Genomic DNA, 72,089 nt, shown 5'->3' with positions numbered 1-72,089 from the left:
TGGAAGGTTTGGTTGGAGAAGAATAAGCTTTTAAACTAGGAAGAAAGAATATCCAGCTTACATGTACATGGTGCCATGTAGTGATCAGAAAGTCTATTTCTGTGTGTACATGTGTGTACACATGTTTCTTTAATTTATTTAAATATTTTAGGCACAGGCCTCCTTCAAGATGGATTACAAGAAAAAAATAGATTAAAGTCATCATTTTAAAGAAAGCAATGAAAGCTTGATTTCAAAGACACGGGCCAAAAATATATCCAAGCAATCTGGACAGAAAACCCATAAAGCATTTCAGGACTATCAAAACCAGCAGCATGGAACTAAATCCAAAATCTAATCATCCTTAAGAATTGAAGAACTCCATCTACAGTCTGCCAACTTCTTTTAAGGTTATAAATGTGGAACTTCTACAAGTCAGCTTCATCCATGAATAGACTATTTAATAGGCTGTCCTCACTTGGTATGTATAAATTAGGTCTGTGACAAAAAGAGATCATTGGTGAGATCTTACCAGTCTTTCTCTGCTTCAGAGTAGTAGAAAGGCTGTCTTTCTACCATATCGAAACTGTGCACTGTACAAATTGGAACTCGGTTGCAAATGGAGGCAAAGCCATACCTGGTTTCCTGAGTCTCATTCCTTGAGATGGCATTCTTTTGGGTTAATTCTAGTAGATCGGTCAAATGAAATAATTGAGATTTAAAAGATTCTCACATGTGTTAGTAGATTCTTCATTTCTTCACCTACAATTTGGCAAACTAAAAAAAAAGGCACTTTTCAGTTTGAGAACTGCTTTTGAAAACTCCTGGATGGTTCAAGATTATTTCAAAGAGGAAAGGTGTTTGTTTTCCCCATTTTTTGCTCATTAACATAAGCAAATGAGATTGCAGTCATCTTTTCATGCTAGAACAATAGAAGCATAAGAGGCCTGATGCTTGAAGAATGGGTATGGGAAGGAAAAAAATATTTCTTATAATTAGTATTAAAAAAATTTAAACAAGAAGATAAACACTAACATAAACTAATAGAAAGTAAGGAAGAAAAAAAAGGAAGAGAAAGATTTCTGCTATATACCTTCCCCTGCAATCTAGTACATGTTCCATAGTATATACAGTAGCTCAGTGCAGAGTCCAGTTTTGCTATTTAGAATTAAAGTGAGGGATCCTTGGTGCTGTCTGAGCTTGGTTGTTTTCTTGCAGATGTTTCATTACCCAAACTCAGTAACATCAGCTGATGATGCTACCTAGTTCAGGGAGCACCAAGGACTCCTCATTTCAACCCTGAACTACAAATATTCTCCTCTGTCGATAGAATTAAGGGTCCCTGCCTCCAGAGAATTTGTTTTCCAGTGTTTTAAGATTAGAATCTTCACTTGGAATTTGGGAAATAAATCCTAGAATTTAAACCAACCCTGCATATCATCACAACAACTACTGGGAAACATTTGTGGGCTGGGCAGAAAGGGAAAAAGTGTTCAGTACAAAGCTTCAAGAAAGAAACTCCCCGTTTAGATACAATATAGTATATCTGACTGCAACAGAGAAAACTTCCAGTGAAACATGTACTTTATAATGTGTTAAGAATATTTTTAACCATTCAAAATTCAGTTCAACAGCTGCAGAAATACCTTCCATATGAAAATTCACATAAATTCTATGTTCCCTTTTTATACAATAACTGTTAAAGGATTAAATTAAATAATCATTTATGTACAACATGAAAAAAAAAACCCTGCACGATAACTGCTTTGTGGATTTTAGTTTTTATGATTTTACAAAAATAACAATCTGCTCATAAAAGCAGCACATTTTTATTTTCCTCATCACCTATTCCTCATTTCAATGGAGGAATATATTTTTCAACAATTACATATAGTACGTTCGACCACAATTACTACCAGAATTTCTGTTGCTAAGCAAGGTGGTTGTTAAGTGAATCATATCTGATTTTTATGAACAGGAAGAGCGGCAACCAAGACAATGGTTAAAAGAACTCTGAGTCCTGGCCACAACTGTAACAGACAGTGTCTCAGACAAGTATTTCAGCAATTATCAGGAAAATAAATGGAGGGAGGAGGTATATATTCAGACTTGCAAGAATCTTTTACTGTAACCTTACAATAAAAATAGTATTCATAACTTTATAAATTCATAACTTTCATTTCTTAATTTGGTCTACCTTAAAGGGCTGACAGGTAAGAGATGTATCTCCACGGTAAGTGACCATCCCCTTTAAGAGTTATGGAAGCATGTCTTTTAGTCACTATCTTCCTCCTCTGGAATAGTATTTCCCTGAGGTGCCATTGGTGCCTCACCTGTTTTTTTTAGAAAACTGGTGAATATTAAGATTGTTTCACCAAGCCAGAAATGGTTGAGTCTATCTCTCTGGTTGATGGTTTGATTGATTGATTAATGATGACTATGGTGAAAATTCTGGAAATTTGTTCTATTTTGGGTTGGACAGTGGAAGCATCTTTTCATCACTTTAACAGCATAAGAAAGGAGATTCAAGGACTTCTGGTTGACGTTGCAGTGAGAACAGATGGAAAATAGGGGAGCCCCACTGGGTTCCATGAGACTGCTTGCTGGGAGACCCTATGGGGTTAAGCTGCCCTGGAGAGATGGTGAAGAGATGATGAAGAGGAGCTTCATCAATCATGAGGAAACTGCAATTTCCTCGTTGATCCAAAGAAAGCTCTCCTGAATGCCAGCAGGGACGATGGCCATTATGGTCAGTCACAAGCTGGGACAACTGGGACACTAAAATCTTGTGCTAGAGCGGTTTGTGGACAGAGCAGTGAAACTGAGTGAGATAACTTCCAACTTTTACCATAGAAATTTAACCAAGTAAAAAATTCATCAAAACAATCTCCAAACGTTAAGAAAGCGGCGATTGGATTTATGGACAAGAATTAAAGACTAAAACCTAAAGAGAAAGATTAAAGATTAAAGACTCAGATGCAAAAGAAATACCTAAAGGATGCTTTAAAACATAGAAAGCCTGGAAAAAGTTGAATAACATTGTGAAAAGTGACTATTGGGAGAAACTATTTTTTTAAACTCTATCTTTAACCCCCTTGAGTGGTTGACAATCAGCTGTTTTTGACTTTTACACTCTGTTGAATGCTAGAATTGGGAGCAGGGAAGCCATCTACTGGAGGAAGAAGATTACTTAAATGGCACGCTTAAATGAAAGTGATGAAAGGAGAGAAAGTAAACAATACCTGGAAGGCTATTTGACCTTGACTTTATCTTAGTAGGCTATTTGGATACTTGGAAATATTTAGTGAGCTTTTTGAAGATTTTCAAGGGAAACTGAACTGTAAATACTAAAACTTTATTGAAACTGTTCATTGAAAGGTGGATTTGAAGATTTGAGGAAACCTGGTGGATCAAGTTGGATTGGGTTTACTAACATCCCTTGATAGAGCATCCTACGAGGCAAAAGAAGAAAAGTGATAGAAACAAAACAAAACAAAAAGAAAAAAGAAAAGAAAAGAAAAGAAAGAAAAAGAAGAAAAGACAAACAAGACTTTGCAATTTGGACAATTGGGAAAGTGTAAATTGGAAATTATAAAGACTGTAAGTATACATTTATAGCTTTTTTTTTTTATTCAAAAAGTTTTACAAATTTCCCCCCCCCTTTCTCCCCCTCCTCTCCCCCTCCCTTCACAACCCCCCCCCCCAACTTCCCGGAATGAACACAAGGTATAGTTAAAAATAAAACAAACATATGCTAAAAATTTCATCCCAACAATTATACCCTACAATCATCAATTCCTAACTTCCCCAAAACAATCAAAATAATACATCATAATCATTCAAAACAGTCTGATAACTCTTAGTCTGATATCTACGTTGAATATAGTCAATCCATTTTTTCCATTCCTTTAAGTATCTTTCTTGCGTATTGTCTTTCAAAAAGGCTGATATCTTCGCCATCTCAGCCAAATTGGCAACCTTCAATATCCATTCTTCTATTGTAGGTACTTCTTTTTTCTTCCAGTATTGTCCTATTAGTAATCTTGCTGCTGTTATTAGATTTAAAATCAATTTAGTCTCAATTACTGTACAATCCGAATTATGCAGGAACTTTATCTTCTTTTTCAGAACATTTTGTAAGATCCACCAAATTTTTATCCAAAAGGCCTTTATGTCCTTACAAGTCCACCAAATGTGAAAATATGTAGCGTCATCACAATTACATCTCCAACATTTTGCTTGCATATCTGGATACATACACGATAATTTTTTAGGATCTAGATGCCATCTATAAAACATTTTATAAAAATTTTCCTCAGATTCTGTGCTCATGAATTTAACATTTCTAACCCAAATTTGTTCCCAAGTTTCCAATAATATTGGCTCCTGAAAATTTTGTGCCCACTTTATCATACAGTCCTTTACCAAGTCCCTTTCAGAATCTATTTCAAGTAACACATTATACAATCTCTTTATATGCTCCTGAGACTGATTTCTAATTTGCTTTACCAAATTTCCCTCGTTCTGCTCTATACCAATTTTCTGATCTTCCTTCCATCTAGCACGTAGTTGCTCATATTGAAACCAAGTATAATTTTCCTTCCTCTTTAATACTTGCAGAGATTTTAACTGCAAATTACCTCTTTCAGTATACAAAAGATCTTTATATGTAATCATTTCCTGATTCTGTTCTATATTTATATTCTCTATTGTATGTCTAGGACTTGCCCATATAGGAACCTTATAATTTAGTTTATAAGAGTATTTTTCCAAACACATGAAGAGCAGTTCTTAGCACATGATTTTTAAAGGCCTTATCCACTTTTTGTCATAAATTAAATATGCATGCCATCCATATAGCAAATCATAACCTTCTATATTCAAAATTCTGTCCTCTGTTAAATTAAACCAATCACTTATTGCAGAGAGCAGCTGCTTCATAATATAATTTAAAATTAGGCATTTTAAACCTCCCTTTCCGAGAATCTTGAATTATTTTCATTTTAACCCTAGCTTTTTACCTTCCCATATAAATTTGTTAATTCCTTCTGCCATTCCTCAAGATTCTTATCTTTCTTAATTATTGGTATCATCTGAAAGAGGAATAAAAATCTAGGTAAAACATTCATTTTAATAGCAGCAATTCTCCCCAGCAAAGATAATTGCAATTTTTCCAAACAATCAACTCCTTCTGAACTTTTGCCATAAAACCTCATAGTTATTCTTATACAATTTCACATTTGATGATGTAATATAAACCCTAAGTACTTAACCTTCTTTACAATTTCAAATCCTGTTATTTCCTCTAGTTTTCTTTCTGTTGTCTGGCCATATTTTTATTATCACTTTTGTCTTTTCTGATTTACCTTAAACCCTGAAACCTTCCCATATTGATCAATTATTTCCAACAAAGATTTACTAGAATTTATAGGGTTTGTTAAAGTAATCACCAGGTCATCTGCAAAAGCTCTTAACTTATATTCATGTTGTCTAACTCTAATTCCTCTATCTCCTTTACTTCTCGTATTTTATCCAATAATGGTTCTAGAGTTAAAATAAACAATAATGGTGATAAAGGACATCCCTGTCTTGTTCCTTTCGCAATCTTAAAAGGTTCTGTTAAGCTACCATTGATTATAATCTGTGCTGTTTGCTCTCCATAAATTGCCCTAATTATTCTTAAAACCATCTCCAAATTGCATCTTTTCTATTAATTTAAATAAAAATCCCAATGCAATCGATCAAAAGCTTTCTCTGCATCGAGAAAATAAATGCTGCTGGAATAAAATTTTCTTTTCTAAATACTCCAGTAAATTAACAATCTGCCTAACATTATTCCTCATCTGTCTCCCTTTTATAAATCCAGATTGATCATTATGAATTCTTCGCTGCAAGATCAACATTAATCTATTAGCTATTATTTTAACAAAAATCTTATAATCATTATTTAAAAGTGAGATTGGCCTATAATTCCCAGGTTTAGAACAATCCTGTTCCTCTTTTGGTATCAATGAAATAAAGAGGTTCTCCATGAGGGGAATTCCCCCTCCTAGTTGTATCTGATTAAATAATTCCTTAAGTGGACCTAACATCTCATCCTGTAAATTCCTATAATAACTAACTGTGAGCCCATCCGTACCAGGAGTTTTCCCCATTTTAATTGTTTAATTACCAAAATAATTTCTTCAGAGGTTATAGGCGATTCAGTTCATCCGTTTGTTCTAAAGTTAAATTTTTAACCTTATATTCCTTCAAATAATTATCAATATCCCTATTCAATATATTATCTTTAAGATATAAATTTGTATAATATTCTAAAAAGCTTTTTAATTTTATCCTGTTGATATCTCTTTGCCTTTATATTCTATTTTTTCTATAGTACGTTGTTTTTGTCTTTTCCTTAAGGTGTATGCTAACCACCTACCAGGTCTATTTGCATTACAAAAAGTATTATGTTTGGCATATTGTATATTTGTTGCCACCTGATCAGCCATTATCGTATTAAATTGATTCTGTAATAACTTTATTGCATCTTTAAGTTTTTGATCATGCGGGTTATGTATTAATAATTGTTGTTTCTTGTAAATTTCCTCTTCTAGATACCTACGCTGTCTTTGTTGCTTATTTCTCTGTCTATTATACACAGTATAATAGCGAATACACAGTAATAACAAACCTTGGTTTACACCTAAACTTAAGCAGCTACGACATTCCAAAGAGGAAGCCTACAGAAAAGGTGATAAAATGCTGTACAATCAGGCCAGAAATGCACTAACAAGGGAGATAAGAGCAGCAAAAAGAAGCTACTCTGAAAAGCTAAAGAATCAATTTTCAGCAAATGAACCAGCAAACATGTGGAAAACTCTTAAAAATATCACCGGCTATGGCAAACCTCCTTCCCAGGCTGAAGGTAATCAACAACTGGCAGATGACCTGAATGAGTTTTACTGCAGGTTTGAAAGGAAACTACAGCCACCTATCTCCACAACCCCCATCTCAGACACAGCAACAACAGCCAAGCCTCCTACAACTGACCCCATTTCATTGGGTTCACAACCCCTAGTGATCACAGAAAAGGAAGTGCAGGACCTATTTCACAGACAAAAGCCAGGAAAAGCTCCAGGCCCAGACAAGATAACTCCTTCTTGCTTAAAAGTCTGTGCTGACCAATTGGCCCCCATCTTCACCCATATTTTCAATAAATCACTAGAGATGTGCTATGTTCCTTCTTGCTTCAAACGCTCTACCATCATCCCAGTGCCGAAGAAGCCCACCATCAAGGAACTGAATGACTACAGACCAGTTGCTCTAACATCTGTAGTCATGAAAACCTTTGAAACAACTTTGCTAGAGTCTTTGAGGAGGGTATTTTTGAACATGGAATAAAATGGACTTGTTTGGAGAAAAGGTCAGTCACAACCCATATAACAGTATTGCCTGAACTTTCAGGTAATTCCACTATGAAATCCATGGATATTTCTTTCCATGGGGTTCCTGGCCTGGCTACAGTTTGAAGTAGTCCAGGAGGTTTTCCTGGAGGCCTTTTGGATGATGCACAAATAGGGCAACTTGCTACATATGCTTGAATGTCTTTTTTAAGACTTGGCCACCAAAACTGTCTTTTAAGAAGATGCAAAGTTTTCACAAATCCAAAATGCCCTGCCATTTTGGCATCATGGCATCATTGTAGGATGGTTTCTCTGAGTGATAGAGGAACATATAGTTTTGTTCCAATCCAAGCTAGTCCATCACGGAGTGTGCATTCATGGGAATGGGTTAAGTACCAGTCATCGGTGTTTAAAGCTTCTTTAAACAACTTGGTTAGTTCATCTGGGAGTGAGGGGTCAGCTTTGGAGTGGCTTCTAGTTATTGCTGGGGCCGCCAACTGTTGTACGGGAAGTATTGGTTGAACCACCTCGGAGCGAGTGCAATTGTATTGGGGTAAACGTGAGAGAGCATCTGCTAAGAAGTTTTTTCCCCCAGGAATATAAAATAATATTAAAACGGTTAAAGTATTGAGCCCAGCGGGCTTGTTTAGGTGAAAGTTTTCTAGGAGTCTTTAGAGCTTCTAGATTTTTGTGATCCGTCCAACCTTCAAAAGGATGATTTGAACCTTCTAAGAATTGTCTCCATGTCCGTAGAGCCCAATGAACTGCAAATGCTTCCTTTTCCCAAATAGCCCATCGTCTTTCAGTTTCAGTCAATTTTCGAGAAGTGAAAGCACAGGGTTGTAAATTACCATCAGCATTGTTTTGGAGCAGGACGGCTCCGACTGCTACATCACTTGCATCAGCTTGTATTACAAAAGGAACATCCATGTCAGGGTGCTTTAAAATAGGTTCAGCGGCAAAGAGTCGTTTTAATTTTTCAAATGCAGCCTGACATTCCATTGTCCATTCGAGAGGTAATGATGGTTTGGGTTTCGTGTCTCCTTTAGTTTTTAAGAGGTTAGTGATTGGTAAAGCAATTTGAGCAAAGGAGGGGATGAATTGACGATAGAAATTTGCGAATCCTAAAAAACTTTGGAGTTGCTTGCGTGTGCGTGGGGGGGCCCATTCCAGGACAGCTTTCACTTTTTCTGGATCCATTTCTAACCCATCAGCCGAAATGCGATACCCTAAGTAGTCTATTTTGGTTTGATGGAAATCACATTTGGATAGCTTGCAATATAGTTCTGCAGATAATAACTTTTTGAGTACAGCTCTTACTAGTTTAATATGTTCTTCCATTGTTTCTGTATAGATAAGTATGTCGTCAAGGTAGACAAGAACTCCTTTGAATAAATGCTGATGGAGTATTTCATTTATTAGTTGCATAAAACTAATAAATGGACTGCCCCCTGCAGTCCAAATGGCAGTACTCGAAACTGGAAACATCCTAATGGACAGTTGAAAGCGGTTTTCCATTCATCCCCCTCTTTTATACGAACTCTGTAGTAGGCTTCTCGCAGGTCCAGTTTGGTGAAGAATTTTCCCTTCGCTAAATGTGCTAACATATCTTTCATGAGTGGCATGGGATATATGTTTTCGGCGCACACTGCGTTTAGGTTCCTATAGTCAACTATAAGACGAAAGGAGCCATCTTTCTTTTCCCGGAACATCACTGGCGCCGCCACACGAGGCCTAGCCGGTTGGATAAAGCCCCGCTCTAGGTTTTTGTCTATGAATTTACGTAGTTCTCCCAATTCCTTTTGGGTCATGGGATAAGCTTTTGGCTTTGGAAGCTTTACCCCCGGAAGGATGTCTATGGCACAGTCAATAGGCCTATGGGGAGGAAGTACGTCTGATGCTTTCTCACTAAAGACTTCTCGCAAGTCCCAGTATTCCTTGGGTATTCTCTCTTCCCCGTCTATCCGTTCAATCATTGCCCCTAACTTATCCTGGTGTAAGGTCACGGTAGGTCCCTTCTTGGGTTCCCCTTTTCCCCTTTTAATGTTTTGGAGCGGCGTGGGACTCCCGTTCTCCAGTTAATATGGGGTTCCATTTCATAACCATGACAAGCCTAACAACAGGGGTTGGTCCATTCCTGGGGCTACTATGAAGTTCAGAATTTCGGTGGTCTCCTATTATCATTTCTATGGGTTCCGTTACGAAATGGGCGGGTCCTCCCCCTGCCACAGAGCCATCTAACTGGGCAAACGCTATGGGCCTACTTAAGGTTCTCAACCTTAGTTCCATTTTTTCTACTAGTTCGGGACTGACCATACATCTAGTGCATCCAGAATCGAGTAGTGCTAGCAGTTCCCCTTATTACCCGAAGAGGGTACATGTAGATTAACTGGAATGTCCAAGGGCCCCGTGCCCAACTCACCAGAAGGTCTTCATCGGACTCTGACGTGGTTTTACTGTCGTCAGTATCAGTCGACGCCGCCATCCTCCTTGATGGGCGTGCCCTTCTTGGCAACGCCCTCCCCACTTTGCTGGTTTACGCCTTAGCTGCTGGCTTCACTGGTTCCTTTTCACCACCAGGGTCGCGCTTGGTATCAACTTAACCCTACAGTCGGCTGCTCGGTGGCCTTCTTTTCCACATCTGTAGCACGCAGACGAACGTGGTCTTCCTCCCTCCAATCTAGGGGCGTCCCTATAGGCGCCTTCTGAAAGCGGCCAAGGATGGCCCTCCAGTGCGCTGTCTTCTGCCGCGGTCCTTCACTAGCTCGATTTCCATCTCTGCTGCCAGGGTGTACCAGCCATACAGCGTAGTTGGAGAGGCTCGTGCTCGACACAGTTCATAGAGATCTCCATTCAGACCATCTTTGAAAATGTCTACAAGGGTCACCTCCGACCACCCTCTCATCAAGGGAACTAAATCACTGAACTCCTGGTTATACTCAGCCACGGTCTCCTCCCTTGCCTGATGGTTTCATCCGACCTTTGGCCTTTTGCTCTGCCAGGGGTCCCCAACCCTCCTCCTCAGTGCAGTCATAAAATGCTCGTAGTTTTGCAGTAAGGGGGAGTGGTTTGTATGTAACGACACATACCACGCAGCTGCTCTTCCGGTCAAATTATGAGTCACAGCTCTCACTTGTGCTGCCTGTGACCAGTAATCTTCCCCCCAGTCTATCATGTGGTCATTCACTTTCGCCAGGAACAGACCCAACTCCTTCGCATTTCCATCAAATTTCTCTGATATGGGGGGGATTTTGGCTTTTCCTTCCCTCTGTGCCTTGCTTGGTCAGCAGGTGGCGCCCGGCCCTCATCCAATTCACCTTCCTCTGGGGAGAGAGTTTCCAGCCCTGGGTCTTCAGAAATCTCACCACCCTGGAAATCACCTTTAGCTGGCCCCTTTGTATTCTCTTCCTCCTCTTCTCCCTCCCACCTGGAGGACCGAATAGGGGATTCATACCTTTGACGAGCTGTTTGTCTTACTTTCACCTCACGGAAAAGACGAAATGCCTCCTCCAACTGGCGGTTGTCTGTTAACTCTCTCTCTTCTTGCCAATCCGAAAGTCTCACCGTGCCCTTTTTTTTCCTCTTTGTTACTCCAGACTGAAACTTTTCGGCACTTGGCTTCCACTTCTCCTCTTCCAGCCTTAATTGCTCAATCCACCGATCTCTGCAATTTTCCAGCTCAGGGTTAAAAGTGTCAGCAAAAATTCCTCTGGACGCCTCCCCCAGCTCAGCCGGCAGCAGGCCTTCCATCACATTTGGGTTTTCTCCCCCCCCGGTATTGCAATTGCAATCCTGGTTGGTAGACATGATGTGAGTTCCAGCTTAATGTCAGGCTACCTCCGACGGTAAATAGGAAAGAATTCACCTTGACTCCATTTGGAATGAAAACAAGTACTTTTACTTTTACAGTCTTGATAGCAGCCAAGCAAAGCTGGAACTGAGACAAAATATGGCTAACATATCATATCCCCCCAATTGTCCCTCCTCCTCCAGGAGGTCAGGCTGGTCTGGTCCAATGCCAACTCCTTCACGGCCCCTCGTGGTAATCTTCTTCCACAGGTCTCTGGATGTCAGTCAACTTAGGAATGAAGTGTCGGTTAGAAAAGCGCGCGCTGATAACACTCAGTAATAAATCATCCCTCCCACCTGTTATGTCAGCCGACACTCATAATAGGCTCCTTTCCCTCACCCTGGACGGAGGTATGATACATCTCATCTCCTTAACAGTTTATAATACAGAAATAAACATTTTACATTCTATCTACTGATATAATCATTCAAAACTATATGAAGATTGGAGTGGAGGCTGACACTAGTGCTTTCCTACCTGAAATCCATCACGGATCCGCTGTTAGACCCCTTGCAATTTGCATACCGAGCAAATAGATCAACAGATGATGCTGTTAATATGGCTCTGCACTACATCCTACAACATCTTGAGTCTCCAAAGACCTATGCAAGGGTCCTTTTTGTAGACTTTAGTTCAGCATTCAATACCATCATTCCAGACATTCTTCTAACTAAGCTAAACCAGCTACAGGTACCGGAACAGACTTGTAAGTGGATCACAAGCTTCCTAACAAACAGGAAGCAGCAGGTGAAGCTAAGCAAGATCACATCAAATACCTGTACAATTAGCACAGGGGCCCCCCAAGGCTGTGTGCTCTCCCCACTTCTCTTCTCTCTGTATACCAATGACTGCATCTCCAATGATCCATTTGTTAAGCTACTGAAGTTCGCAGATGACACAACAGTGATTGGTCTCATTCGAGACAATGACGAATCCGCATATAGACGAGAGGTCGAACGACTAGCCTTGTGGTGCAACCAAAACAATCTGGAACTGAACACACACAAAACTGTAGAAATGGTGGTAGACTTTAGGAAAAACCCTTTCATACTTCCACCTCTCACAATACTTGACAACACAGTATCAACAGTAGAAACCTTCAAATTTCTGGGTTCTATCATATCGCAAGATCTCAAATGGACAGCTAACATCAAAAACATCATTAAAAAAGGGCAACAAAGAATGTTCTTTCTGCGCCAACTGAGTAAGCTCAAACTGCCCAAGGAGCTGCTGATCCAATTCTACAGAGGAATTATTGAGTCTGTCATTTGCACCTCTATAACTGTCTGGTTCGGTTCTGCAACCCAACAAGAAAAACACAGACTTCAGAGGATAATTAGAACGGCAGAAAAAATAATTGCTACCAACTTGCCTTCCATTGAGGACCTGTATACTGCACGAATCAAGAAGAGGGCCGTGAAAATATTTGCAGATCCCTCGCATCCTGGACATAAACTATTTCAACTCCTACCCTCAAAACGACGCTATAGAGCACTGCACACCAGAACAACTAGACACAAGAACAGTTTTTTCCCGAAGGCCATCACTCTGCTAAACAAATAATTCCCTCAACACTGTCAGACTATTTACTGAATCTGCACTACTATTAATCGTTTCATAGTTCCCATCACCAATCTCTTTCCACTTATGACTGTATGACTATAACTTGTTGCTGGCAATCCTTATGATTTATATTGCTATATTGATCATCAATTGTGTTGTAAATGTTGTACCTTGATGAACGTATCTTTTCTTTTATGTACACTGAGAGCATATGCACCAAGACAAATTCCTTGTGTGTCCAATCACACTTGGCCAATAAAAATTCTATTCTATTATTAATATATATTAATACACCTCTCATAAAAGCTTTACTGGCGTCCCAAATCATTTCTATCGATGTTTCGTTATTCAAATTATAATCAAAAAATTCTTTCATCTGCTTTTTACATTGATTTACATTATTCTGATATCTAAACAAATTTTCATTTAATCTCCAAGTTCTTCTACCTTCTTTTCCATATTGCAATTCCATCCAAACAGGACTATGATCAGACAAACATCTTAGAAATATCTTAGTTTTCTTCACCCTAAAAAGCAAATCATTAGAAATTAAAATAAAATCAATACGTGAGAAGGATTGATGCCTATCAGAGAAAAAAGTATAGTCTCTTTCCTCCAAATTCCGCAGTCTCCATACATCTCTCAACTCGAAATCTTCTATCATGTAAAAAAAAGGATTTAGGCAGCTTTGCATGTGCAGGTATCTTCTTAGAAAAAATTCTCTTGTCCTTTCGTGTATCTATTACTCCATTCCAATCTCCCAATATAATACACGATTTATAATACCATAGAATCAACTTATCATACAACATTCTATAAAATTTTTCTTGTTGCTGATTGGGTGCATATATACCAAACAAGAGGGTCCTTTTTGTTTCTATTGTAAGTTCAATAGCAATATATCTTCCGTGAATATCTGCCTCTATTAACTTGGCTGGTATATCTTTTCTGAAATAAACCACTATGCCATGTTTTTTCTCCAAAGCTGAAGCAACAAAATGTTTACCTAACTTTGAGTTTATTAAGTACTTTTAATCCGATAGTTTAATATGCGTTTCTTGTAAGCAAATCACATCATTTTTAAATTGTTTCAAATAATGAAATATTTTTCTTCTCTTCTGAGCTGAATTCAAACCATTGACATTCCAGGTCAAGATTTTATTTGCCATTACTGGCCTGCTGAAGCTTTTGAGCGATCAGCTGAAGATCGTCCTCCCGTATCTTCAGCCGTGCTCCTCCCACCGCTTCTGTAGCAGAATCCTGAACTTTACTTTGAGTTTGTTGCTCCTTTTCTTTACGCTTAAGGGCTCCCCTCATCAGTCTTTGTTCTTGTGGTTGTTCCTCAGATGATAACATCACTGGAATAACCTCAGCTTCCACACCCATTTGAGTCTCTTGAATTCTTTTTTCTATTATTTCTACTTCAAGTTTCAGCACGGTAGAAAGAAAATCTTTGGCCTTAAGCACTGTATCAATACGATATCTCCTTCCTTGATGATACACTGTCAAACCAACTGGAACCTCCCATCTAAATTGAATCTGGTATTTCTTAAGTTCTTGTGTAAAAAATGTAAAGTCCTTTCTATCCCTTAACATCTTGGGAGGAATCTCTTTCAAAACCTTCAGCTCCTGTTCTCCTATTTTCAAGTTTTTCTGAAAAGCAACTTGCAAAATTTGATTCCTCACTGTTCTTTTCAAAAAATAAACCACAATGTCTCTAGGAAGTTTCTTCTGCCTAGCAATCCAGGAATTAACTCTATAAATTTTGTCAATTTGATAAGCAACCTCTTGTGGATCAAGTTCAATAAGTTCAGCCAGAGCTTCTGATAAATTTTTTTTAAAATCTTCCCCTTTCTCCTCATTCAAGCCCCTAATTCTCAGAGCTCCTTCCATCATTCTATACTGCATCACCACCACTTGATCTTCATTTTTGTCCAATTTGATTTGCATTTCCCCCATTCTATTTTCTATTTGCTGATTTGACTGAGCGATTTCTTGCACCTCCTCCTCCACCACCTCCAGTCTTTTTGCCAAACCTTGAAAAGCCATCAAAATATCTTCTCTTATTTTTTTATTATTCTCTTTTATTTCTTCTCTTATTTTCTCATTATTATCCATAATCTCCTTAAAACTTTCTTCAAACACTTTCCCTTGCTCTTTAATCAAATCTTCTAAAGCTGGTTCAGAACCCCTTCTACCCTTAGTCTTAGGTGGTTTAGTAGCCATTTCAGTTTTTAAGAGTCACAAAATATAAGTCTAGAAACTTCTCTTTTCCCCTTTAAGTATAGGAGAGCTCACTTCACTTCATTAGAATCCACACATAACATTTCTTATCTTCTTAGTTACACAGGCTGTTTAAAATTCCATTCTTTACTTTCACTCCCTTTCAGGCGCCATCTTAAAGAGTCAGTTGAAACAAAGAAAAAAAAGTTTCTCTTTTTAAAAGGGTAGAAGTCAGGAAATCAAAAATACTTGCAATCCAATAGTTGTTCACTCGTGCTCATTCCGTCTGCTTATAGAAATCCATAAAGATAAGCAGAGATGGACACTTTCTTCTTTTCCTGCTTTTGCAGGAGCGCACTGAAGTCGGAGCTTATGGCAGGATGATTTATGGGACTCGACCCTCAGGGCTCTGTTTAATAAAAAACAAAGCCCCTGGGGAGATCTACCACCACACCCCCGCAGCTCTTATCTTTTCCCTTTCATCCAGGGAAAGAGATTAAAGCCGGCTTTTCCTGGCTTTTACGATGTTCAGTACGGAGCCCCTTAATTAGGAACTCAGCGAAGAAGGTGGCGCCACCGGAAGTCCCCATTTATAGCTTTTAAGGACTAGAAATTTAGGGGACTTGGAGGAATAATTCTGGGATTGACTAAATTTTATTAATAATTGATTTTTTCAGGAGTTTTTAGATATTGGGATATTGATATCCAAATGATGCAGCAAAAGTGATAAGTGGTAAGGCAGAGGGAACAGTCTGTGCAAAAATGTCAGAAAGAAATATAGGATCCCAAGAGAGAAATATAAAAGAATCATCAAAAAGTCAATAAATGATGAAATTCATTAAAAGGCTGAGAGATGACAGATAGACATATAATATCTTGTAATATTGTGATTGTATTAAAAACTAATAGAAATAAGTAGAAAGTATAAATTGGGAAAATAGTAGCACATATACAGATATATAATAGAATTTATTATAACCACAAATATACTAAGGTTAGGAGGTGGAAGACTATGATTGGATATATTTAAATGTATTATTATGATTAACAGTGTGTAAAAAATATACTGAATTTATAGCTTTCAAGGACTATAAATTCAGGGGACTTAGAGATATAACCCCGGGACTGATTAAATTTTATTAATAATTGGTTTTATTGATGTTTATAGAAAATTGAGATACTGGAAATATGGTGGAACTTTGAGTAATATTTAAAATATTAAAATATTAGTGATTTAATAGGGGGTCAACAAATACATTGTATGAAGAAAATTAATTGATGTTTAAATATATCTCTGGAGAAAGTGATAAAGAATCATAAAGAGAGAATAGTATGATTTAAAGACAAAGTGGTGAATATGGAAGAACCCCAACAATTGGGAGAAAAAAAGAAATAAGTACAAATTGGGAAAATAGTATTATATACATTGATACATAAAAGAATATATAATTATAATGAGCATGTTAAGGTTAGAAGTTGGAAGACAAAAACTATAAATATGTAATTGTATTATTATTGTTAGCACTGTGTAAAAATATATGGACCCAGTCATTACACTGTCCACAAAATATTTTGGTTGTTTAAAGGAGAACAAATAAAACATATATCAAAAAAGAAAAAAAGAAAAAAGTAAGGAGATTCAAATCGGTCATTCACTCTGTTTCAACAGGATGACAGCCTACTTTGAATCATTCCCTCAGGACTGGGACTTCAGCTAAACCTGATGTACACCACTGTTAATATACATAGACTGTTAGTAGGATACTTTTAATACCTGCTTATTTCCCCCTCTTGATTCATGCTGTCAGGGGTTCCTTTATTATTAACTTACACCTTTTCACCATCAGCTGAAATCTTTCTGCTTTGATCTACGCAGCCTCTTACTTCGTTTTGCTATGTTCCATTCGAAATATTTATCTTGAAAAATAGCATCCTCACTATTTTGTCCCTCTTTGCATGATCCTAGTAAAATAAATAATTGTTATTAGTATTAGTATTCCCATATGATTTAACTTAGAACGTGACTCCCCACATTTTAGAATATCAAAGCAAAATAAGCTAAATCATAATATTGATTGAATAGTCCAAGGAAAACGCCATAATATAATAATACAAAGTGGTGCAGTGGTGATCATTGATTCCGTAAATGCCTTCTGAAACAGGTCAAGCTTCTGAACACAGAGGGAGAATATTCAATAATAATAACATCTGACAATATTTTAATTCCAATGAAATAGAACTATTCATGTTTTCCTTTTCCAATTCATGAAAGATTTCATCACATTTTAATTTTTTGATAAAATCACACTTGACAGTCAACATAGTAGAGTGGCTGTACTAAACATTCCTTAACCTGACATGGATTAAAATTAAAGACTCTACTGGCCTTTTTGGAAGGTCTTGAAGACCTGGCTATGTGTCCAAGCCTGGGATCCTACGTGTGGGAAGAGTCCCATTTCCTGGTTGCATTGCCAGGTAATGGATTATAATATCTGTTGGAAGCTATTTGTACTTAATTTCTTTTTTGTACTGTGTTTTAAATATTTGGTTTTCATTGTTAAACATAAGCAAATAAACAAATGTGATGCATTTAAAAATTTCAGCCATGGTGCTGTCTTTAACAATTTGGTCTTCATACTTCTAGGCCGGGGTGAAATGCTCCCGGTTTGGACCAGATCGCTCAATCTGGTAGCGATGGTGGTGGGTGGTTTGGAGAAAATAGCAAAAACCGGTAGCAAAAATTTTGGTTTGGCTAGCAGAGCCTGCTTGGAGGAAAAACAGACTCTCCCCCCCATTTTTTGGCTACCGCCCAGATGAGCCATGTGATCATCAGAGGTGCTTTTTTTTTTACTTTTAAAAGCGTTTTTTTCTTCGACCGAAAAATGCTTTTAAAAGTAAAAAAAGCCTCTGATGATTGTGCAGCTCAGCTGGGCGGTAGCCAAAAAATGGGGGGGAGAGTCTGTTTTTCCTCCAAGCAGGCTCTGCTAGCCAAACCAAAAAATGGGTTTTTTTTCCCCATTTTTCCTCCCAGCAGGCTTCCCTGAGAGGAAAAATGGCTACCCCCCTGTTTTTTGGTTTGGCTATCAGGGAAGCCTCTGGGAGGAAAAACAGGGTGTGGGGGGGTTCGTTTTTGAGAGAGAGAGAGGGAGAGAGAGAGAGGAGGCAGGGAAGGAAGGAAGGAAGGGAGGGAGGGAGGGAGGAAGGAAGGAAGGAGGAGAGGAAGGAAGGAGTACAAACCTGGCACTAGACGCAGCTTTAGAGGATAATCCAGGGCTGGAAGGGACCTGGAGGTCATCTAGTCCAACCCTGCTCCAACAGGACATTGCTAGTGAGTTTCTGTTTTTTGATCCCCCAGTGTAAGCCATGCCCACCCAGTCACATGACCTCCCCACAAGCCACGCCCACAGAACTGGTAGCAAAAAAATTTAGATTTCCCTCCTGCCTCTAGGGCATATTGTGTTGGGAAAATATAGCTTAAATATCCTTGCTTTATAAGAATACATCTTATTCAAACTTTTTTTTTAGCTTTTTCGATGGTACTGGCAATGGAAAATAATCTTAAAGAGGATGTTTATTTCTTTGAAAATAAGTTATCAGGTTGCATTTATAATATAAGTGGGAAATGATACATTCCCACTTATAAGTTGTATATACTGTGGTTAAATATGTTATTTTCAGTAGATGCCACTCAGTTTTATCTTGAAAGAGGAAAAATCTTCATTCTGTCACCATTATAGGGACTTCTAGTTCATCTTGTTTTTAGCTTAAAAAGTATGCATTGCTGTAGCCATTTTTTTTGAAGGAGAGTACTTTAATATAAGTACTATATCAGTCTATACCTGATATAGCCAGATAAGGCAAAAGGGAATTCCGTCAGTCCTAGCCTCCACTGCATCTAGAGAAAAAACCCCAGTTATTTTAAAAGCCAATCCTTGAAGGAGGAAGAGGGAGAAACTTCTCATCTATATCTGTTCCTTGTTTCCTGTTGTTTTAGCAATTGCCATTTGTTCCCTGCTGGATAACCAATATTTCCTCAGTTTACTCAAGAATTTTTGGTGCCAGATTTTAAAAAAATATTTTTGGAAGTCCATGTGCGCAGCAATCTTTTGGATCATGCCTGTCTAAATATTGATATCGCCTGCAAACTTTAGAAAGTGATTGACCAGCCTTAGTTGTTTCTTTTTAACAAAGCTTGTTCTTTGATTGCTTCTCTTTAGCAACAATTTTTACTATTTTATTCAAAATAGATGTTAAATTAACATCTTGTATTTTTCTTGTCTCAGGTCCTTTAGTGATAGCATGATTATGTTACAGTCCTCAAGATTAGATGTTGATCTAAAAAATAACATTGGTTACATCAATAATTCTGCATTTGACTTCTTCAGGACATCTCAGATGGATACTAGCTGGACATGAGGGTTTATTAATGTTTTTAATACGTAATTTGGGGAATATAACTGCATCCTATTTCTCTCTTGTGGATGAACCGATCATCCATACTCAGCAGTGAAGATAGAACCTCAGTAGATTGCTACCTTTTTCTAATATACCTTTAATGTCTCTGTTGACCTACAGTGTGTGTTCCCTGATTGGCTTTGAACAAATTTAAATCTGTTGTTCTTGATTTTATCATTATTATTGATTTCATGATAATATTCTTCAAAGTTATTCTTTTAATGTATTTTATTAATTGCTTGCATTTCTTTGGACAAGAAATTTTTTTGTTCTTATTTCTTTTCTTTTGTTGTTATTTCCAACAGTTGAGCAAGATCTGTATTTTACTGATCTGAAGAGAGACTTCTTATCTCTGATAATTACGGTGACTCTGTTAACTATAGAATTATATTTTGGTCTTGAGGAGAAAGCATGGTTCATTAGCTGATTATGATGCTACAGAGAAAAGAGGATAAACGTTCTTTTAGTTTCTTTTCAGTGGATTTTCATATATGACATTCAGATATTTGGGAAAAAACATGTCCCCATATTTATTCTGGATTCTGAAGAACTTCTTTTGTAAAAAATTGCTATCAGGGTTCTCAGATCACCAGGGAAGAATTATTGTGTCTAATGTTTGCTCTGAAGTACAGAATGGGGCAACTTGCTGTGGCCAACTATGCTAGTTCCACTGAAACCAGAGGTGAGCACATGAATTAACAACTGGTTCGCCCAGCACCAAAAATGTGAGTGCCATCCACGCATGCGTACGGCATACCGTGCATGCGCTTTGCTCTCATATGGGGCTTGCACGCATGTGTGCAGCTTAAAAAACATTGCTAAATAGGACGGCACAGCGCGAGGCAGGTGGGTGGGCCAACCTGCAGGTTGCAAATACTGGTTCGCCTTAACCAGTCCTAACTGGCAGCAGCCCACCACTGACTGAAACCAAATGTGAGATTCATCCTGAAAGATGCAAACAGACTTTCTAATTTTTACCAAAATTCCACCAAATCAAAAACATATTTGATTGCCTGAGATGTGAACTAATATAATATCTCAAGGGGAAAAAGGATTAAATTTCCACAAACATCTTTAATCCTAATTTCACTAACAGTCTGGTAAGTATTTTGACTCATGACTCATGAATTTTGACAAAGTAAAATCAAGTAATTTTTGATATTGTGATGTCAATACTTTAAATCTGACATCATGCATTATAAATACAGGAAAATATATAGTTTGTGAAAAGTAGTAGTAGTAGCCTTTTGCTTACAATATGAAAAAAGATTTATCTGTGATTTGAGGAGGGCATAATTTCTCTCCCAATCTCCATTTTGTCTTCCTCTTGTATATTTTCAAGATGGTGGATTCTTTTTAACTTAAAGCATCCCATTATTTTCTTTTCTTTTGTTATGTGATGAGTGGAGACATGCACTACAAACTTTTCATTTCAACCATCTTTATAGCTGTATTTGGTAACCAAGCTTGATTATTAAATTTGAACATTATTCTGCATCAATCCACTTCTGTGCTATGTTCTCAGGCCAAGTTGTCTATGCACAAACCACAAACCAGATGTGAAGCTTAACTTTTTCAGGACTTAATTTTGCCACTTGGTTTGGATCACAGGGAAGTTTTCAGACAGCTGTCTTTGATGCCTTATGTTTGCGTTCATAAAAATTATATGGAAAGTTATAAAAGAGTGATAAGACTTTCCAGTCTTACCACCAAATGGAAAAGCTATCTACACAAAGAATTTATAACCATCTTGTAACAATTTTGAAAATTTAAAATCATTTTAGTTGATTTTACATTAGCAATGTTGAAAAGAATGTAAATCTATCCAATTGTCTATAGGATTCATTAAGAGCAGGCATACTTCCTGCGTTTTTAAACTCCAGAGCTCTATCTTATAAATACAGGGATTGATATTACAATATTTTATCATAATATGCATGCTAGACATCATGTTGTAGTTTTTTTACTGATCAAAGGCACAAAATTGGGAGAAGGTTTTTCTGTTACTTTCTTTACTGAAAGAATAAACTACCGATTATGCAAGAATTACAAAATCACAGACATAGTTAAACAATCAATGAGCATAGGAAAACCACTGGCTGTGTGCCTACATCAGGAGTTGCTCTGATGTAACTCACATGTTAAACCCAAGAATCCATCTTCATCAGATACAACTACTTTCTGTACTTCTCTTTAGCTATTCAGTGTTGTGTTTCAGCTTGAGCAGATTATTCAATCTATTTAAGTTATTTGAACTGAATGTTTCTTCTCAAAAAAAAGGGTTTGAAATGGTATAGCCTTGAACATAAGTTACAATGTAAGAAAACGTTGATGTTTGATTTGTTGCTGTGCTCTGTTTTGTGATATTTAAATGGAAAAATTTCAATCTTTTGATCCAATGTTATTTTTTTCTCTCTCTCCAGGCATTGCTCACAAAACATTGTTGAAACTTTGAATAACCTTTCAGCCAATCCATTGTAGTGGATGGAAGAGTGTTGATGTTGTAAGTCCTATTACATTTTCCCCAGAAATGTCAGAAATAAATAAGAACCAGGACACCATATCTAACAGTCTGCAGAAAAACATCATTACTGTATAGAAAAGGATGGACTTTACAAGAGATATGTGAGAGTTATTGGTTCAAACATCTCTCAGCTACTTTTCTGGGGATCATTTAAAACAGTCCTCTTTTGAGATCTTCACATTGAACAAGAAAGGAAAACTACCTCTGTCTACCTTTCTTCTCTGTAGTAATTATTATATTGTTTATTTATTTTAATTTATATGCCAACTACAAACAATTCTTGGGGGCAGCTGAACAATGGTAAGGATAGCCAAGTGCTTTGGGTCAACTTCTTATTTAACCTGAGCGCTGTTGACTTTGTTTGCTTTCCTTAGGTAAATGAGAATTAAACATGCCTCAAATTTACCTTTGAAAATTCATATTGCTTTACCAAGGAATGATACAAAAGACATTTTGAAATATCTTATAATAGGAGAAATGATTCTTTGAATGCCCAGCCTGATTCTTTTTTTTTATTGATTTCTTTCAAGCCTGGAATAATAATCCCCCAGAAATTGGCAGGTATATAGCTGCCAAACAGTATGAAAGGCTCCCCTCCTTCTCAAGCCTGTTTATCTAAAAAAGGAAAGATTTTTGGGAGGGAGGAATGAAGGCATTAGGGAGGTTGAAGTGCTTGTATGAATCTTCTGATGACCCAGATATAGGATTATGTTTTATTTTACTGTATCTCCATGAAAGGGCAATTTCTGTTCCCCTTGGAGATTTATCAATAAAACATGACAAACCACAGTAAGTAAACACTAGCTAATTTAATCAATTCATGCAGAACAATTCATTGATCAAGCCTCTAACTGTATAGGCATCTATATTTTCATATCGTATTTTATAAATTTTTGGACAGCAAGCCTTCATTATTGTGTAGAACACAGCATCTTCCAGTTTCTTTGATGCATACAAACTATAAGATGCATACAAACTTTTGCAGTTTGTACTAAGATTTGTATTTCATATAACATTTATCATAGGGCTTGCTTTCTTCCAGATGTGTTGGATTAGATTCTCAGAATAATTGGGCATTATGAGACTTGAGCTGTAGTGCATCATAGTTTGGCAATATAGGCTTAAGGAAAGATAACATATGAACTCACATCCTACTTTTCCCTGCCTCTTAGATATGACATCCGGGGACCTTCCCATATAATTAGTTTTGTCTACTGCTAGCTGTTGGCAATGACACAGAGTGGAAGATTGAACTTGATTATGGCTTTTAAACACTGAACAGTACCCTACCAGTGCCATATATCCTTCCTCCAGGAGGCTTCACCATAGACTTTGGAGTTCCTTCCTTCTTTGCTGCTAAAATGCAGCAGTGACGCAGTGGTCACCAGGTTGTCAAGCTCTATGATATTTATATGAAATATAAATATTATACTGAGATTGAGGAATTAAATGTTTGAGTGAATTCATTCCATTTTGCTTCCTGGAGCTGCTTAGAATTGGACTGAAGGGATACCGTATTTTTCAGAATATAAGACACACCTTTTTCCTCCCAAAAAGAGGGTGAAAATCTGGGTGTGTCTTATACTCCGAATATAGTCCTGTCCAGCTTCTCAAACTGAGGTTTCAGAGGCTGAAAAAAGCTTCAGAAAAGAAGCTCCCAAACAGAGTTTCAGAAAAAAAAGCCCCAAATAGAACTTCAGAAAAAAAAGCCCCGAACACAGCTTCAGAAAAAAGCTCCAAACAAAGCTTCAGAGGCTTTTTTTTTTTTTTGGAAGCTGTTTCAGAGGCTTTCAGTAGCAGAAAAAAGTTTTTTCTAAAACTGAGTTTCAGAGGTTTCCGAGGCAGAAAAAAAAGGCAAAAAAAGCAAGGCACAGAGCTCACAACCAAGGAACCTGTTGCTTAAATTCACTTCTGGGAACAGCTGATTGGGGGTATTTCAGGAGGCCAATCCACCTGCCAATCAGCTTTTTTCATATTTTCCTCCCCAAAAACTAAGGCGCATCTTATACTCCGGTACGTCTTATACTTCGAAAAATACGGTAATTAGTTTCAAGGAAGATACCTGGACTTGAAAAAGTGAAGCATTTCACCTTGATGCATTCACTGGAGAGATTGAGATACTTTGCTTTTCAGACAGAAGTGTCTTTTACATACCCATGCCCAGAAGACCATCAAAGGCTCTTGAACAAATTGCTTTGATATCACTCAGTCGTGTTTAGTCTTTAGTAAGTACTGGGCATCTCAAGCATTGTCAAGAAACCTCACTTGAACACTTTTACTAAGATATCAATTAAAGCAAGGCATCACTTTGAAGCTTCATACAGGTGTGACTAAAGGGTATAGTTAGGGAAAATGCCCCCAAAGCTAACTGTTGAATCTTATATCTGATATCAAATCTTATGATTAATATTAGTGAAAAAAACAGTCCTCCTTCATTCCCCATTGTCTAAATATGTCAGAAAAATATATTCCCTTTTTTTATAAAAGAAAATCATTTATAAAACAAATGATTCACTAAGGAGAAGTATATGATAAGGCCTGGGTTTAATAGAACAAGTCATCTATTTGGTTAATGGTATGACAATTAACTAGTAATATTAAACTATTTCCCCAGAAAGTGTAATTGGAGCACCCTCTGCTATTAGTAGCACTATTTCATGCACTTAATAATAGCTAAGAAAAGGAAATAATAAGGAAATTTACCAAAATAAAACATGTGTCTGCACATTTCTCTTCAACTGCAAGCTCTCTTTGGCTTCATTTAGATTTCTAGTAAGTTCTGCTAAGGCATTGTAAAAAAATATATATGACATACTGTACTGTCCCATGAGTCAATCACCAGTATTTTAAAGGCATATCTGTACTGCAGTCTTAAACTGATTCTATTTTGTATTCATGCTGGCTTGAGTCTAAACTGGTTTTAAAAAAGCCTTGCCATTACTAAGACAGTTTTGCAGCATCTTGCAAGAACTGAAAATTCTCTCAATCTGCCACTAGACAATTTCCTTGCTACTCTGTTCTCAAATGACTGGAAAAACTGTGAAATAGTGCACTAGCGGGCTTTTTAAAAAGAAGAAAGAACCACATCAGAAAAAGTAGCTCAGCTCAGGAAAAGAAAAATAGTATGAAGGGCCGGAATAGCTCAGGCTGTAAGGAGCCTGTTATTAGAACACAATAGCCTGCAATTACTGCAGGTTCAAGCCCGGCCCAAGGTTGACTCAGCCTTCCATCCTTTATAAGGTAGGTAAAATGAGGACCCAGATTGTTGGGGGGGGGCAATAAGTTGACTTTGTAAATATACAAATAGAATGAGACTATTGCCTTATACACTGTAAGCCGCCCTGAGTCTTCGGAGAAGGGCGGGATATAAATGTAAAAAAAAAATAAAAAAAATAAAAAAAAAATAGGGTCATTTTCCATGTAAGGCAAATGTTATAACTATTACATCAGTAAGAAAAAATGTAATTGCTGCGAAGGAGAAACAGAAGGCAATCTGCATCACAAAATGTGAACTAAACAAGTTATAGGGAAATACTGGCATGTCGAGAGATCACATTTTTATGGGTGCAAGTTAAATACAGGTCAGTGTATAGTGTCACCTTGCTGAAAAACCAAATTTCATTACCTCATGGATTAATAGCTTTGCTGTATGAGCTAGATGAATGCAATGCAGAACAATGGACCTTCCAATCAAGTGGGAGAAAAACTAATAAGAACGGGGTGAGTACAGATCAGTGTTACCCATTCTTGGCCTTCCAAGATGTTTGCTTATCAATAGTGAATATGCCATAAACTCTGAGCTAAGTGAACAAATGAAAGGAAAAAACACATATTGTCTTTCAATGTGTGTGTGTGTGTGTGTGTGTGTGGGAGAGAGAGTGAGAGAGAAAGAAAGAGAGAGAGCAAGCGAGAGAGTGAACGAGCGAGCATGTGAGAGAGAATATGTGAATATACATGCTAAGGAGGAGAAATCCAATTGACAGCAAGACAATTGAGCGCTGGCATTTTCTTTTCTGGGTTTACATGACTGTCCATTGAATGAATATGAATGACCTTTTGACATATTCATGGAATGAGCCAGTAGAAAGTCAGAAAATTAGTTCTGAAATAAATGAGATATTATTTTTAACATCTGATCATTCAAGTGAACTTTGAATGTTCCTATTTTTCACTTGGATGATCAGATATAACCACCCAGGCTCATTTCAAGGGAATGGCAATCTTTTGTGTTCCGTGGAGCCCAGGTAGGATGAAGAATAGAAAGGATGCACAGGTTCAGACAACATTCCTATATTTCCTAACATTTTCCTTTCCAAGATATCACTCCAAACATCACTATTTTCAAGTGTATATTACTATTTACTAAATAGCACTATCAGTACCTGGGTACCTAATGGAATCAATGGCTGAGCTAGTCAAGGTAGTCTCAGATATGGTACTGGAAATGTCAGAATTCTTAATTTGGAGAAATTATTCATTCATTCATTCATTCATTCATTCATTCATTCATTCAAACTCTTTAACTGCCCCTCTCTCTCATAGTGAGACTCTGGCAATTTAATCAATATAATTCATACATATTGGCTTAAGACCAGATTGTTCTGGAACCTGCAACTAAGGTACTGTATCTTATCCTCAATATGGTTTTGTATCGGAGAAGGAGAAAAGCCTATGGCCATTTCTCCTATCTCCTATGCTACTGTGTGTTGACATAATTGTTTTGCAAAAAAACCTCAATTTAATACTAATATCTTGTTGACTGCTGAGGGTTCGCCTTTTTGAGCATATGCAGCTATACTTAAGTGGGAAAAATAGGAAAATGTATCTTTGAATTGTCAAACCAATTTTTTTTTCTAGGTTTACAATTTCTTCAGATTATCTGGAAATAATGGGAAAACTGGAGTATAGAGCTATATGACTTAGGACATTCATTTCTGTTTGGCAAGGAAGGTAAGTTGTTTAAACAAAGTAGACAGATGAAAGACAAATGGCTATTCTTTAAATCTGCATTTACAAAACTAGGAATAAAGGAAGCAAAGTTGGAATATATTATGATGTTGTTAGTCATTAAAGCAAAGAATCTTCCATGAAGGATGATGGCACTGAGATAATCAAGAGATAATGTTCAGATTTATAGCAGATTTAAGAAAAAAACATTGAGAATGCTAATATTTTTGAAAGATAATTATGATTTATGTTCTGTCTTCATCTTTAAAATAATTCACTTATACTTGGAATAGAAATGTCTTATCAATTAAACAGAAGAGTCACATTATTTTTATGGTCTTTATTTTTATTGAGGTAGCAATAAATTACATTCCATTTCCCTTCCAAGCCCAGAAAGAGAATGCATTAGAAATGATGAGGTAGTATGCAATCCTGATAATATTGCTAGTTATCTGAACATGATGGACTTCAGCAGATGATGCCAACCCCAAAAGCACATGGTGAATATGCTCTCATTTCAAATAGTGCCAATTTTAAACGGATTAGAAGGTGTTTAAACTACTAGTTTGCTTTGTCTACCTTTTTCTGTTTAGATCAAGTCCATCTTATTCATATTGTGGTCTTACGCCCATGTTGCTCAATGTAAGAAAATTCACCAAAGACCCAACTTAAAGTCCTCTTCAACTAAACATTGCAAACAACCACCCTCAAAGTGAAATCTGGCTTGGCATGCAACAAGTTGAAGAAAGTATTTCAGATACTTAGAAGATGTAATTTTGTCAACAGAACCTGTTCAGGTCTGCTTGCCTGTTTATTCATTTGATTATACACTCTCAAGTTCAAAGGTCCTCGGTGATGTAAAAAGTTAAAACAACATCCAATACAATATAAAACTACATACATACATAACCATGCATTGGTAAAAACGCAAGTATAGACCAACCTTCCAAACTCTACCACTCAGGATTTTAAAAGCCAGATTGTTAGAGATTTCCAAAGGATAACAAAGTAAGATTAGATAATCCTCTGGGAGCTTTTCCAGGCTCATTTTAGGGTACCAGAAAAGCTCAGGTGTCTTTTTCTCTTTCTTTTATGGATGAAGCATTATGGCAATGGTAAATAAAGAGGAATTGCCAATGCCATGACATCATAGGGAACCATAATCACCCATCAGTCTATATGCTGTTTCCCTTGATCTGTAGGTTCTCATTACTGACAATAACATGTGCTAGTGTAATCATGCATATACTTGGTATTCCTCTGCCTGGGATGAAGCTGTGGGAACTAATATATTCTGAGTCAGACCAACTGCCGCTCATGGAGGGGGGGGAGAGAAGAGAGAGAGACTTGCTTGAGTAACCGTAATAATTGGAAAATTATTTTGATAGCCTGAAACAATCTAATATATTACAGAATTTTATTAAAATAATATCAAATCAAATTAACTGCTATTCCATAATGAATTAGGTAACAAGGTAGGCAGATATTAATCGGCCTTGGCTTCCAGGCAGGGGAGCCAGGAATTTATTAGCTATTGCAGGTTGTATGAAGGCAAAGTCAGGAATCACTATCAGAGACAGCGAAGGAAGCCCCTGAGACATGCCAGCTTCCCTCTTTCTTTCATGCCCTCTCGCTTTTTCTTCCCTTCTAAGTTCTACTTTATCATCCATCATTAAACATTTATATTCTTTTATGTCAGGCCTCATGCATTTCTTTTAATAAACTAATTGCTTTGCAATTTAATAATTTTACAATTTAATAGTTGTAAACATTTTGCAGCAGATTAGCTCAATGAGTGAGATTCCAATATTGAGGGCAACAGTACTTCACTGCCCACTTATGACTAATCCCTAGGAATATATATATATATATTTTCTTCTGGCTTGTTTGATTAGCTAGAAAAAAAAATCATTGCCCAGTTAAAGGATTATTTAATATTTAGATGCATGACATTAAAAAAAAAGACTGCTTAAAACTATGTTTCCAGTGTGTTAGGGAGTCTAGGAAAGTTCCATCTACTAAATCATAATGTTTCAGCTCGCTCTAACACAACCTGAAACCTCAAGGCCACATAGGACGCCCTAAAACTTGGATCGAATCCCAGGAGCCCTTCAAAGATTGCCACAAAACTGTATGGTTACTGTAATGGAAAGGGAAAATTATTAAATCTAAGGGAAATAACTATTGATTGAATTTAATTTATTTTAATTGAATTTAAATGTAAGTGATACATAGTTCTTGTCTCACCTCATCCCTGCCTTGTATAGATCTAGCCTATATTTTAGAGAGAAGCTACCAATATACCACTCAGAGGTCAAGAGTGGCCCACAGCTCTGAAAAAAATGGCACACCTCACCCAATGTCATCTCCACTAGCTGGACGGGAACAAATGTGGCTAAGGGAAAATCCTGCTATTTGGTCTTTTCTTTTCTTTTTTTAAGTAAATGAAACAAAAACAAAGTTGGCATTTTGAACTGAAAAGGCAATTCTGTGGTATCAGAGTTTCAGCAAGCATTCCAAATCCAGAGACTTCTTTCATAAGCAGGATCATCTTATTTCTTTATCTGCAAAACTTTTGACTCATCAAGAGATAATGAATCAAATGAGAGGGAGTCTTGCAGAACATTTTCAAATTAATAAGTTGTATTAAAATTTATGAATTGGAAAAAGTGCTACCAGTCTCTTCATTTTTTACATGTAGACTAACATGAATGTCCTCCTACAAGACACAACATGGAAATTTTCAGTATAGGGACTTCCTTTTTTCTCTTTTCTCTCTTGCTCAAGCTCATGCTCCATAGATCCATACATTTTCTTTGGCATGGACTTTAAATAGCATCTTCAAGAAATGTTGTCCATATTGTTCTGGAGTCGTAGGCTCACTACATTTAGAAAATGGCAGGTTGGAGAGATTTGGCCTAGTTAAAAAGATTTCCTAGTAAAGAGGTCTGCTATCCTTCCCACTGAAAGGATTGATGTTAGATTATACTGTTTGTTGGGTTTTAGGCTATACACCAGGGTTAAGAATCATACAAAGGAATTATATACTATATAATATAATAAATATTGATTTGAGTTTTTTTTACCCTCTGAGTTTTAAAATATGTATGAAAAGCATATTTATTATATACATTTATTATGTATGTAATAAATAAAGCAGCATTAGATGGTAGAATTAGACTGTAATTCTGCCTATTGAAGACTAGAGATAGTTTGTTGTTGTTGTTAGTTGCGAAGTCGTGTCTGACCCATTCCAACCCCATGGACAATGTTCCTCCAGGCCTTCCTGTCTTCTACCATCCTGTCGTGTCCCACCCCCCACTCCGACAAATGAGTCAAGGAAGTCCGTGACAAACTTGGCAACAAAGCCTCTGCAGCTTGCCAAGTTCCTTCGAGGTTTATCAGGGCAGGCAGGAGTCCAAGTTGTGACTTCAGCGATAGGGTCCGGTATCAGCAAACTCGATAAGACTTGGCTTGATTCAAGGTTGGAATGCCTAAAGCAGGTCCTTTATATAGGCTGTGTGGTGTGGCTCCATGACTCAGCATTTATCCAGGCCTGCCCCGCCCCTCCTTCTGCTGGCGTTGCCTCTCAGATCTCCGGAAGCGAGGGTCTTCCCACCCTGAATTGTCTTCAGCTGGATCTGCTGTCACTAATTCCAGTACCTGGCTGGCTTCCTGCTCACATGCTGTAGGAGTGAAGTTTATCGGGCTTGCCCGTTCACTCCTGGAATCCCCTCCGGGCATGGGGCCAGGCTGGGGGCTGGAGGCATGACAGGCCGGTTTCATCTTCATTATCAGACTCGGAGTCTGATAACAGGCCGGTTGGAGACAGGAGGGGCCCGGCTGAGGAGAGGAGGGAGTCACAACACATCCTCTGGAGTCCATTTAAGCTCATGCCTACTACTTCAGTGACTCCATCCAGCCACCTCGTTCTTTGTCGTCCCTTTCTTTTGCTCTCAATCTTTCCCAGCATTAGGCTCTTCTCCCAGTGAGGCCTTCCTTCTCATTAGGTGGCCAAAGTATTTCAGTTTCATGTTCAGGATCTGGCCTTCTAAAGATCAGTCAGGGTTGATCTCCTCTAGGACTGACTTGTTTGTTCGCCTTGCAGTCCAAGGGACTCACAGGAGTCTTCTCCAGCACCAGAGGCTCGATTCTTTGGCGCTCAGCCTTTCTTATGGTCCAACCTTCACCACCATACATTGCAACTGGGAAAACCATAGCCTTGACTATACGCACTTTTGTTGGTAGGGTGATGTGTCTGCTTTTTAGTACACTGTCTAGATTTGCCATAGCTTTCCTCCCCAGGAGCAAGCATCTTTTAATTTTTTGGCTGAAGTCCCCATCTTGGAACCCAGGAAAATTAAATCTGTCACTACCTCCATTTCTTCCCCATCTATCTGCCAGGAATTGAGAAGGCCGGATGCCAAGATTTTAGTTTTCTTAATGTTGAGTTTCAAGCCAACTTTTGCACTCTTCTCCTTCACCCACATCAAGAAGCTCTTTAGTTCCTCTTCGCTTTCTGCCATTAGAGTGGTATCATCTGCATATCTGAGGTTGCTGATATTTCTCCTGGCAATCTTAATTCACATTTTTTATTCATCTAGCCCCACCTTTCTCATGCTGTACTCTGCATATAAGTTAAATAAACAGGGTGATATTAAACAGCCTTGCCGGACTCCTTTCTCAATTTTGAACCAATCAGTGGTTCCGTGTCCAGTTCTCACTGTTGCTTCTTGACTCACATACAGGCTTCTCAAGAGACAAATAAGATGGTCTGGTACTCCCATCTCTTTAAGAACTTGCCACAATTTGTTGTGATCCACACAATCAAAGGCTTTAACATAGTCAGTGAAGCAGAAGTAGATGTTTTTCTGGAATTCCCTAGCTTTCTCCATGATCCAGTGGTTGTTGGCAATTTGATCTCTAGTTCCTCTGACTCTACAAAATTCTGCCTGTACTTCTGGTAGTTCTCGATCCACATACTGCCGGAGCCTAGCTTGTAGGATTTTAAGCATAACCTTACTAGCATGTGAAATGAGTGCAATGGTGTGATAGTTTGAACATTCTTTGGCATTGCCTTTCTTTGGAATTGGAATGTAGACTGACCTTTTCCAATCCTGTGGCCATTGTTGAGTTTTCCAAATTTGTTGGCAAATTGGGTGTAGCACTTTTACTGCATCGTCTCTAGAGATAGTAACAAAGCTCTAATAAACCACAGACCAATTAAGGATACTGGTGGAATAGTTCTGATAGCATGACAATGTTTTTAACATACTTTTTCTCTATTCTATGACAAAAATGAACATTTCTTTTGGTTAAAAAAATGAACAATTATAAACAGAAATAAATTCAGACTAAACATACAAAGCTATAATTAAATGTTTTCTTCAACATTTCATTTTGAACTTCTCTCCTTTGTGCTCTCTTGCCTTGCATGATTTAAGCAGCACAATTGTAACAATTCCTTTCTTGGCTATTGGGTTGAATCAGTCAAAATTTGATACGTATACAATGACCAACCTTATTTATGCTTTGTATGTGCATTTGAAGCTCTTCTCTAAAAGTATGCAGGATAAGTACTAATAATAATGATAACCTGGGGATAAAATGCTTTCTAAGGAGTTTTGTTAGAGATGCATTTTTCACCAATGCTATGTGAGATGTCAGAATTATTACAGGAAGATATATACTTAAGTAAAATTTTTACAGATCAAATATCCATTATTCCATGATTAAAGAAAAAAAAATCTCTCCTGCTATGTCTTTACCAAATTAATCTCACAATTTTTGTGGAAATTAAATTTACCTTTTCTCAATTGTGTATATGTGTGATACGATATAAAGTATAGATGTAGAGAGTAAAACTTGGAAATAAGACTTTCTTATCATTTACTTCAATAGAATAGAATAGAATAGAATTTTATTGGCCAAGTGTGATTGGACACACAAGGAATTTGTCTTGGTGAATATGCTCTTAGTGTACATAAAAGAAAAGATACGTTCATCAAGGTACAACATTTACAACACAATTGATGGTCAATATATCAATATAAATCATAAGGATTGCCAGCAACAAGTTATAGTCATACAGTCATATGACTTCAAGACTATGAAGTACAAGGTACAATTTACTCTAGAGTAATTTAAAAATGTGATTCAATACTGGAAATGGATCAATCCTTAAATATGCCAATCAATTTATTTTATAATATAGGTAACAGAAATCATTGAACTTGTCTTTCCAATCAATTTAGCTTATAATAAATTAGAACTGTATTATAGATGGCAAACACAAAATATTGTTCTTCATTTAAGTATTCAGAGAAATTTTGATTACAATTCATTGTAAAAGCTCTTAAAAATTAACTGACAATCATATAATTTTTGTACCATGTGACCATTATAGTATGAATTATTTGCATTCAAATGAAAACACACCACATAGAATTCATCATATTAAATATAATGTTTATTGAGGAGGAACCGAAAGCATCGCAGCGAGACTTGCGAAAATCGAGCCAGACAAACTGTTGCCAGGAGATCTTCAAACTAGAATCCTCTTGGAGGGACGGTGAAGAAAGAGAGGCACCTCAGATGACCAAGAAGAACAGGCAAGTTCCTCAGAGGGTTGGGGGTAGCTCTTTCATCCAGTGGTCAGGATGGTGGCCATTAAAATGACCACTCTAAGCTGGGGCAACCGGACTAAGATTTGTGCAGGAGCAATGTTTGAATGGAGTATTGCTACCGGGTGAGTGATTGGCCAACTCATAGGGTAAAAAGAAACTTTCTAAAAGCTTAAAAGAGGTCCCAGTGTGAAATAAGTGGCTAATTAGACCTTGGGAATGTTAATTGAAGGAGAAGAACAAAGAGGAAGTTAAAGGACTAAAGCCCAAAAAAGAAAGCTTTCTATCTGGACTTAAAACTGGATTTGGAGAAATAAAAACAATACAGGGAAAAGAAAACTGAGAGAAAGCACCTTTTAACAACAAAAGGAAAAGAAATTGAAAAGAAAGTACTTTTTATGTGGATTTAAAAATGCTACTTGGCTACCTTGGGATTTGTGGATTGGAGAGAGGCATCTGCTAATGGAAAGACTTTGACCATGAGAAATATTAAGGAGTATTTGTTTAAACAGCTGGGTTCTGACTTTGAAAAGAGGTGAAAAAGAACAAAGCCTTAAATTGGAATGGACTAGAACTGAATGTTATTTGGAAATAAAAAAGAAAATAGAGACACTATGTGGATTTGAATTTGAATTACACATAAACTAAAATTTTAAAAAATTGAATTGACAGTATGGAATATTGGGAGTATGAGGAACTAATGGAGATGTTTAAGAAGGTGTAGGAAGCATTTAAGGATAATAAAGAAGCGGAAGCCTGGTTAGAATATTAAAAAAAAGGAAAAAGAGAATACAAATGAGAAGCAAGAACATGATGTTGAAGGGAAAACAATTGAAGATAAAAAGATAGACAATTACACTGGGATTGACAAAAAAATGGATAGGGGGAATATTCCTCAAAAAAGAAGGGAAGAGAAGGAAATGGGAAAAGTCTGAGGGGGAAAATTAAGAAGGTAACAATCTTAAAAAACTAGAGAAAGGATTCGGGGAAAGATACAATAAATATAAAAATAAAAATAAAATAAGAGAATGGGAGAAAGGGAGAAAAAGATTAAGAAATGGAATTCTGGAGAGACCAAGAGAAAATGGTTAAAAGGTGAAGAATAATGGATAGAAGGAAGGGAATTAAAGCATTTATTAGTTGATTTAAGGGAATGGTGTTAGTAGTAAAATTGTATGTAAGAAGCAATTTTTTTAAAAAAAATTTACATTTATATCCCGCCCTTCTCCGAAGACTCAGGGCAGCTTACATTGTGTAAGGCAATAGTCTCATTCTATTTGTATATTTATATACAAAGTCAACTTATTGCCCCCCCAACCATCTGGGTCCTCATTTTACCTACCTTATAAAGGATGGAAGGCTGAGTCAACCTTGGGCCTGGTGGGACTCGAGCCTGCAGTATCTTACAGCCTGAGCCACACCGCGGCCCAAATTAGAAAAAGTATATTGCTTATTGTAAAATGGATCAGCAGATGTAATCTGAAATCCAGATTGTTTAACTATGAAAATAACTGAAATTAAGATAGTAAATTGAAATGCTAGTAAACGATGTATGTAAGAAGCAAAAAGAAGTATCTTGTTTATTGTAAAATGGATCAGCAGATGCAATATAGATTGGTTTAAATGTGAAAATAACTGAAATTGAGATATAAAATAGAAATGCTAATAAATGAGGAAAATAATTAATTGGTGTTGGAATAAGAAATTAGGAATTAAAAAAACTAAGAGGTAGAAGGTCAGTTTACTTAAAAGGTTTCAAGATAAAAATGGAATAAGTTGAAATACATTGTTAATAATCAAAAAATGTGATGGGGATTTTGAGAAATATTCAATAAATGGAGAAAAAATTGGGGTTGCCCAGATACCATTGTGGAAAATATTGAATTGAAAATGAATACAACAATAGAGAGAGAACGGAAGGAGGAGTAGAGGGATAGAAGGAGAGGAGAAGAGAAAGGAATAGAAGTAAAGGGAAAGGAGAGGAAGAAAGGGAGGGGAAATAAGAGTAGGGGAGAAGGTTGGAAGGGAGGAAGAAAGGAGGAGGTGGGGAAAGGAAGGGGAAGTAGAGTAGAAGTAGGAGAGGAGGAAAGAAGAGAGTAGAAAAGGATAGAAGGGAGGGAAGGGAAAGAGAGGAGAAGGAGAAGAAAGATTGCTGTAAAATAAGAGACAAGAGATGGTAGAAAGGCAACCCTGAACATTCTTAAACTTATTAGAATGAAGAACAAATTAATATGAAAGTTAAAAGAGAATATATATAATTAGCAATAAATAAGACAAGATAACTAATTGAAATAATGTTAAGAAATTAAAATGTGAGGGTGAATGGTGATATTGTTTATATAATAAGTGTAGAAGTATTAAGATAAGATAAAAAGGTACAGAAAAATAATATTTTGGCAGAAATTGTAACTATGTAAAATGTATTTGGATATGACAAATTGTATAAGACCTGATATGGTCAATACTCTGTTCATAAAATATGTGGTTATACGTGAAAGAAAAAAAAACAATAAAAATTGATTTAAAAAAGAAATATAATGTTTATTAATGAAAGAAGTTTATCAGTTCTGTATAAGGAATAAGGTATAATTATAACTCTCTTTCCCCTATTTGGAGGGAATCCTTCAAGTCAGTCTTGATTCCTGGCTATTGCCTGGACTAGTCCCTATAGTTTCCTTGGTAAGATTTTTTGAAAAGGTTTGCCATTGGCTTTTTCCAAGGGCTGAGGGTCTGTCCCAGAGATTCACTCTGTTGGCTTTGTACCAAAGATGGGACTAGAACTTGCTGCAACTCATGGTCCTAAGCCTTGGGTCTTAACTGCTACACCACACTGGCTCTCAAATGATCTCTTACTTAAAATTAAACATATGATGAAAGTACATACATTAGATTTACCACTTAACTTTGGAGAAGAATAGAGAATGGTTTAATGATGGCTGCAGAATAAACTTTTGAAAACATTTTTAAATTAACCAATTTTTTTAAAGAAAAAAAGAGAAGAAAAGGTACAAGCGTTTTTGATGCAGAGATAAAATATCAATGAAATGTGTTTGAATATTAGTAGCTCAGGTTGGTAGTTAGGCTGTTGGCTTGAACTCCAAGCTTGGTAATTTGGTTGCAAATGTTTTGTCACCATTCGAGGAGACATCATCAGTGCGTTTTGAATTCAATTCAAATCAAATGTTTGCAACCAAATTGCCAAGCTCAGAGCTCAAACCAACAGCATAAAATATCAATAACTGACACATAAATTAGCAAAGTTGTACATTACAATTAGTAATCAGCATATTACTGATGAAAAATTAACCATAAAAACAAAATAAATTACTTTTGACAATGAAAATAATTTTAAAGTATATTTTTGAATCTCTGAATTGCTTGTTATTTAAAGATACCAAAACAAACAAACAAATAACACAAATGAAAAGGAAAAGGAAAACTACTAAAAATATTATAGATAAATATTTTAAAGAATAAACTTCAACACATTCTTATTGCAGTGAAATGTCTTGTTGCCCATTCAATTGATATTTCCTTTCTCAGCTCATATTTCTTACAGCAGTTTTCTTACTCAAAAATTCACTGACTTTAAGGCAACAAGTGACAACAAGCATTTGGTCCAACAAATATCAGAACTGATATTAGTTTAGGTTGCTTTGCTTGCTAAAGTTAATGAGTGCAGGGGGGGCAGGGAAGAGCAGAAGTGTTTTGTAAAGTGAAGCCAAGTTATTTTAACTTTTTTTGGCTCCTTAAATTAATCAAGTGAGAACGATTGTTTTAAAGGATGGAAGAGTTCATCGTGGCTCCAGAAAAACATCAAGTACAAGAGCCTCGATTATGGCAGAAGACATACAAACAGCCCACGCATTAAGCTTGAAATCTGTGCTCACACCTGCCCCAACTCATTTTTCTCCATTGCGTTTATTGAGATGACACAATGTCAGTAGAATTTTACAAACTTTATGACAAAATTGTGACAGATCTGCAATGGCAGAATGACTTATGGAAATGTTCGAGTGGCTTCTCAATCAAGTCTTTGGATGGTTTATGATGCCATTGTCCTGTAGGTCACAAGTCAAACGTTATTGAGGAGACATCACTTGGGGCTCATCCAAAGCTTTACCATCTGCTGGAAGTGGGAGAAGGAGGAGGGTGGGTAAATTTTAAAATAAGAGTCCCAGTGCCTTCAGATATAGACTACTGGCAGTTGAATTGCATTTTCAATTTTTTCCTAGAATTTTTCTTTAAAGAGCTTTTAAACTATACAAAATGTCTTATTCTGGTAATACATGGCAGCCTCAGTTTCCCCTCTGTAAAAAGGAACTACAATGGCCTTACTGATGTTAAGAAATACAAAAAATGAGAGAGGGTACAAAACCTCTTATAAACTCTATTTGCAGTAGCTTTGAAAAAAGAAAATAAATGAAAGAGAATCATCCTGAATTATTATCTCAGTAATAGTATCTAAACTTTCAAAAAGCAAATATCTACTACACTTGAGATGATTTTCTTGCTGTTGGGTCTTTATTACTTGAAAACTTACCAAATGTTAAAATCCTCTACAGCTATGCTAACGCTATTGATACAATTTTGCTTTGAATTAGCAATAGTAATAAAGCTTGAGAAAGAAAAAGAAAAGCTTAGCAATTATAAGACTGTGCTCCATCATGGGCTCAGAATAATTGTGCTACATATATCACAATGGCATTTTAAAATATGATGTATAAGGTCACATTTATCGTTGGAGAAGCTTATCTGATATTCATTTCGTATCTAATGAATTCCATATCAGATTATAAAATCAAATCACATGATTCTCATTTTGAATTGATAGCACTCAGTCTCCAGTTTATCTATCTATCTGTCTCTCTGTCTGTCTCTCTGTCTGTCTCTCTGTCTCTCTTCTTCTTCTTCTTCTTCTTCTTCTTCTTCTTCTTCTTCTTCTTCTTCTTCTTCTTCTTCTTCTTCTTTATCATCTATTGAATATAGCATATGCTGGTAAAATAAAAGAAGAGAAAATTCATACTCACAACCTTGCAAATAATAGCATACATGTATCAAGTGACATAGAGTAATCTAATTTCAATACTTTATCCATTTCTGAAAGAACAAGGATTAAAGAAGTTGCACAAACACAAATGTGCATAACTGCATGTGCTGCCTCATATGTCTATTTTTCAGACATCACCTTGTAAGATGTTTGATATTATTGCTTTAGTAATTGGACCATACATAATATCAGAGATGAAGGATCTTCTACCCAGTATACTTTCTTGCATAACAAACAATAATTCAAAGAAAAATTGTTATGAACATTTGACAATTCATTGGGAGAGTATATAAAATATGTTCCTGACAAATTTTCAGGTTCATTTAGTGGGGAAAGCTAATGGCCAAAGTAATATAGGTGACCTTATAGGATGCCCAGATAGTTTTACCAGAGAAAGAGATGGGATAAACTTTATTAAATTTATCTCTTAGTTTACTTCTAGGAGCACAAAGTGGCATATAAATCTATACAGCTACTTATTAAATGACTGTAATATTTTAGTATTATATATTTATTTGGAGCTGAACTTCTGTTCTAAATTAGACTTTAGATTAAACATGTCAGCTGGCCAGTCATTGAATCCAAAGTCAATTCCTTGCAGAAATATTACTTATTAAGACTTAAAAAATGGAAAATAAGAACTTTCTATCCTAATTTTCATATTTTTGTTCTGGGAATTATAGGTCAATGTATTGCCTTGTTTTTTCTTTTAAAAATTAGAACAGTTTTGCTAATGCTGGTATTGTTATAAAGTGTGAAAACAGCACAAACTTTCCTTTTCCTTTTCTTCTTTCTCTGTCATATATAAGAAAAATAAAAATAGACAATTCATTCCACTGTTGAGCAAAGTTTGATCAAAATGATTCAATCAGTCCTGGTATAGTGTCAAGGCAAAACATTATTTCATATTTGATGTATAGGTGCAGACTCATTATTTCCTGAGTTATGCTTTCTCAAATTTGCTCTATAATTATCCAATAGAACCATGTTTAGAATTCATGATTATGTATATGGTATCCTTTTAATTTAAATTTGGGTATTTAACAATGTTAAGCACATGGACTAATTTTATTACCTATACTTTCTATATTTTTTCTTCAAATCATATCAGTATTTCTTGACCTTCTTAGAGAAAAGTATAATTGCATAGTGTAATAATAGAAAGCAAGGTTTTTTTTAAAAAAAAAAAATCCAATCACATGATTTTTGATAGCAAGAACTTTGGTTGTAACTTCCAGAACATGTTTCACCCTATATGATTTTTTTTCAGGAACTAGTAAAAATAAAATAGAAGCCAAAACCCAAGCAACAACAACAACAACAACAACAACAATAACAACACAAAACTAATTACTGTTTCAGCACTTGTGTTTATAATGGACATGTGTCTGTAAACAATTGATTTTCCCCTTTCCATTAGCAGTTGTATAATTGTTCCATCACAGTTTCATATTGTAACAGGGACGTATTTTTCTATATTTTTCTTTACATCTCTCACTCATTTCAACATATGCTCAACAAGTGTCGATTTAATTCATACGTATGAATTAGTCAACATAGATCCGTTGCTGTTTTTAAAATGTTACGTTAGAAGCTGCTCAAGGATTCTAAACACAGTAGGAGAAGAATGCTATTATAGTGGGATCAGTTTACTCACTCAGCTAACAGTGAACAAGGACTAAATACTAATCAAGTGACTTGAATACAAGTGTGAATTTTCCTTGGCCACTTGTCTATTATACCCAACATGTTTAGTCTTCCTACAGGCAAGCACAAAATTGAAGTTGTCCAGAGATTCAACATAATATCACTAATTATTTATTGTAACTTAAGAAGAGTGGCCATTAGAGATAGTTGACAGTCTCTGGCCATTAAGACTGATTATTGAACTGGTATCTTCTTTGTTAAAATCCTGTGTTCCACATTTCCATCTCACAGTTACAGTAATATACTCTTTCTTTTTCTTATAATCAATTGTGTTGTAAATGTTGTACCTTGATGAACGTATCTTTTCTTTTATGTACACTGAGAGCATATGCACCAAAACAAATTCCTTGTGTGTCCAATCACACTTGGCCAATAAAAAATTCTATTCTATTCTATTCTATTCTACTCACTTGTAAATGGGAATTGCATATTTATAGTCTCCATATTGCTGCCTTGAAAAACTCTTGTTAATTCTGACAAAATCTCTATTTCTCTCCCTCCCTCCCTCTCTCTCACTCACATACACAGACATGCATACATGCACACATATTTAAAACATTATTCTCACTGCAATCCCACGAGGTATATCATTATTTTGGTAATAGGAACTGAGACTGTAAGTTTCTGGTTTGCCAATTATTTCATACTAACAGTTGTTCAACACCTCATACCATGGTTATAGACTTTTCATATTTGAAGGATGAGATCCAGTTTCTGTTTTAACTTTGGGAAACATAGGATCTCACTTGAATGGATTTCTTGAAGCAAATCTTAAATGTCACGTACCATTACCTTAAATTAATTGTAATTGATTCTTAGTTACTGATTTCCTGAGTTTTTTGTAACTTTTACCCTACCTGCTTAAGCCTGAGGTATGATACAGTTATGCAGTGTTGTTTAAATTCTTTTCATTCTCACAAACATCTATAAAAGGAAGTCTCATTCAAACACTATCTCTGCATATGTTCAAGTAATAAGACAGAGAAGATACATATTTTTCACAGAATAAAATATTTTATTACTGTAAAAATCCTATTACATATGTAAGATTTTAACAAGTAAGATAAGGTACTCCTTTTTTCAGTTCAGAATATAACTACATATACATAAACACATACGCATTGACATATAGATATTGTTCTTAATAACTTTGTGTTCTTTGCTTCGTATGAGGAGGAATCAGAATGGAATGAAAGGGACAAGCTGAAATGTAGCTGGATTTACATACGAATGTTATGTTTTCATTTCATTTTGGTCCAAGCTTAAAGGTTAATATTAAAAGCATTAGCACAGTCTTTTCCATTCTCAGGCATATGAGCAAATTGCCAATATATGGAATTACAATGTACAAGTATTTTTTTTAAAAAAGAAAACATAATTCCTAGTGATGATACAGTTCCTACAGAGTCATCATTCTTTTCTCTTCTGTATTCTTCAGATGACACCTATAATATTGCATATTGTTCTGGCACCATATTTTAAAAACAAAATATGACAAACTGGAACATGTCTGGAGTAAAGAAACAAAGTTGATAAACAGACTGGAAGAAAAGACTTATAAGGAATAGCTGGAATTACTAGATATGTTTAGTCCACAATAATAATTTATTTGATTTGTTTGGCTGCCCAGCTGACATATTTGAACTCTAAATTAATAGTAAGAATTTTCAAAACGCTCTTGGAGGATTTGATAGCTGCCTTCAAATATTTGAAATGCTATCATGCAGAGGATAGACTTATATGCAATCTCTATCAAATCATTTTTTGTTTTTTAACACTGACTTTTTGGAGTGGGCCAGTATTCTGTCAGTGAGAACTGATTTCAAATTTGAAATTAAAGTTTCAAACTCCTCTAAGTATGGTCCTTCAAACTTATTTCTTAGAAGAGATGTATGTAATTCTATGGTTTCTGGAATAACATCCATTTAATAACTCCATTTGCATTTTTTTCAGTCCATTTAATTTTTACCTGGGTATTTTGACTCTCTAATCTGGGTAGGTAGATTGAGTCAGCCCTTAGTAATTTCTGGTGTAATGTAAGAGTAAGGATAAGTGAATCGTGATCGCTTTCTAGATACGAGTCTACCTCCATCTTCTGCAAGAACTTCAGGAGGTCGTATGATATTATCCAATAATCAACTGTGGATTTTCTTCCTGCTCCCCATTAAGTATAGTCTTCTGGGTAGTCACCCCAAGTGGAACTGTTTAGGATACAAAGGTCCAAGTGTACGGTCATCTGTTTTACACACAGACCTGCCCGATTTGCCTTAGTGTCTTTAAATTGTCTGGAATGCAGGGTTCTCTTGGTACATTCTCATCATAATGGATATTAAATTGATTAAATAATGCTTGATCATTTGGGCATAAGAGTAAGGTAGTCACAACCCATGGCTGCAAAGGTGGCAGTGATACATATTTAAATTGCAAGGATGTATTCACTAATATCACAATACCCCCTTTAGCTCTCCCACCCACCTTACTTGGGACAGTTGGGATAGAGCTAACCCAATAACCATCTAACTGTATTTCTGTGGATGCCTAGGTTTCCTATAAGAAGAGAATGTCAAATTGTGATATATAGTCAAAAAAAGTTGGTTTTTTGATGGAACAGTCCAACCCTCTATATTCCAGGTTATGATGGAGATCTTTTGCAGATCATCAGGAAATTTGATTTATACAAAGGGAAGTTGTATGGTTATTGCAATGGCTTGAGGTGTCGTCACACCATGAAATTGGCCTTCTCTAAAAGGAGGGTTGCCCCATCTAAATTCTCTGTTGACTCCTGGTAAAATTGTTCAGGGTAAGAGGATTTAGCACCAGCTAACAAGGCTTGCCATTCCGATGCCTCTTCTCTAGGTGTAGAGCAGGGCGTTATTCGGTCGTGCTCCATTTGGCTTTGAGCTGATGACACTGATGTGGGTCCTCTCTCGATTTCTTGATGTGGTGCTAAAGGTATCATAGGATAATCACATAAGGATGGTAGCATCTCATTCTCTACTGGGGCCTCTAATGGCCCCTGTGTATCTTGGCTTCTGTTTTCCATGATCGTATTTTCATGCAAATCCTTGCCCCCTGGGGGAGAAGTAAGAGGCTCAATTATAGAGGAAACCAGATCAATAAGTGGTTCAACTATGTCAATTATGTCCAATAAGGATTTCTTTAAATTTTCTAACTTGAATAGTATGTTATCTTGTTCTTTCTTTGGGAGAGTGCCAAAAGCATTAATGAGACCAGTTTCTTCATGGGACAAGGCTGCATTACTCCCACTTTCTTCCACTCTCTTTCCCAAGGTTGAGAATGCAGAAGAGACAACAACTTTGGGAGCTTGCATGTTAACAATTAATTATCGGGTTTAGTAACTGTTCAAAGTTATGTTGGTCTGAAAAAACCTCCAGCTTTGCAAACAATCCTCACTTTTACAAATTTTGCAGCATCCCATGGTCACAGAATCTTCATTTTGGGTGGTTTGCATTTATGATTATCACAACATCTCGAGGCTGCTATTTATGTGCGTCCCATCTGCTTGTGATAAGCAGAATTAATGGAGAATGCAGAAGTAAAATTGTAAGTAACAAACAAGTCATGCTTTACTTAATAACCAAATTGGATGTGATTCCATAAGCCTGTCAGGTTCAGATGGTTTTCTGCTTAGTGACCATGGTATTTAGTGATGCCATTGTCTCATCCCAATTGTGGTTGCTAAGCAAGGACTCCCTATATCAGGTATACTGGAGTAGAAAATTCCTACACTAAGCATGGATTATAGTAGACAAACTCCATGCCTGCTTACAACCCTTATATTCTATTGTATGTTCTCTGAATGCATTAAAAATCATGAAAGTATGAATATATGTTAATATATGCAGAAAGGTAATGGCCAACTTTGTTTATTAAGTGGGAAAGTAGTAAATGTAAGGAAATAAATACATTGAAATAGATACACATATACAAAGTGGGAAAGTAGTAAATATAAAGAAATAAATACATTGAAATAGATACACACATAAGGACTTCTGGGTGGCTCCGCTTCATTAATGGCGGGCTATCTCAGCCCGCCAGTTCCGTGTGATTCTGTAGAGCCGCTTAGAAGCATTAATCTGCTGTCAAGAGACTTGGAAATCTCTTCCCTCGGGCAAAGAGCGGGAGGTGAGCATTCGGGTTGAAGTAGAGCCCCCAAGAAAGCAACAGGAAGATTCCTGGTGGCTTGATGGGAACGCTCCTTCTATAGCCCGAAAAAAAGCTCCAGAATCTGGAATGCTTCTGCCAAATGGCAGAACAAAACGCAGCGTCCATGTCCGTGACTGAAATGGATTACTGAAGGACTCTAATGCGGACAGAGCTGAAAACTGGAGCGTTAGCATTTGATTGTAACAATATTTTAACTCCCTGATAGAGAATGTATTCGTAGTCAAGATCGGAGATGATGAAAGGAAATGGCGTTTTGTGTATTGCAAGTAAATGGCGTTTTGTATATTGGAAGTGAAAGTTAAGGAAATGCTTATCACAATTGCTGGCGTGGAACCTTTAAGAAGAATATAACAAGATATTTTTTTAAATGGAATTTTTATTTTTTATTTTTTATCCTTTTTTATCTTTTTATTACAGTGTTTAAGAATAAAAGTTTATTGAATTTTTCTTTTTTCTTTTTCTTTTTTCCCCCTTTCCTTCTTCTTGGTATTACTTAGTTTAAAAATGGCTTTCAAGCAAAGAGATTTAACTACTTCTAAAATACTGGAAATTTCCTCACTTCAGATACAGAAATTGAAAGAAGATATTAAAGATGGCTTAAGGAATTTTTTACAGGAGCTTATGGAGGTTCATCTTTCAGAAATAGATCAAAAATTTGATGAAATGGAGAAAGAAATATTGGATTTTAAAGATATGGTGGAAGAACAGAGGAGGGAGATGAAAAAATTAAAGGAATCAATTAACCCATTACTGCTATCTAGTATTCAAACAGAGGAAAGACTGGAAGAAATTAACCAAATTAATTTAGATTTGCAAAGGAAAATAGATGAAGTTCAAATTAATTTGAATTTAGAAAATAAAATAGATGATATTCAGGTTAAGGTAGATAGGGCAGATGAAGAAAGGGTTATATTACAATATAAATTAATGGAATATACTATAAGGGTGAGAGGATTAAAAGAATCCACTGTGCCTCAGATATCTGGTTGTGAATCCCTCCTTGTGAAGTGGGGTCATAGGAATCAGATGGGTCTGTTGATCGCGTACCTGGCTCCTTGCTGCGTGACTACAGCCCTGCCTGAGCTGCTGGAGGTGCTTGCCGGGGTGGCAGGTGAGACTCCCAGACTTTTGGTCATGGGGGATTTCAACTTGCCATCGGCCGGCTTGTCATCAACGGTAGCTCAGGAGTTCCAGGCTTCCATGACGGCCATGGACCTGATTCAAGTAATTGATGGCCCTACACACATGGGGGTAGGCACACTAGATCTGATTTTTATCTCTGGACAGTGGATTAATGATCTGGTATTAGGAGATTTAGTGACGGAACCGGTGTCATGGTCGGATCATTTTCTCCTTCGCCTGGACTTTCGGACCACTGCTCACCACCGCAGGGAGACGGAGCCAATGCGTTGGTTCCATCCCAGGCGCCTGATGGACCCTGAGAGGTTCCGGACGGAGCTTGGGCCGTTTCCGGAGGATCTTGCCTGTTTCGGATGACTCGCTCCCTCCTTCAAGAGGAGGGGCGGGATGACCCCCTACAGGGACGTGCCAAGGAGTTTAACGGTTATCTATACGATAAAATCGTTCAGCTTTGGGATAGTTTGGACCAAAATTGCGATGATTCAAGTGGGATGGCAGAGGCACGTCTTGTTGAGGTTATTTGGGATGAGTTTGAGACTCTGGCTCTCGAGGACGTGGACAGGTTACTGGGGAGGCTACATGCGACCACATGTTTACTGGACCCGTGTCCTTCCTGGCTGGTGCTGGCTACTCAGGAAGTGACATGAGGCTGGCTCCGGGGAATTATAAATACTTCACTGTTGGAAGGGGTTTTCCCCACTGCCTTGAAAGAGGCGGTGGTGAGACCCCTCCTCAAGAAGCCTTCCCTGGACCCAGCTATTTTGGGAAATTATCGTCCAGTCTCCAACCTTCGCTTTGTAGCGAAGGTTGTAGAGAGTGTGGTTGCATGGCAGCTTCCCTGGTACCTGGATGAAGCTGTCTATCTAGACCCGTTCCAGTCCAGCTTCCGGTCCGGTCACAGTACGGAGACAGCTTTGGTTGCGTTGGTGGATGACCTCTGGAGGGCCAGGGATAGGGGTTGTTCCTCTGCCCTGGTCCTATTAGATCTCTCAGTGGCTTTTGATACCATCGACCATGGTATCTTGCTGCACTGGTTGGAGGGGTTGGGAGTGGGAGGCACCGTTTATTGGTGGTTCTCCTCCTATCTCTCCGACCGGTCGCAGACGGTGTTGACAGGGGGGCAGAGGTCGACCGCGAGGCACCTTACTTGTGGGGTGCCTCGGGGTCGATTCTCTCGCCCCTCCTGTTCAACATCTACATGAAGCCGCTGGGTGAGGTCATCAGTGGTTTCGGGGTGAGTTATCATCTTTACGCTGATGACACTCAGCTGTACTTTTCCACCCCGGACCACCCCAATGAAGCTGTCGAAGTGCTGTCCCGGTGTCTGGAAGCCGTACGGGTCTGGATGGGGAGAAACAGACTCAAGCTCAATCCCTCCAAGATGGAGTGGCTGTGGATGCCGGCACCCCGGTTCAGCCAGCTGTAGCCGCAGCTGGCTGTGGGGGGCGAGTTATTGGCCCCAACGGAGAGGGTGCGCAACTTGGGTGTCCTCTTGGATGGGCGGCTGTCGTTTGACGATCATTTGGCGGCCGTCTCCAAGAGGGCCTTCCACCAAGTACGCTTGGTGTGCCAGTTGCGCCCCTTCCTTGACCGGGATGCCTTATGCACGGTCACTCATGCCCTTGTCACTTCCCGCTTGGACTATTGCAATGCTCTCTACATGGGGCTGCCCTTGAAGTGCACCCGGAGGCTGCAGTTAGTTCAGAATGCAGCTGCGCGGGTAATAGTGGGAGCAACTCGTTGCTCCCATGTAACACTAATCCTGCGCAGTTTGCACTGGCTTCCTGTGGTCTTTCGGGTGTGCTTCAAGATTCTGGTTACCACCTTTAAAGCGCTCCATGGCTTAGGACCTGGGTACTTACGGGACCGCCTGCTGTTACCTTTTGCCTCCCACCGACCCGTATGCTCACACAGAGAGGGCCTTCTCAGGGTGCCGTCCGCCAAGCAATGTCGGTTGGCGGCCCCCAGGGGAAGGGCCTTCTCTGTTGGAGCTCCTATGCTTTGGAATGAACTTCCCCCTGGTTTACGTCAAGTGCCTGATCTTCGGACCTTTCGCCGTGAGCTGAAAACGCACCTATTTATTCAAGCGGGACTGGACTGAAATTTTATTGGGGTTATTTATATTTTAAGATTTTAAATTGTTTTAAAATTTCGGCCACATCATAATATGCTTTTTAATTTCTCTTAATGTTTATATATTGAATTTTACTTGGCTGTACACCGCCCTGAGTCCTTCGGGAGAAGGGCGGTATAAAAATCGAAATAAATAAATAAATAAATAAATAAATAAATGTAAGGAAGAAAATTTGAAAGAGATTTTTATTCAGGCCTTTGCTCAGATAGATGGAGTGGAACCAGAAGATTTTGAAGTTAATATTGAAAAAAATTATCGTGTTAATTCTTGGTTGGCAAGGCAGAAGTGTTTACCGAGAGATGTGGTTATTTATTTTACAAATAAGAAGATTAGGTATGGAATTTTGCAAGCATTTTATAAAAATAAATTTCAAATACTAGGACAAGATATAACAATGATGAAGGAAATTCCTCCTAAAATGTTAAGAAAGAGAAAAGAATTTGCCTTTTTAGTGGATGAGCTTAAGAAACATCAGATATATTTTAGATGGGAGATTCCAGCTGGCTTAACAGTAAATTATAAAGGAAGAAAGTATTTTCTTAATACAGTTTTTAAAGCACGAGATTTCCACACTAATGTATTAAAGATTGGGAACCCTTTATCGATAGATGTTAAGTTGAATGGTGAATAGATGGTGGAAAATGTGTAAGATAGAAGATAAGGGGAGTGAGAATGTTTAATTTTATTATATATGATTATGGTTAATTTTTGTAAATGATTTATTTTGGATATAAATGTGTAATTTTAGGGGTACTATTTGATATATTTGAGGTATAAAGGAATAGGAAGATGGAATATTGTTTAATTTTGGAGGATAGATAGTAAAATTTAATTTGGATTAAATATTATATTTGACAGATGGATGTAATGTTGTTATATGGTTAACTAGAATTTAATTGTTATAACTGATATATTTTGGATAAGTTATAGGTGTAATTTTAATAATGTTATTTGATATAAGTAAGGTAAGATTTTAATTATTACAATTGATATATTGTGGAGATAATATAGGATTAACAATAATATTTGTAATCTGATTTGATGTATGTAAATGATACCAAAGATATGAAAAGATGGATTATTGTTTATCTTTGGAGGTTGGACAGTAAAATTTAAGAAATTAAGTTGGAAATATGAACTATTCTTGAGAGACTGCTTAAGGAAGAAAGACATTTCAGAAGAATCCTTGGTGAATATTGGAAGATGGAACATTGTTTTGGTACTGATTGAGGAAGGTTGGATATTAAAAACTATGTACTTTAATGAAGAACAAATATGAACTCAATTGGAAATTTCTGAGATCGGGGAGTCGAGGTTTTAAGGAGTGACTATGGATTATGATTTGTGTTATATTTTAATTTTTGACTGTTAATTTTATACCCTGTATTCGGTTCTGGAAAGTCCCGGGGGGTGGGGGGAGGGAGGGGAAGGGGGGGGGGGGGGGGATGAGGTAGAAAATGGATTGATGGTTAATGTACAGAGATGATTGAAGATGTACAATCAATGTAAGATCGGAGCTGCCTGGCTACCATTTCAGAATGATGGGAAGGAAGGAAGTAGAAGAGAGAAAGAGGTAGGAAAAAGAAGAGGAGGAAGAGGAAGAGGAAGAGGAAAGGAAGGAAGAGGGATAGAAGAGGAGTAGGGATAGAAGAGTAGTAGTAGAAAGGAGTAGGGAGGAAGGAGGAAAGGATGTAGATAAGAGAAGGGGAGGAGGGTCGTGGAAAGTAGAAGAAGGTAGAGAAGGGAAGAGAGTTAAAGGAAGGGGGTGGTGACCGGGCAGGTCCGATTAATTGTATATGATGGTACATTAAATATGTTATTGGATATGAATGTTAAAATAAAACTTTTTATAAAAAAAGAAAAGAAAAAAGAAATAGATACACATATGCATCATGTAACATCAAAATAGTATTTATAATGATTAATAAACATCGAATTAAGTTGAAAAATGGGACTATCCTGATACAGTGAGGAATGTAACATGGTGGATACTTCCAAAGCTCCACCATTTTGACTCCTCAATCTTTTAAAAGTGGCTTGAAAACAGTGTCAATCATCTTCAGTTCTGTTGACCTGTAAATACTGAAGGCTAGGAAGAAACCCTACCCAGACTGTAGTAAAGCAAGAACTAAAATAAGTTATCCCATTGTACACAAAAAAGGAAAGAAATGAATACTTGTATTTAAAAACAACAAACAACAATGCAGGTTGATGCTTTGTACGGGACTTATCCCCTGCCTCAAAGAAAACAACAGAGTCATGTCAATTTTATCCCAGCTTCCATGACTGGCATGCTAAATGGCAAATGACATACAATCAAGCAAATACTCTCTTTACAGGTTTTGTGGGGACAGATGAAGCTCAGGAGCTGATATTTCCAGTAAGGAAATCCACTGCTCCAAAATCTGTCAAAATCCAGAATTTCCAGCTGAAAACCAGCTTCATGCTCCGCAATTAAATCTGAAAGAAATCACTTCAGCTGCAGAAGAGGGACCATTGTGCTGGATAATTGGAACTTAAGCTGATGAGAACTGATGCCTGCCTGAAGTGTGAAGTGTTAATATTACATACTGATAAGATCAGACTTAGAATACTGCATCCAGTTCTGGTCACCCTTATATAAAAAAGAGACTCTAGAAAGAGTGCAGAGAAGAGCAACAGATGTTAGGGTTAGGAGGCTGAAGGTTAAACTGCATGATGAATGTCCAATGCTTTTTCAAGAGGCAATTGGACTTTCTTTCTTTTCAAGAGGCAACTGGACTGGACTTTGAAGACATTTCACTTCTCATCCAAGAAGCTTCTTTGCAGCAACTAGGAATGTCTAGTTTAACAAAGAGCAGGGGTGACATGATAGCAATCTTCCAATATCTGAGGAGCTACATAGAAAGGAAGAGGTCAACCTATTCTCCAAAGCACTTGAAGGAAAGACAAGAAGTAACAGATCCAACCTAGAATTAAGGAGAAATTTCATGTCAGTGACAAAAATTAATCACTGGAATGGCTTACCTACAGAAGTGGCTGCTCAACCATTAGAGGTTTTTAGGATGAGATTGGACAGCCATTTGTCTAATTTAGAATAAAGCATATTTCTACAATTCTTTCCCTACATTCAGTACTTAATAGCAGATGTGTGCATAAAATGGATCACTAAGTAACTGAAAGGTACCATAGTATTCAATCCTAGGTATTCAAGTGGTAAACAGGTATGTTCTTACTAGATGAGACTTTTGTGACTTTTGAACAAGATAATGCATTCATTTAAAAAAAAAAAAATCAAATACATCAAGGTTGACTCAGCCTTCCATCCTTCTGAGGCCGGTAAAATGAAGACCCAAATTGTTGGAGGCAATAAACTGATTCTATAAATCACTTAGAGAGGGCTGTAAAGCACTATGAAGTGGTATATAAGTCTAAGTGCTATTGCTATTGCCATAAGAGAAAGAGTTAACTAATAGTTCCTAATCTTATTTCAGAAACATGTTGCTAGGCTGAATTATTGTGAAGACACAATGACGCTAACTTTCCTGTCAACTGTGTAGGAGGAAGTTTGGATTAGCAATGCTGAGGGATCAGCAGTGGATTTAAAGCAGATGGATGATTAAGGTTTTCAACCTTAAGATAGTTTTGTTGGGCAGAGGTGACTGTTGCAATTACTTTAGCATGAATTTCAATTTGAATACTATCTGCAGGAGTAACTGAGTGGCAAATGCAATATAATAATCTTGGTGACACAAAAACTAGATGGTAGTTGCACATGCTAAACTGCAGCAGAGAAATACATCATAACATCTTCATGCAAATATTACAATTTATGTTCCTATATTAGATGACATGAGAATGGTTTGTTTCACTATAGATACTGCTTGCTACAAGTTTAATAACTTTTGATGAAGCAAGCATTTTTGGGGTCTGTAATTTATGAGGCCAGGTGTAACAGTATTAGCTTTAAAATATTAGATGTTTTTAATATTCTGGAAAAGATAATCAAGCAACGAATCACCGAACACCTAGAAGCAAACAAAGTAATAACCAAAAGCCAACATGGGTTTGTCAAAAACAGATCATGCCAGACTAATCTTATCGCATTCTTTGACAAAATGACAAAATTAGTAGACCAGAGGAATGCTGTTGATATAATTTACTTGGACTTCAGTAAAGCATTTGATAAAGTAGACCATAACCTACTACTAGATAAAGTAGAAAAATGTGGGTTAGACAGCACCACCACCAGATGGATTCGTAACTGGCTGACCAACCGCACTCAACGTGTAGTCCTCAACGGAACTACATCCACATGGAGGGAAGTATGCAGTGGAGTACCCCAAGGCTCTGTTTTAGGCCCAGTACTCTTCAACATCTTCATCAATGACTTGGACGAGGGGATAGATGGGGAACTCATCAAATTTGCAGATGACACCAAGCTGGCAGGAATAGCCAACACTCCAGAAGATAGGCTCAAGTTACAGAAAGATCTTGACAGACTTGAACATTGGGCGCTATCTAACAAAATGAAATTCAACAGTGAAAAAGTAAGGTTCTACATTTAGGCCAAAAACAAAATGCACCAGTACCGTATATGTGGTACCTTGCTCAATAGTAGTACCTGTGAGAGGGATCTTGGAGTCCTAGTGGATAACCATCTAGATATGAGCCAGCAGTGTGCAGCAGCTGTTAAAAAGCCAACACAGTTCTGGGCTGCATAAACAGAGGATAGAATCAAGATCACGTGAAGTGCTAGTACCACTTTATAATGCCTTGGTAAGGCCACACTTGGAATATTGCATCCAGTTTTGGTCGCCACGATGTAAAAAGATGTTGAGACTCTAGAAAGTGTGCAGAGAAGAGCAACAGAGATGATTAGGGGACTGGAGGATAAAACATATGAAGAACGGTTGCAGGAACTGGGTATGTCTAGTTTAACAAAAAGAAGGACCAGGGGAGACATGATAGCAGTGTTCCAATATCTCAGGGGCTGCCACAGAGAAGTGGGAGTTGGGCTGTTCTCCAGAGCACCTGAGGGTAGAACAAGAAGCAATGGGTGGAAACTGATCAAGGAAAGAAGCAACTTAGAACTAAGGAGAAATTTCCTGACAGTTAGAACAATTAATAAGTGGAACGACTTGCCTTCAGAAGTTGTGAATGCTCCAACACTGGAAATTTTTAAGAAAATGTTGGATAACCATCTGACTGAGATGGTGTAGGGTTTCCTGCCTGGGCAGGGGGTTGGACTAGAAGGCCTCCAAGGTCCCTTCCAACTCTGATGTTATGTTATGTTATGTTAATATTAACTACTTTGAATATAAAAATGGCACAGAAGTAGATGTAAAGAGCAAGATTTCGATAATGGTGAGAACAAGCTTTAGGAAGCTGTATGACATGTATTTATATGCCATTTCTTTTATAAACTTCTTTTATAAACTTAATATGAAGTGGTTTAAATTTTTAATTTTAAAAAGAAATAAATAAGAAATAATATATTATATAGGAAAATAATCTAAAAGGTTTTGGGAAAAGAAAGCCCGAATCCAACACACATAGGCAAGGCCTGGATTAAGAGATGGGACTTCAACAAGTGAGTATCCTCAAATTGATATCAGTATTTTAAAGGATATCTGAAAGGATATATCTGAAATGATATATTAAAGGATATCTGAAAGGGTATCTCTTAATGATTGTTATGTGCACTAGCTTCAAGTTTATTTAGATTTTTTAAAATTTCAGCAAATTATTGAACTTAGTTTTAATTAATTGTTTAATTAAGTAATTAATTGGTAGCAAGTGCGCTTGTTTCCACACAGATGTATCAAGGCGTAACCAAGAGTTTCACTTTGTGGTCTGGCCACTGCATTTGGCAATATTAGTATGAATTACAATATTGTATGTGTAAATGTGTGCTAACAATAAGTGTGAATAACACTTATTAGGCTGTTTCAACTAACCAGTTAGCATTTGAATGTGGCAATAGATGCTCCTGGCCATAGAGGAAATTGGCCTTAAATGTGAACAATTTTAGGACTGTTCTACAAATTATGTATTTTTATCTTATTCAAAAACATAGAGACTCTTAAATTCTGCAAGATTTATTAATTTTTATGCTACACATCTCCCCCGTAAGACCATCTTTTCATCATAAATTCACATTCCTGGATGACAGAGGTGGGTTTCAGCAGGTTCTGACCAGTTCTGGAAAATCGGTAGTGGAAATTTTGAGTAGTTTAGAGAATTGGTAGTAAAAATTCTGACTGGCCCTGCCCCCATCTATTATCTGCCTCCCAAGTCCCAGCTGATTGGGAGGAAATGGGGATTTTGCAGTAACCTTCCCCTGGAGTGGGAGGGAATTAAGATTTTACAGTATCCTTCTCCTGCCATGCCCACCAAGCCACGCCCACCAAGCAATGCCACACTCACCAAGCCACACCCACAGAACCGGTAGTAAAAAGTTTTGAAACCCACCACTACCGGATGATGCAAACAGTCATTTTTTTCATCATTATTGACAATTTTAGAGAGGTTCTAGAACCCTAAACCCAAATATTGGTGGTGGAGGGGTTACAGATGATTCCAAGACCTTATCTTGGGTACTTTGGTTTGATCCAAGTAATGATCAACCACCAACCAAAACAAATGTTGTATTATGCACCCAGGCTGCATAAGGTTGCTAGAGCTTTGGAGTAACAGATTTCTTTAGCATGAATTTTATCTTTCCCATATTTGTGGTATTTCCCGGCTCTTGTAATTTTGCTTTTAAAATGCAATTGCTAAAATGCTTTGACCTGAAAAGAGTCCAAATCTCCAAAATATAGACATATATACTTTCATAAGAATTATAATTAACAAGATTATGGCTCTTTGGCACAAGGCTTTATCTTTTTTTTTTTTTAATATTACAAATGACATTCTCAAACAACAAATATTACTAAGCTGCTCAGTCAATGAAACAGGCTGTGTTATCCCTCCCTTCCCACTCCAAAGATCATTATAAACAAAATGCCATATTGCATTTATGTGAAGGCCTCTTCTCTTAGGATTGGATAAGAAACAATGCCTTTTTTCCAACGTTAAAAGCTCCTATCAGCGTACTCATTTCCCTGACATGGCAAAACCCCACAAATACCTCCCAGAATAAAAGATTTCTCTGTGCCAAAGAGGGATTGTTAAAGAGAACAGCTCTGGTTTACCTGGTCTCCCACGACAACAGACTTGATGGCAGCCAAAGAGATCCGAATGCAGTCAAGCGTGACAGCTGACATCAAAGCAGGGAAGCCACACCTTGATCCAGAGTTTGCTCTACCTGCCAGGGCAAACCTATTAACATGACCACCCTGAGAATTCAAAGGAGCAAACACACACATACACACACATAGCCCTAACTCCCCCTCCGATTTCAAAACAATTTCTTAAAAATCCAGTCTAGACAGACTTTTCTTCAGAAATCATCAATACTGACCTAATTATTCAGATCATGGGCTTTAGCATTACTCCTTCCAAAGACTCAAGAAGAATAGTTAATTTCGTTTAATGGAATAATTGTATGTCATAATTATGTTTTGTGCGTGTGTATATGTGTGTGTTTAATTTTGACAATAAGGCTTTAGCCAAGTTGCCATCCCTCTTTGTAAATCTGCTAATAAATAGGCTGCTCAGACAGTGTGTTGGTTCCTTCATTGTTCCCTCTCTAGGCTATTTGGACTAGCTTAGGCTGATGGGGTGTGTACAAGTGTGTATATTTCTCTAATGACTGTTTTTCTCTGCAATTGTCTAGGGAAGAAAAAAAAGCGCTTTTCTTTTCATCCACTAATTCATTTCCCATGAATGGCGAAGGGATTAAGAGAAAGTTGTGGATGCAATGTGCCTTGGTCTCAATAAAGCATTTGCAAAGTTGCTCATGATATTCTAGAGGAAAAGAGAAATAAATGTCAGTTTCTCTATATTGCAGTCCAGTGGATTTAAGTTAACCAGTTGTTAACAACTGCCCTGGAAAGATTGTCATAAAGGTTGTTCTATATCATTCTGGAGGCAAATATTGAATGGGATCCTTTGGTCCCATAGACTCAGTGGTTTTTTTTTTAATGACTGAGAGAATAGAAATGAAGAGTTGCAGAGGACACCAAGCTAAAGGATTGCTTAATATGTTGAAGGACAAATTCACAAGGGTGAATTACATTTATTTTATTTATTTATTTTTGTCATAACAATGTATATAAGCATTAACATGAAATAACTATATAACATATAAGCATATATATGAGCATAAGTATGTAATAACTGTATTAATTGGATATAATGAAGAGGAACAATAGGACGGGGAACGGTAGGCACATTTGCGCTCTTATGCACGCCCACTTAGGAATGGGGTGAGGTTAATAGTAGATCGTTTTTGGTTAAAGATTTTGGGATTTTGAGAAGAGACCACAGAGTCAGGTAATGTGTTCCAAGCATTAACAACTCTGTTACAGAAGTCATATTTTCTGCAATCAAGATTGAAGCGGTTAACATTAAGTTTAAATCTATTGTTTGCTCTTGTATTGTTGTGATTGAAGCTGAAGAAATTCTCAACAGGATGAACATTGCAATAGATGATTCTATGAGTTAAACACATATAATGTGTTTAAATATAATGTGTATAAATATAAATATAATAAAAAATATAATGTTCTCCATCTGAATTAAACAAAAGGGGAGACATTTAAATTTATTGTGTACCTATGTGTTTTAATAAGGCTGTACACTGCCCTGAGTCCTTCGGGAGAAGGGCGGTCTAGAAATCTAATAAATAAATAAATAAATAAATAAATAAACATGATAGCAGTGTTCCAATATCTCAGGGGTTGCCACAAAGAAGAGGGAGTCGGGCTGTTCTCCAAAGCACCTGAGGGTAGAACAAGAAGCAACGGGTAGAAACTGATCAAAGAAAGAAGCAACTTAGAACTAAGGAGAAATTTCCTGACAGTTAGAACAATTAATAAGTGGAACGACTTGCCTGCAGAAGTTGTGAATGCTCCAACACTGGAAATTTTTAAGAAAATGTTGGATAACCATCTGACTGAGATAGTGTAGGGTTTCCTGCCTGGGCAGGGGGTTGGACTAGAAGGCCTCCAAGGTCCCTTCCAACTCTGTTGTTATATTATATTATTATTATATTAAAAATCAGATGCATTTGGAGGCAATACCAGTGAGGAAGTCTGGAAATCCTAATGGACCTCCAGTTGAATATCAGCAAGCAGTGTGATGCAACAGATAAAAGGGCCAGATCAAGACAGACAATGTCTGTTACTCTGTACTTTGAAAGGGTTATAGAGCACCTGGAGTGGGTTCAGAAGGGAACTAACCAGTTGACAAACCACTGGAAATCCAGTTTGTTTTGCATGCTTAATTTGATAAGATGGCAAATTAGAAATATCTAAAAGGCTGGCCCTATTCTCTGTTGAAACAGGGAAGAGGACAAGAACTCCTGGGTTGAAATTAAAAAGAGTGATGAGAGTAAGAGTTGTTCAACTGTTCCAGTAAAATCACATGGAATGCTCTTTTCTTTTCCAACTGAAATGGGCTGGATGGTCATAAATCAAAGATGATGTAGTACAGTAGATCACTGCATTGAGCAGAAAGTTGGACTAGATCATGGGTGTCAAACTTGATCATGTCACATGACGTTGTCAGACCTGGAAGCCATCTTTTGTATTGGGCCTTCAGGCCTGCCACATTTACTGCTATGGGGAATTGGGAAGGGTTTTTTTATGGAGCACGGATAATATATAGTCATAATAACATTTCTTCAGAAAGTCAAGGCCATCTTGCCCTGCACATGGGAGGCTGCACCTGAGAGCCTGGACCTGAGGCTGCACCTGGGAGGCTTCACCTGGGATAGTGCTTTGATTGGATCATGTGATGGACTTGTGGGTGTTAGGCAGGGACTTGAACTTTTCTTTGGATGGGGAAAACCTGGAAACTTTCAGATTCAGGTCTTCCCAGAAGTACCAATACGACATCTCTAATAATTTGTAACTTTGAGGAAACTCAAGCCTCAGAGTTTTCTTTCATTGGGGGTGTTAGTTAGAACCCTGACAGACATATCATGATGTAATGTGGCATTATTTGCCTTTGCAGAGCTGGGGTGGGCATGGCCTACGCATGATGCATCTGGCCTGTGGGCCGCCAGTTTTACAGGCCTGGATCACTAGATGATCTGTAAGTTCTCTTCCAATTTATGTATTTGATGAATCTATGGAAATTAGTATGTGATCACAGATGCCATTTGTGGAGTATTGATTGTATCAGTATTAGTTTGAAGAAAATATGTTTTCATATCAAATGAAATAGGAAAAATCATAGAATCATAATGTTGGAAGGGATCTTTGAAGTCTTCTAGTTCAAACCCCTTTCTGAGGCAGGAATCCATATACCATCACAGACAAACAGTTATCCAATCTTTACTTGAAAACTACCAGTGAAGGGCAGCCACAACTCTGATATGCAAGCTGTTCCACTGATAAATCATTTTCACTGTCAGGAAACTCATCCTTATTTCCAGGTTGGATCTCCTTTTGATGAAATTCCATCCATTGCTTCTTGTCCTGCCCACAGGTGCTATTGAGGTGGGGGGGGAAAGGGTATTTTCATGTATGTTTCCTAAAAAATCAGTAAGTATCAACAACTTCCAAACATACTTTTTATTCCTGTTGCATCTAAGTTCATTTTTTACCTCTGGAAATTATTAATTATACTGATATATATATACTACTGACATATTGCATAGGAGTTATGATACCTAGGTTAACCATTAGTTAGTGACTTAGCATGTTATGGGAGCATATAAAATTGTGATTATTCAATAAACCATGATTAAGTAAACCATGCTTTAGTTCAGATTATTTGGAATTATAATTCCCAGAAAACATTGTCAACATGCTAGTTGCTGCCTATCTAAGCCATTGTTTCTCAGCCTTGCAAAATGGGTAGACATAGCTACCACTGAGAATTCGGAATTCTCAAAATTCTAGAAGTTGCTAAAGTTGGAAAACGCTAATTTAAACCTTTTGTTGCTATGGAAATACCAGTGAACTTTTAACAAACAACCTGTCTGTGTTCAGAATGGAGCTCCTTTTTCCTCTTTCTGTGGGGTTTCACATTGGCTCTTGATAATGTGGGATAAAAAATGTTATTATTCCTATTGGAAGTGCATAAACCATTCTTGATATGAGATACAATTTGAGTTGCTAGCATTTCTGAAAATAGTTGTCAGCCCAAATATTCTAGATTTTTTTTTTTAAATTTACATTTATATCCCGCCCTTCTCCGAAGACTCAGGGCGGCTTACAGTGTATAAGGCAATAGTCTCATTCTATTTGTATATTTACAAAGTCAACTTTGTAGATGGTGGAATCCAGGAGAAGGGCCTTCTCTGCCTTTCCACCTGCCCTGTGGAACATCTTGCCCTCTGATGTGAGGTTGGCCCCAACTCTCCTGACTTTCTGGAAAAACCTAAAGACCTGGTTCTGCCAGTTAGTTTGGGGCTCCAATGGGGAAGTATCACAGTGAAGATGGCTGATCGATTAACCATGGATCCCACTCCCCCCATCATCCTGCCCCTGCCCTCCCCATCTTTCAATTGGCCATAGTGTTTTGGATTTTGTATCACCTTATACATGTTTTTAATTCATATAGTTTTATTTTTTATGATTGTAAGTCATCCAGAGTTACCTTGAGGTAAGATGGGCAACCTAGAAATTTTATAAATAAATATATAAATAAATTGCTGAAGATTCCCAGGCATCTTCCCTGTCATATTTATAAAACCCCATGTTTTATAAAACCCCACAGATTTTAAACATGGAGCCCTGTGTGGTTCTGGGAAAGTTGGGCTTATTAATTACCCAACTTTAATGTGCTTATGTGCCAGGTTCTACAAATCTCAGTTCTACAAACTGAGCCAAACAAATTCACAGCCCATATTGTCAGCATCTGGGGTTCTTCTATCTTCTATTGTTTACAAAGGACTGAAATCATTCTGTGAAAGATGCTGTACAAGTGCCACATAATATAATAGTTCTTAGGAAACAATATTTTTCACCATAGAAATAAAAAAAATGAATATGAATAATGTCCAAGATCTAATGCATAGATGGCTCCAGGAGAAAGGAGTAGGAAATCAACATTTTCTTAATACTTAGCTGTTCTATACATTAACTAATTAAGAATGAAATGCCAATAGATTTTGTTTTAGCAAGAAATATAAATAGCCACAAATTATGGGGAGATTATATGATAATATAAATTTATTAATGATATAGGCAATGTATTATGTTAAAATGTTGTACCTTGATGAACGTATCTTTTCTTTTATGTACACTGAGAGCATAAGCACCAAGACAAATTCCTTGTGTGTCCAATCACACTTGGCCAATAAAAATTCTATTCTATTCTATTCTATTCTATTCTATTCTATTCTATTCTATTCTATTCTATTCTATTAAGTCATAATATGACTTAATCAAGAAGAGGGCCGTGAAAATATTTACAGACCCCTCACATCCTGGATATAAACTGTTTCAACTCCTACCCTCAAAACGACGCTATAGAGCACCGCACACCAGAACAACTAGACACAGGAACAGTTTTTTCCCGAAGGCCATCACTCTGCTAAACAAATAATTCCATTAACACTGTCAAACTATTTACTGAATCTGCACTACTATTAATCTTCTCATAGTTCCCATCACCAATCTCTTTCCACTTATGACTGTATGACTGTAACTTGTTGCTGGCAATCATTATGATTTATATTGATATACTGACCATTAATTGTGTTGTAAATGTTGTACTTTGATGAACGTATCTTTTCTTTTATGTACACTGACAGCATATGCACCAAGACAAATTCCTTGTGTGTCCAATCACACTTGGCCAATAAAAATTCTATTCTATTCTATTCTATTCTATTCTATTCTATTCTATTCTATTCTATTCTATTCTATTCTATTCTATATGGTTTATTTGTCACTGGCTTAGCATAAAGTAGGATCCAAGCATTGTGGTCTACAGATCCACTTGATAGGCATGAAGATTAAGCCAAATCAGCTGTACCTTATTCAATAGCAGTGGTATCTGTGGTAAAACAAGTCACAAGTTATTGTGATGTGTGAACGTACTTCTATTCTGGTTTAATTATGTAGCATATGGCATACTATGTCAGGGAAATCTATGCATGCTAGACACAATATAGTCCTGACAACCTAGATTGATAGTTCATTCCATTCGAAACTTGTGCCCCTCTGCTTTGTGCACTGTGAAGGGCAAACCAACTCTGCACCAGTTAGCTTGCAGTGCTCGAGTTGCTGGCTCTTTCAGAGTCAGCTGGTTTTGCCTTGCCTCATGTTGTGATGCCTCACATCTGGCAAGGTTCAACACCAACTTTCAGTTTCTGAACACACAAATGCAGCTAATTTTCCCGCCTCCCCATTTATCTACTAGCACTATTGTCTGTTTTCAAATTGCTGGGTACACAGGAGCTAGGGATTGAGCAATGGGAGCTCACTCTATCTCATGGAGCTGGGCTTGAACTGCCAGAGTGCAGACCATTTCTGGCTGGCAGTTCCAGCATCATTAAGCCTTGTACCGCCTTGTTTCTATTCTATTCCAGTAATGGAGTAGAATACAGGAGAAGACCCCTTCTGTTGTGTACTCAAATTTTGTAATGGTCCTCACCTGAATCCAATCTGTTTTGCAGGATCAGGCCTTTCAACTGTCTTAGCAACCACAAGGTGGCTGTATATCTAATTGTCTTTTGTAAACATCTATATTTCTTATTCTTGTATTATGCTCTTGCTTATATTATAGATCATATAACCCACCCTGATATCCTATCCCGTGGGCAGGCTATACATTTTTTAATTTAGTTGATTGATCAAATCTCAATTTAGCAGCACCTAAAGAGAAAGAAACATTAAAAAGAGAGGAGAGCCATCTTAGTGTGATTGGCCATGATCAGGCAGAGTCTTGGGAATACTTTTTTACTAAAACACGTTTTATTAAAAGGCAAAAGCTTTGTGAACTACAGCCCACTTCATCAGATTTGCTGTCATTCATAAAAGCTTATATCTTTGAATAACATTTATTAGTCTGAAAAGATGCTATCGGACTCTTCCCAATTTTGAAAGAAACCTTAGCAATGCAGGTCCAGAGCATAATCCTATTAGGGCCTTGTTTTCTAGCCAATGGCCTAATTATAGTCAGGACTGAGTTTAGTGAAGTAAAGTATGATTGCTACCTCAAGCCAGAGATTTTTGATGTCACAATAGGTCAGCAATTTTTCAATTATTGCCCAATAACTGTTCAATATTGAATAGAATAGAATAGATTTTTTATTGGCCAAGTGTGATTAGACACACAAGGAATTTGTCTTGGTGCATATACTCTCAGTGTACAAAAAAGAAAAGATACGTTCATCAAGAATCATAAGGTTAATGATAGTCATAGGGTACAAATAAGCAATCAGGAACAATCCATATCAATATAAATCATAAGGATACAAGGAACAAAGTTGCAGTCATACAGTCATAAGTGGAAGGAGATGGTGATGGGAACGCTGAGAAGATTAATAGTAGGGCAGACTTGTAGTCATCATTATCAATAAAAATGAAAGATTACGGGATTATGTGCCTTGTACACTGAAATATAACTCCATTGCAGGCAATACTGAATTTATAAAATTCACATTGGATTGAGGCCTATCCTCCTTCCAAAGAGTTCTAGTGAAATTATAGCTACTTAAAACAGAAATGGAAAAAAAAATGAAACCCATGCAAACACTTTTTAAAATTGGACTTCAGAAAGAAAAAACCCAACAACCTTGAGATTTGATATTCTTGGATAATTTCTAATGAGAGCACTTTCCCTTTAATTATTTTGTGGTCACCGTTTCAAAGGTGATTAAAGCTGTTCTTCCCTAGATGCGGTTACGGATTTAATGCAAACCTGGTCTTTCTTGTGGTTTTTATCACAGTAATTAAATTTGGCTTGCTAACAGACTTTGTGTGGCATGAGGGATTTCACCAAGCAAAATGATTTCCCCTCCAGGTAATGTTAAATTTAGGAAAATATAATTAATTATATCAGACAGGTATCTATTATACATCATGCACGCATTCTTAAAAGGCTAAGTGAGTCCCTGTATGTGTGTGCATTAGTGCATGTGTGTGTTTCTAAACAGAAACCCTCATTTCTTCTTCTGTTCACTTCTACAGTAGCTTCAAAGGCCTGTTTTGACAAATCCATCTGTGATTACTGTTTTCTGAGGGGAAAAAAATACTTTCCTTGAAAATTAGTTATGCCTAAATAAGAGACGTCCACATTTGGCATGCAACTTCCTTTCTGCATTCCTTTCAAACTTTTTGTATTCTTACCACAAGCTGGTGCTTATTCAGATACTATTCATCTATAGGAAAATGGCCAGGACTAAGTCTTTTCACCTTACATGAACTGAAGGTTAGTTGGTGTAGACATGCAGTGCAGGAAGACAGGAGAAAGCTATAATGATAGAATGAACTGTACCATATCACCCTGCCAGTCAGAGATGACAATTATGAATAATCCATTATCTCCTTGAAAAAACTAATGTTATCAATAGCAACAGCACTTAGACTTATATACTACTTCACAGTGCTTTTACAGCCCTCTCTAAGGTGGCTCTAAAGTGACCATATTGCCCCCAACAATTTGGGTCCTCATTTTACCCACCTTGGAAGGATGGAAGGTTGAGTCAACCCTTGAGCCTTGTGAGATTTGAACTGCCAAATTACAGACAACAGAAGTAGCCTGCAAGTATTGCACTCTAACCACTGTGCCACCCAGCTCATCAAGTGAGTAAACTTAATTTATTTGTATATAGGGAAGTGTTCATAAAGGTCATATTCTTCCCAAAGTAAATAGCCTTTCTGTTGTGTTCGCGAAATAAGGAGGCAGGAGACAGGACTTCAGTAACAACGGCTCTTAGGTTTATTGTGAGAACCCAGCAACTGGAATAGGAGAACAGTATTCCTTATATAGCATTTGGGCTGAGGTACCAGCCAATTAGAAACGTGCTTTTTCCCACCCAAATTTCTCTTCAATAATTCAAATGCATAACGCCCCTCCCTTCCCAGAACACATTTAGCTAAAATTTACAAACTATTTACATACGTAGTCATGCAGGTAACCAGGGTTTTGCCTGTGCCTGGTTGACCTGCGCAACTCATTTCTAGGCAGGTCGAGCTGGTTGGAGGGACTCTCTGTTCCTCCCAGCTCCTCCGATTGGCCTTCCTGGCCTGGATTATGAGCGGACTTTTCTTTGGTGACTTCTGGTAGGACTGGAGGGCATTGCTGGACCTCACAACTTTCAGATAAATCCCCCGACCAATCTCGGCTTGAGTTAGCTGTTGGTGTAAACAGCAGGTAGTCAGAGCTTGGTTGCTTTGTTTGTTGGAACTCTGTTTTGGCTGTCAATCTGTTTCGAATCTGGTCAACATCCCTTCTCCAGACTCTCCCATCACCTATTGTCATTTTTGTATGACTTCGGGTCTGTAATGTCAAGAATTGTCCCCGCCAACCACAAGGGTCCCTCCCCATAGTTTCTTGAGAATACTGGGGAGCCTATTGAGAATTCCCTGGTTCTGTTTTCCAGTGTCCGATAACTATCGGGGGAATAGTTTGGATTTAAATGATCTAGAAGGCATCGTAGCCTCCTTCTCATTAGCAATTCTGCAGGGCTGTGGCTGGTGGCTGTACACGGGGTCCCATGTTGGACTGTCAAGAATGTGTCAATTTTGGCTTGCCAGTCCCCCAGGCTTATCCGGGATAGTGCCTTCTTGGTACTCCTAACAAAACATTTTACAAAGCCATTGCTAGCTGGATGGAAAGGCACTGAGAGGGCATTACAGATGCCCAGCTCAGCGAGGTAGGTCTCAAATTGGGTGGCTGTAAATTGTGGACCATTGTCCAAGACAATAGTATCGGGCAACCCGTGTGTCACAAATAGTCATTTTAAAATACAGATCACTGCCTCAGCCATTTGGAAAATGCATCCACTAAGATCAAAAATGTTTGGCTGTGGAAAGGACCGGCAAAATCTATATGAAGCCCAGACCACAGTCCCTGGGGCTTTTCCCACTCTCTTACGGGGGCTGTTGGGGCAGTGGTCTGGAGTCCTGGCAGGGACAGCATCACCCCACCCAATCACCAATGTCCGTGTCAAGCTGGGGTCACCAAACATAACTCTGCGCCAACCCCTTCATGCGTACATGGGTGCCCCACATGCAATAAATTCAAGACATTTTCCCGAAGGCTTGATGGAACAACCACCCTATCTCCCCACAACAAACAGCCCACTTGCATAGACAGTTCAAATCGCTTTTTTACAAATTGCTTGAACTCTTCACCGGTAGAACTGGGCCACCCCCTTTGCACCCAGCCAATAACAGTTCTGATAATAATGTCTTTGGCAGAGGCCCTGGCAACTTCAGCAGAAGTAATTGGGCCAGTGTCTAGAGAGTCAATAAGAAGAACAGGGGTGCCTGGAGTGGGGTCCTTGACGAGTTCTGGCAACGGGCACTGCTCAAAGTGTCCACGTGTCCCAAATCTTCGCCTGGTCGGTGGCTTAAACGGTAGGAATAAGCGGCCAAGAAAATGGCCCATCGAGTCAATCTGGGTACAGGGCAACAGGCTTGGGATGGTCCCCTGCCAATAGTCCTAAAAGGGGGCGATGGTCCATAAGAATGTCAAAATGTCTGCCAAATAAATATTCATGAATTTTTTTTCCACCTCTGAGACAACGCTGGAAGGTTGAGTCAACCCTTGAGCCTTGTGAGATTTGAACTGCCAAATTACAGACAACAGAAGTAGCCTGCAAGTATTGCACTCTAACCACTGTGCCACCCAGCTCATCAAGTGAGTAAACTTAATTTATTTGTATATAGGGAAGTGTTCATAAAGGTCATATTCTTCCCAAAGTAAATAGCCTTTCTGTTGTGTTCACGAAATAAGGAGGCGGGACTGTAGTGACAATAGCTCTTAAGTTTATTGTGAGAACCCAGCTACTGGAATAGGAGAATAGTCCTCCTTATATAGCATTTGGGCTGAGGCACCAGCCAATTAGAAACATGCTTTTTCCCGCCCAAATTTCCCTCCAATGAATTCAAATACATAACACCCCAGCCTTCCCAGAACACATTTAGCTAAAATTTACAAACTATTTACATACGTAGTCACACAGGTAAGCAGGGTGTTTCCTATGCCTGGTTGACCTGCGCAACTCATTTCTAGGCGGGGAGTCAAGCTGATTGGAGGGACTCTTTGTTCCTCCCAGCTCCTCTGATTGGCCTTCCTGGCCTGGATTAAGGGTGGACTTTTCTTTGGTGACTTCTGGTAGGACTGGAGGGTGTCTCTGGACCTCACCATTTTCAGATAAATCCCTCGACCAATCTCAGCTTGAATTAGCTGTTGGTGTAAACAGAGGGTAGTCAGGGCCTGGTTGCTTTGTTCGTTGGAACTCTGTTTTGGCTGCCAATCTGTTTCGAATCTGGTCAACATGTCTTCTCCAGACTCTCCCATTGCCCATGTCAATTTTGTATGACTTCAGGCCTGTAATATCAAGAATTGTCCCTGCCAACCACAGGAGTCCCTCCTCATAGTTTCTTGCAAATACTCGGGAGCCTATTGAGAATTCCCTGGTCCTATTTTCTAGTGTCTGATAGCTATCGGGGGAATAGTTTGGATTTAAACGATCCAGAGGGCATCGTAACCTCCTTCCCATTTGTAATTCTGCAGGGCTGCGGCCGGTGGCTGTACATGGGGTCCCATGTTGGACTGTCAAGAATGTGTCAATTTTGGTTTGCCAGTCCCCTGGGCTTATCCGGGATAGTCCTCCTTGGCATTCCTAAAAAAACATTCTGCAAGGCCATTGCTTGCCGGATGGAAAGGTGCTGAGAAGGCATGATGGATGCCCAGCTCAGCGAGGTATCTCTCGAATTGGGTGGCTGTAAATTGTGGACCATTGTCCAAGACAATAGTATTGGGCAACCCGTGTGTCACAAATAGTCATTTTAGAACACGGATCACTGCCTCAGCCATCGTGGATCGCATTAGGATTATTTCCAACCATTTGGAAAATGCATCCACTAAAATAAAAAAATGTTTGGCTATGGAAAGGACTGGCAAAATCTATGTGAAGCCTAGACCACGGTCCCCTGGGGCTTTTCCCACTCTCTTATGGGGGCTGTTGGGGGCAGTGGTCTGGGGTCCTGGCAGGGACTGCATCGCCCCACCCAATTACCAATGTCATTCTCAAGCTGGGGCCACCAAACATAACTCCATGCCAACCCCTTCATGCGCACAATACCGGGGTGCCCCACATGCAATAAATTCAAGACATTTTCCCGAAGGTTTGATGGAACAACCACCCTATCTCCCCACAACAAACACCCCTCTTGCGTAGACAATTCAAATCATTTTTTTTACAAATTGCTTGAACTCCTCGCCGGTAGAACTGGGCCAACCGCTCTGCACCCAGCCAATAACAGTTCTGAGAATAATGTCTTTGGCAGAGGACCTGGCAGCTTCAGCAGAAGTAATTGGGCCAGTGTCTAAAGAGTCAATAAGAAGAATAGGGGTGCCCGGAGTGGGGTCCTTGATGAGTTCTGGCAACGGGCATCTGCTCAAAGTGTCCGCGTGTCCCAGATCTTTGCCTGGTCGGTAGTTTAAATGGTAGGAATAAGCGGCCAAGAAAATGGCCCATTGAGTCAATCTGGGGGAAATGGCAATAGGCGTGGGATGGTACCCTGCCAATAGTCCCAAAAGAGGGCGATGGTCCGTAACAATGTCAAAGTGTCTGCCAAATAAATATTCATGAATTTTTTTTCCACCTCTGAGACAACGCTAGGGCCTCTTGATCTAACTGGCTATAGTTCCATTCGGCTCCTGATGGAATTCGTGAGAAATAAGCAATGGGAGCTTCAGCTCCATTGGGTAGTTTGTGGCTCAAAACAGCCCCCACTCCAAAAGGGCATGCATCGCACACAAGAACTAATGGCAAGGTCCCATTATATTGGATCAGCAGACTGTCTCCCGACAACAGTTGCTTTACAGCTCGGAATGCAGCTGCCTCGGCTTTTCCCCATGTCCAAAGGGTCTTTTTGGTGAGCAGCCTGTGTAAAGGGACTGCTACAGTAGCTTTGTCTTTTAAAAAAAACTGAGTAAAAGTTCAAAAGCCTTAAAAAGGCCTGCAGTTCTGTCTTATTTTGGGGTGGTGGTGCTTGCTTTCTGAATGGCTCAAACCTTGTTTTCTGTTGGATAAATTCCCACCGCATTGATTTTATATCCTAAAAACTCAACTGAGGGCACCCCAATCTGACACTTGTTGAGTTTAACTTGTAGCCCAGCAGCCCGGAAAATGGTCAACACCTTTCGTAGTTTCTCTCTTAATTCTTGTAGGCCATTTGCTGATGCTAAAACATCAAAATAGGGTACTACTCCTGGTAGACCCTGCAACAGTTGCTCCATCAGATTTTGAAATAGCCCTGGAGCTATGCTGACCCCAAATTGGAGACTGGTGCACTTGAATGCACCCCTGTGCATGACAATTGTTTGTGCTTCCACTGTGGCAGCATCCACAGGCAATTGCTGGTATGCTTGTGCTAAGTCCAGCTTTGCAAAAATTTGACCAGGTCCCAATGAATGCAAAAGGTGTTGAACTATTGGGACAGGGTATGCGCTTTTCTGTAAGATTTTGTTTAACATTGCCTTATAATCAGCACAGATTCGGAAAGAGCCGTCTGGTTTGACAAGAGTCACAATGGGTGTCTCCCATTTTGCATGGTCGACTGGGATTAGTATGCCCTGTTGCACTAATTTATCAAGTTCTTTGTCAATTTTTGGTTTAAGGGCAAATGGGACCCTCCTAGCCTTTAGTCGTATTGGGGCAATCACAGGATCTAAGTTAAACGAAATAGGGGTGCCCACATACTTGCCCAGGCTGTCTTTAAACATGTCGTGGAATTCCTGCAGTAGCTCCTCCTTCAAATTGCACCTGTTGATGTGGACTCCGGAGACTTCCATGCCCAGGGCCTGGAACCAATCAAGACCCAGGAGGCTGGGAAGGTGTATTTCACAATGGTGATTGGTAGAGTCTTTTTGTGCTGGCTGTAAGTCACCTGAACTGTTGCGATTCCTTTTACAGGAATTCAGTTTCCCTGATAATCTTGGATTTGTAGTCTTTGAGGTTTGAGCTGCCCCTTGGCGATGTGCGGGATGGCTGTGATCAATTTGTCCCGGGACATGATATTGATCTATGACCCAGTGTCGACTTCCATTTTACATAGAATGCCTTCGATGTATGCAATCGTGAAGATTTTCCTCTCTGGGCTGGCAGAAGATTGCCCTATCCTTACAGTGGTTTGATTCGATTTTGCGCTCTTTTGGGCTGGACCAATGGGAGCTCTTTGGTTTTGAAATGGCTGCGGATTGGCTGGCTTGAATTCCACTCTGTGCTTTTGGTGGCTTGGCTGCATGGCTCTGCATACGCGTGCTAGGCACCCCTTCTTTTCACAACGCCTTAAAATGGCAGGATTGTCTCTGATGGGCTCCCCCACAACTAGCACAGCTCTCTCTCTCATTTTGTTCCGGTTTCTTGGTTTAGAATAGAATAGAATAGAATAGAATTTTTATTGGCCAAGTGTGATTGGACACACAAGGAATTTGTCTTGGTGCATATGCTGTCAGTGTACATAAAAGAAAAGATACGTTCATCAAGGTACAACATTTACAACACAATTGATGCTCAGTATATCAATATAAATCATAAAGATTGCCAGCAACAAGTTACAGTTATACAGTCATAAGTGGAAAGAGATTGGTGATGGGAACTATGAGAAGATTAATAGTAGTGCAGATTCAGTAAATAGTTTGACAGTGTTGATGGAATTATTTGTTTAGCAGAGTGATGGCCTTCGGGAAAAAACTGTTCTTGTGTCTAGTTGTTCTAGTGTGCGGTGCTCTATAGCGTCGTTTTGAGGGTAGGAGTTGAAACAGTTTATATCCAGGATGTGAGGGGTCTGTAAATATTTTCACGGCCCTCTTCTTGATTCGTGCAGTATACAGGTCCTCAATGGAAGGCAGGTTGGTAGCAATTATTTTTTCTGCAGTTCTAATTATCCTCTGAAGTCTGTGTTTTTCTTGTTGGGTTGCAGAACCGAACCAGACAGTTATAGAGGTGCAAATGACAGACTCAATAATTCCTCTGTAGAACTGAATCAGCAGCTCCTTGGGCAGTTTGAGCTTACTGAGTTGGCGCAGAAAGAACATTCTTTGTTGTCCTTTTTTAATGATGTTTTTGATGTTGGCTGTCCATTTTAGATCTTGCGATATGATAGAACCTAGAAATTTAAAGGTTTCTACTGTTGATACTGTGTTTTCTAGTATTGTGAGAGGTGAAAGTATGGAAGGGTTTCTCTAAAGTCTACCACCATTTCTACGGTTTTGAGTGTGTTCAGTTCCAGATTGTTTTGGTTGCACCACAAGGCTAGTCGTTTGGAATACTTCTTTGATTTCGCTATCACTCTCAGGTTTGGCTTCGCCGCTATGTACTGGCAATGTTTTCAATGCGTTGTCAGTTGTAGCGGTTCTTTGCAGTGTCTCGGCAGCTTTGGAGGATAGTTCGTGAGCCCTGGCTTCATCCAGGGCTGAGTAGAGCGTTAGGTTTGTTTTGGTGAGAAGTCACCTCTGTAATCGAATGTCTCTCACTCCACAAATTAGTTGCTCTAGGAGCGCATCATCAAGGTCTTGGTACTCGCAGTGTGTGGCTGATTTTTTTAGTCTACATTGTCAGCTTGCATTGGATTCTCTGGTGAAACTCATATTGTTGCACAAATTTCAATGGCACTGGGGCATAGTGTGTGAGGGTTGCTTGCAGTACTTGCCAGGGCATGGACTGGACAGGCGTCGGCTTGGAGAGCACTTCAGCAGTGTCAAAAACCTCTGGTCCGCAGTGGCTTAGAAAGAACACTCTCTTTTGATTATCAGAGAAGCCTTGGAAATCATTGGCCTCAAGAAAACACTCGAATCAAGCCATGTATGACCCCCACTTCTCTCTGGCTGGTTTGAATGGCGATGGTGGCATTTAGACATGTTCAGCATCTTCCTATCGTAGTCGTCCTAACTGGCTGGGTTCGATAGCTAAATCCAATTCAGCTCTTTTCTGGTCTCTCTGCCAGCCTTATCCCACCCTCGTTGCCAAAGTTGTGTTCGCGAAATAAGGAGGCAGGAGACAGGACTTCAGTAACAATAGCTCTTAAGTTTATTGTGAGAACCCAGCAGCTGGAATAGGAGAACAGTCCTCCTTATATAGCATTTGGGTTGAGGCACCAGCCAATTAGAAACATGCTTTTTCCCGCCCAAATTTCCCTCCAAGAATTCAAATACATAACACTTTCAAAGAAGGAAGTAGTGCTGATCTTCTCTCTGGTTTGGTTTCTAGAAAAGTTCAGGGTTCTGTGGCACAGTTTGAAGATTAGCAATTTAGTTCATGACATTTGGAATATTTGACCGTGCTTTACAAGTGATTGTACTATACATTTCTAATACATTGCAGCAAAAAGTAAATATTTTTAAACCTATTTAAAAATATATATGTTTTTTTAAAGGGTTTATTTATTTATTTATTTGATTTTTATACCGCCCTTCTCCCGAAGGACTCAGGGCGGTGTACAGGCAACAATAAAATACAGACACTACAGTATACAATTTAAAATGCAAGTTAAAAAACTTATTATAATTAGCCTAGAACTTTAAAAATTTATAAAAACCAAAACCCCATTTAAAATTAGTAAAAAATTTAAAATCGATAAAATTTATGTAATTTAAAATTTAAAATTTAAAATTTAAAATTTAAGCCAGCCCCGCGCGAATGAAAAGATGTGTCTTCAGTTCGCGGCGGAAGGTCCGAAGGTCAGGTATTTGGCGTAAGCCCGGGGGAAGTTTGTTCCAAAGTGTGGGAGCCCCCACAGAGAAGGACCTTCCCCTGGGGGCCGCCAGCCGACATTGCTTGGCGGACGGCACCCTGAGGAGTCCCTCTCTGTGAGAGCGTACGGGTCGGTGGGAGGCATACGGTAACAGCAGGCGGTCCCGTAAGTACCCAGGCCCTAAGCCATGGAGCGCTTTAAAGGTCGTAACCAACACCTTAAAGTGCACTCGAAAGGCCACAGGTAGCCAGTGCAGTCTGCGCAGGAGCGGTGTTACGTGGGAGCTACGCGAAGCTCCCTCTATCACCCGCGCAGCTGCATTCTGGACGTTTATATT

The 72,089-nt window shown here is 38.2% G+C and overlaps 1 long non-coding RNA gene across 1 annotated transcript; it reads left to right on the top strand.

The window, feature by feature from the left end:
* Window positions 1-25,362: 25,362 nt before the first annotated feature.
* LOC131187899 (uncharacterized) lies at window positions 25,363-35,486 on the top strand. Its single transcript, XR_009152660.1, has 5 exons — window positions 25,363-25,702; window positions 26,840-26,932; window positions 27,318-27,429; window positions 27,523-27,726; window positions 33,407-35,486. It is a non-coding gene; the product is annotated as an uncharacterized LOC131187899 (long non-coding RNA).
* Window positions 35,487-72,089: the final 36,603 nt, after the last annotated feature.

Source organism: Ahaetulla prasina, chromosome 1 (assembly GCF_028640845.1).
Source record: "Ahaetulla prasina isolate Xishuangbanna chromosome 1, ASM2864084v1, whole genome shotgun sequence".
NCBI lineage: Eukaryota > Metazoa > Chordata > Lepidosauria > Squamata > Colubridae > Ahaetulla > Ahaetulla prasina.
The sequence above is the reverse complement of the archived record's forward strand: the minus strand, read 5'-3'. Positions and strand labels throughout refer to the sequence as shown.